The 58,366-nt window shown below is 53.4% G+C and overlaps 1 protein-coding gene across 1 annotated transcript; it reads left to right on the top strand.

The window, feature by feature from the left end:
* The first annotated feature begins 33,421 nt into the window (after nt 1-33,421).
* On the top strand, nt 33,422-58,129 carry A4GALT (alpha 1,4-galactosyltransferase (P1PK blood group)). The gene is made up of 3 exons (XM_073213976.1): nt 33,422-33,529; nt 55,264-55,403; nt 56,889-58,129. Exons 2-3 carry the CDS (start codon nt 55,278-55,280, stop codon nt 57,990-57,992), a joined length of 1,230 nt encoding a protein of 409 aa, XP_073070077.1. The 5' UTR covers nt 33,422-33,529; nt 55,264-55,277; the 3' UTR covers nt 57,993-58,129.
* The last annotated feature ends 237 nt before the right edge of the window (nt 58,130-58,366 follow it).

The raw sequence follows: 58,366 nt of genomic DNA, 5'->3' as shown, positions 1-58,366 counted from the left end.
CGGTGTCTCTGGAGCCCAGGGGCCACAGAACAAGGGGCCAGAGACTGGGAGGCCCACACAACAGAAGGAAGGCACTGTCTCCCTGTGGAGGCCAGAAGTCCAAGGCCACGGTGCCAGCGGGGCAGCTCTTGGTGTGCACATGGCCACCTTCTCTTCCGTGTCCTCAAGAGGGTCCGAGTCCCCTGGCATCTCTTCCTCTTGTTACAAGGGCACCAGTGCTGTGGGATCTGGGCCCCACCCTTATGACCCCATTTAACCTTTATTACCTACTTTAAGGTCCCATCTCCAAATACTTTGATGCTAGGTTTGGGGGTTTCAACAAACAAGTTTTAGGAGGGGACAATTCAGTCCATAACAGTGTCAGTAGCAAATTCCCACACTGGGTCAGCCCTGCTCCAGGCTGGGGCCTGGGCTCATTCCATCTCCTGAAAACCCTCTGAGCAGGTCATATTCCCATTTTACAGAGGGGGTGAGTGACACTCTACCAAAAGTTGAGCACTCTCACTCGGCATGTGGCTGTGCTTTTCCAATCATTGACCTTCCTCACTTGGAAGGGTGTCCGCAGCCCAGCCTGAGGGCTTGCTAGGACCCCTTTTCTGAGAGGACACTGACCTCAGTGCCTCACCGTGCAGACTGGCTCACTCAGCCGCAGGGCAGGTGCTGGCCTGCCCCACCAGGCTCCCCTCCCAGGGCACACACATGCATGTTAGTGTGTGTGTGTGGCTATAGCCTGTGTTCCTGGTCCATTTATCCTTCCTTGGGCTTGGTGTTTTATAATCAATTTGCAGGAGTACTTCATATAGTAAAGATGTTAGTTAATAATTGTAACAAAACACAGTTTGGATCTTTTGATTAAGAACACAGTGATATGACATCCAGGGACCTGGTGGAAACCAGCCAAGCCTGCGCTGAAGGGTTGAACAGTGGTGCTTTGAAAAAGGTGTTTATTGTGCTTTTGTTGTAGGAGCAAAGCTGGTAAGGGCCAGATGGAGTTTCTGAGGAGTTGGGACGCAGAAGGGGAGGGGGGAGGGCTCAGACAGATGCCCTCCTACCTGAACAGGTTGCCCTTGGACATGCAGCGCTTTGATCGCCTTGCGCAGCTGTTGGGAACGCAGGTAGAGATGTAAATAGAGGTGCAGATGCTGCGTGGGAGACGACGCTCCAGTGAGACCTAACCCAGCAGCAGCAGCCTCGGGGATGAGGAGCCACGGATGTGGGACAGCAGGATGCGCTGGTCTGCCGGAACCCGAGAGCTGACCTGGAGGGACCCCCACGCCCTCCTCTGGCTCGCAGCTCTCAGGCCCTGAGCAGTGCCTGCTCCGCCCGCCATATCCTTATGGCCCTCCTAGACGCTCAGCCTGAAAACTGGGCCATGGACTGCGGCCCTCCCACAAACCCTGCGGCGCCATTTCAGGAGTGGTGCCCCTAAAGACTGATGCTCTGCGGCCGCGGAGCCTCTTCACGGCCCCTTTCCTCTGTCAGGGCAGGTCGCTTCCGCCCAGAACCTTCCAGGGCCTGTCCCCGAGCACCTGGCAAGGCCTTGGCAGTGGTCTCAGGCCCTGGGCTGCAGCCTCCCTGACGTCTCCTTTCACTCTCTGTCACCCAGTGCACATCTTTGCTCAAAAGTCACCTTCTCCATGACCCTGACCTCACTTCTTCAAACCACAGCCCACCCCCTAGCTACTCCTGATCCCCAGGACTACTCTACTGCCTTTTCCCGGGATGTGTGGCCCGCCCCGCACTCCCTCCCTCCTGCTTAAGGCTCGCTGTCCTCCCCGCCATCCATCCGCCACCCACCCACTGGAAGACAAGCACTCGGGTCCCGGCAGGGCTGTTGGTCCGCCTGCTTCACTGGTTCTCCCAGTGCGGAGGCCCGAAGCCAGAGGTGGCTGACAGTGGTGCAGGGGCTCGAACCCCGGACAGGCCGCCCTGCTCACTGACCTCTCGAACGTGTTTTGGGCACGTTTGCAGCCATCCTTCCCCAGCACCTATTCTGGTTTGTTCACGGCCCTTTCCTTGTCCACACCCTGCTTCCAATGCCCCCCGGAGGGCCCAAGGGGCCCAGTTGCTAAGGATGAGGGGCAGGTGGTGGCAGTGGGACAAGACCAGGACTTGGGCACCCCACCATCGGGGTGTGGACCTGCCACCGGTACTCAGGTGACGGGGACCTACAGGGCTCAGACACTGAGGACCCAGCCCTGCCCGAGCCGCACCCCTGCACGTGGCATGTGGGGTCGCTGACCTTCCTCCCACACTCAGAAAACTGCCCTGCTCTCCGTGGTGACAAGGCTCAGATACGGTTGTTTGCACTTTGTTGTGTGATCCATTTACAAAGACACACTCACTCCCTCCCCCTTCAGCCCCATCCATTTTCCTCTATTTGTAGTTCTTACCCTGCTTGTGCAGGTCATTCGTCTCACATATAACAAGAGCCTGGTGGCAGGGATGCCAGCCGTGGGCCTGGCACAGACGGATGGACCTGGGTCTGCCGCCACAGCTCGCTTTGCAAACAGGTTGCTGCTGCCTGGTCTCCCTCCCTCTGTCCTTGGTCCCCCTCCCTGACTACACCCCTGAGGCAGCGAGGGTCAAGGTGCTGGGGGGCCTGGCTGGCCCCAGCACCCGGCCGGCCCTTTCCCTTCCCCGGTCCCTGCCTTGCCCCCTGCAGCAGACGGACCGTCTCCTGAGGCACTGGTTCCTCTCCCATCCTCTGACCTTCCGGTCACCTGGTTGGCCGTGCCCTTGTCTGCACCACACACCATGGGGCGTAGGTGCAGGCCTCCCTGGGGACCACGCTCCAAGCGGGCACAGAGGGCCTGGGGCCATGCCTAGGGGAGACCATGTGTTTGCCGCCAGAGGAGCCCGGATGAGATGGCTATTTTGCTTCTTTGATGTCCTGAACTTCTTGTGGTTCTCTACGTTCTTCAACCTGCTTGTTATAAATGTAGGTCAGCATTTCTTTTTGATCTCTTCAACCCTCTTCGTCGCATCAATAGTTTTATTCCAGAGCTCTCGCTCATATTTGACAGGTTCATTTCTATGTTTTCCAAATTCAAATGAATTATCCACTGTAAGCTCTTTACCAGCTGCTTTACGAAAGGCTATAGTCCATGTGGCCTTGGAGGATGGCACTTTCTTTTAGTTTTTATGACATTTAGATTTACAGAGTCCGAGCACCTTGCAGTCATTCGGACGAACATTATGCCGTGGCCAGGGCAGATGGGCCCCAAACAGAAGTAACACTTGTCTCTGCGCATACTGGACCTTCGTGTGTGCCCACCGGCCCGATGCCAAGCTTGACAGTGCCTCTCTCTTAAATATGAGCAGACAACGAAGGACCACCAGACATTCGAGAAAAGTACGTAGTATGAAAAGTGAACACCAAGAAAACAACCATAAACAGAGCAACTTAGAGGCAAGAGATCATAGAGACAAAACAATGTTGTAATAATATGTAAATATATATTCTAATACATAACGAGAATCCTCAGAGAGATGAGAAAAGGTAAATGCACCTGTTAAGCACTGGAGTCCTAAAGTGAAACGCTGCAGAACAAGACAGAGCTCTTGGAAATCGGACGTAGAGCAGCACAGAGTCAAGTCAAGCCCAACGAAAGGGTAGAAGGTGACTGAATCTTCCAGAAAGCAGAGCAAAGAGTCAGGAAAGTAGGAGATAAAAATTAAGGACATCATAGAACCAGTGCAAGGGGTGTAACCTCTGAATAAGTGGGTGTGGATAAAGTGAAAGTTCCTGTGGACAGGTTCTCATCCGTCCCTGGTTGGCTCGCTCACTACACACGTGTGGGCAATGCGTCGTCATTGACTCTCTATAAAGAGCCCCGCCCAGTGCTCTGTGCAACAGGGTGGCAGGGCTGCAAGGCTGCAGGAGAGCAGAGCAGAGGCTGGAGTGGTGGCAGCGCTGAGGACAGACTGAGACGGCTGTGTGGGCAGAGAGGCCCAGAGGCAGAGACTAGCTTGTTGTGTGCAGACTCACTCTGAGTGGACAGGATTCTAGTGACTGACCTGCCACCGTGGGAATAAGGTTGGGTATAACCCTTTCACCCCAAGAAAGTTCTACTGTCATTTCTTTGGTCTCATTGAATCCATAGTGAACTTGCCTGGGGCTGAAACCCATTGGCAGGACAGTGGGGTTTGGAAAGAGGACAGAAAAGCTGGAGGGAAATACTGAAAGACATAATCCAGGGACGTTTCTGAGATATGACGAAGGACATGAGTGGATGAGCAGGTGCCGGGTACAGCCTCTGCCCTGGGTGCCAAGTGCTGTACGTGCAGCATCTTGTTTCACCTCAGTCATTCTGAAGAGGCATTGTTAATATCTCCACTTAATAGAAGAGGAAACCGAGGATCAGAGATATGGAAGGACTGGCTCCCAGTCACGCGGATGACGCCTGCACGCGCCATGCCCAGATTTTCTCCTTGACCCGGTCAGAAGCCTCAAGGCCTCCCCAGCCCCTGGCCGTCTCCCAGGCACAGGGCTGAGCCTCGTGGGCTCCGAGCCACGGGCTTTGTGCCCGGAGCCTCCACCCACAGCTCCTCCACACTCTGCAGCGCCCTGGCCCACCTGGGTGAACCCACATCTGGGGTGATGGTGTTTGGGGTGTGATGTGGCCTGAAACAAGACAGCAGAGGCCTCAAAGCCTCCCCCTTATCCAGGTTCACCCTCTACCTTCTGTTGGGACCCAGAGGGACCCCCCCTCTTGTTTCACAAAAGGAAGTTGAATCTAAAGAAAGGGCTTCTCCAGGGTCAAGACTGGAACCCAGGTCTCCAGGGTTTTTCTGTTTTTTTCCTGTGGCCACTCTTAGCTAAACAGCTTCACGGCTGGGTCAGATTACAGGGGCGGGACATGGAATGCGGGAGAGGGACTTGGGATCATCCCTAAGTGACCCTCAGAGGCCCCCGGGGGGCTGGAGCCGAGGGATCCGAGAGCAGACAGCAGCCTGTGGAGGGAGGTGAGAGAGGGCACAGCTGTGCGTCGGTGTGGGAGGAGACACCTGGGCTCAGGTAGTGGCGGCCTCGGGCTGGGCCGCAGGTGGGTCTGAGGCAAAATGATGTGCAGGCAGCAGAGCACCAGGAAGGGCGGCCTCAGAGCCGCTGACGCCGGGGTTCTTGTTCACGAAGCCGACGAATGAGCTTCACAGACACGCAGGGTAGGAGAGCGGGGTACAGGCTTTTATTTAGAGATAAAGTGAGAGGACAGAGCTCCCGACTCACGCCGGGAGGGCACAACAGAGTCCGTGGTTGGCTCGTTGTCTAGGGGTTTTATGCGTGGTTGGGGGTTTTCAGGAATGAGGGTAAAGGGTTAGGGGTGCAGACTTGTTGAGTGGTCCCAGAATGCTCATTCTTGATGAGTAACAGGAGATTTTCAGCTCTGATTCTTCCTCAAGACAGCAGTTTCCCTCTGGGAGCACGTCGGTTAAGGCCGCCTCCCCTGCCCCCAGGAGGGCTGGGATGTTCCCTGTTGGCTGAAGTAAGTTAAGAATCTTACTTCTTAACTTCTTGGGCTGTTTATAGTTGGGCTTGCTTACTAAATTAGTCTTTTTCCTAGGTTGCAGATTACTTGGTTAGGATCCGAGAAGGAAATATAGCACATAGGTACGGTTAAAATAAGCTGGGCCTTTTAGCAGGCAAAGGTAAATTTTACAGTGAAGTCACTGGTTATGCTGAGACACTTGATCTGCAGAACACTCAGACATTCCAGGCTAAGTTGCTGCTGGCCTTTTGAGTTTTAACTGATCTCACTGAAGAATGTCTATATTCCTAGTCTGGTATCTTCACCCTAGAGAATTAGTGTGACTCTGACTTTGCAATGCTTATCACAGAATTTCATTAGGGACTTCTTTGCACATTGCTACATTGTTCTGACTGTAATTATCTTGCTCTGCTTTTTCTCCGGAGGCCCTCACCCTACTCTGACTAAACCCACGGTCCCTGTCTCACTGCCATCAGGACCGAGCCGTGGAAATGTACCCCCGTGACAGGGCTCAGAGGAGCATGAGTGACAGACACCAGGCAGGACTAGGGGTCATTAGGGACTCAGAGTCACAAAGGCCTGTCCCTGGGCCCAATGGCCAGGAGCCCTCGACATGGACCACCGGTGTGGGCAGAGAGTTGCTGGGATTCATGAATTTCTCTCAGACCAGAGGAACTTCTGAGGGAGCCCCACGTGGTGACTGGGGACCGGGGTCAGCTTGGAGAATCGGGCCTCGCAGGAAGCAGCTAGTGGGCAGCAGATCAGCGTCCTTGGGGAACTGGATTTTATTAGAGATCCAACTCCTACTTTCCCCTGTGAGGCTAATTTAAGCTGGCTGCTGTGTGAGAACAGAACCCCGTTTCAGGGTCGCCATCTGGGTGGCCCTGAAGCCGGCAGGCTCAGGCCTGGAGACACGTCCCACCTGTCAGACATCTCATAGACACCTGAGTCCCCACCCATGGGGCATCCTCAAGGGCCCTGGCAGGTGGGAGACAGATTCAGGGACAAAAGAGCATCTCAGGGCTGGGAGCCCGGCAGGCTGACTTGGTTTGGTCATTATTCAAGGTTGACTGGTTCCATTCGTTGTGCAGTGCCGGGCGTTAGTTACCTAAAGGCCCTCACCCTGAGTGAGACTCACCGTTCAGGAGCCAGGGGAGGGCCCAGGCCACCAGCATCTGGCCTCAGGCCCGAGGGGGAGTAAGCCCGACTGCACTGACTGACAGGAACGAGTGCCCTGGTCCCTCGAGGCCGCCTGGAGACCGCGCTGCGAGGGTGGGCCCCTCGGCCGCGTGTCCTCCCCAGCCCAGCCCAGCCTGCAGAGAGCGTACCCCAGGGTCGCCTCGGGTCAGAGACATCCGGGTGCGGGCAGCGGCTCTGCTCAGCTTCCCTGGGTGGAGTACCCCCGTTCCTGCAGGTTCCTGTTTGGTGAACCACATGCTGTCACCGTGGGGACCTTGGGGCCGTGCTTCCATACTTTTGTGCAGCTGAATTGCTGCACCCGGACCCAGAAAGAGGAGGTAGTGGAGGTGGTGCGGGCGGAAGGGGCTTGGGACGGGGAGGCAGCACCATGGGGTTGCAAGCGTTAGAGAAAGAGTAGGGGGGGTTGGGGAAACTGCAGGTGGCCTCTCGCCTCTGAAAATAGCCATTCACCAAAGCTTTTGTTGTGTTGATGGCAGCAGGGAGGCCTCCAGGAGGGTGAGAGAGGGCAGAGGCTGCCCTGCGGCACTGCCAGACCCCATGGGAGGGCTGGGCAGCAGAGGCAGTGCAGAGAGGACAGGGACACGGGGACCTTAGGACCAGTGCAGCAGGAGCCCCGCCCCGCACTGCCCCCTCCATTCTTTCCCCATAGGTGCTCCCATCCCCAGGGAGGAGCAAGCCCGCCAAACTCCTGACACCGCAGGCGGCTTCCCCGCACCAGTGCTAGCGGCTCCAGCCAGAAGAATCCCAGGAAAGGGCTCTGATTCGCTTTGCTCCAGTCAGGACCTGCTCCCCGACCAATCAAGAGCAGCCTGAGGGTGGTGTCCGACAAGAACAGGTGACCCTGTGGGAACCACACGGTGGGGTGGGGCTGTTCCTGGGGGAAGGGGCAGTGCTCAGGGCCGCAGAATGGCAGGTGCTCTCCACAGGGAGGGGGCGCGTTGCCTGAACACTTAGTCTGTGTCAGGGACTTGGCGTGTGTCATCTCTGAACCCCTGCAAATAATCTTGCTCTCAACTCACAGATGAAGACTTGGAGACCGCAAGGCGCGGAGAGACTATGGGACGATACAGCAGGAAAACGGGAGCTGGGGCCAACCCAGGTCTGCAGTTGCCCATTGCACCACGGCTTCCTCTCTACAGTCTCTTGCTTAGGGTGCTGAGCATCTTCTTGCAAGATCGAAAGGCCCTGAAGGCAGAGACCACACTGGATTTTTCCTCCTGCCGGAGCGCAGAGTTTCTCTAAGTTGGGTCTGGGCAGATCCCTAGTTGGCTATCGCCTGGGGAGTTTGCATGGGGAAAGAGAAACAGGCAACAAAACTACTTGTGGCATAAACTTCACTGTGTGTGATGTAAGGTGGATGATGATGATTCACAGAAATTCTTAGTAATCACTACCTCCAAAGGTTGCATATGAGCAATAAGGCCCATCCTAGCCAGTTCACCTTGACCGATATATTTTCATATCATTTGCCTGTTAGAGTTTACATACGTTAAATTTGTATTTCTTTGTTACTATGGTATTGCATTATATCCCCAGAGCTGTAATACATTGCTCAAAGCGATTCACTCAAGCATGAACGTGGGGTTAAAAGGAGACATGTAAATTCTCCAACTCTGAATAATGTTGTAGACAGAAATATAGCACCAAGAGAGTAACACAGATGTGGAGTGGGTCTGCACGCTGTGGGCCAGCCACTCCACAGGTGCAGTGCTGCACAAAGAGCTGGAAGAGGAAAGGGCAAGTAGGAAGGGTGACAGGCAGGAGAGGACATTGGTTTTATTGGCACCCCCAGCCTGGCTCCCAGTTCCTGTGGGAGTGTCAGGGGCTTGTCTTCAAAAATGGCACCATGACTTCTCCAGGTAAACCCATAGGGTTATTTCTGAAACAAGCAAAAGCTAATTCTGTCCAGCACAAGACTGATTAATTTTGACACTAAAGGCAGAGAAGATGTCCAAATGGTAGACACCATTCAACACTCCCTTCCTTCTAGCAAGAGAAGAGAAACAGCTCACACGGTTGCTGAGAAGGCGGGAGAACCTGCCTTTAGGCTGCTGAATTGTACTCCCCACACCAGATTCAGAATTTGAAGTCCTAACCCCTAGTACCTCAGAATGTGATTGTATCTGGAGGCAGGGCCCTTATGAAGACGTAATTAAGGTAAAATGAGGTCATTGGCAGGGGGCCTAATCCATATGACCGGAGACCTTACAAGATTAGGACGCAGACACACACAAAGACCCCGGGAGAAGTCTCAGAAGAAACCAGCCCTGCCCACACCTGGGTCTCAGACTTCTGGCCTCCAGACTGTGAGACAATGAATTCCTGTTGTTTATGCCCCTAGCCTGCGGTATCTCAATATGGCAGCGCTGGGATGCAAGTACTTTGCCCAAGACAGATTGTCAGATACTATGTTCAGAAAGGACTACATGCAGTTGGCAGAATTCCTCAATCAGAAGACAAGGTTAGAGGTCACAGGGCATCAGCTGGACACTACGTGGAAAGGCAAGGGGACCCATGCAAGGGGACCAGTGGGCATTTTTGACATTGGGACAGACCACTGATGCCTCAGCTCTGGCCTCCACGCGGCGTGTATGTGAAGGCGGAGGGCCTCTTTGCACTGTTGCTGAGAATCCAAGCTCAGGAAAGAGATGGTGTGTGTGTGTGTGTGTGTGTGTGTGTGTGCACATGTGCTTATCGACTGCCCCACTGCCTTGGCAGAGAGAGGAAAAGCCACTTTGACATCAGTTTCGAGGAAGCACCAAATGCCTGGGCAGCGTCCCTGCAATAACAGAGGTTGTGCACAAATGTCTTTCCACCCTTTCCGTTCAGCACAGAGACCTCTTAAGGGTCAACAGTATGCTCCTCGCAGAGAAGTAAAGGGAGTTATGAAGGGAACTAAATTGCCACCAGGAGCGATGTCTCTTTTTGGTGCGCTGGAACCGCCCACGGATCCAAGCCGTAAAAGGCTCCCATGGGAAACTGGGAAATCAGAGGAGTGATCTTTTTTTTCTTCCTGACGCTGTTAATTCCTGTAAAAGTGCGTTCTCTGATTTCTAATGATTTGCCAACATGACATTTCTTAACACTATCGTGTTTAGCATGAATTTGTCTCATGGACAACCATCACAATTCTGATGTAAAGACCAAGCCACAAGGAAGAATTGTGGTGCAAACAGCTCAGTCACTGACACTGGCTTTTCCCCAAACACTTCATTATACTGACATCAAAATAATCACAGTTGTAGCTAACACTTAGCAAAGCCTTCCTTCCTATGTGCCATGCATTGTTTCAAGCACCTGTTTTCACACTCATTTGCTCGTTACAATGAGTGTTTGAGGTGGGCTTTTCTGCCCTGGTTTCCAGATGAGGAAGCAAGCCCACTGGTATGAAGAGACATGCTCACAGCCACGCAGCTGCCAGGTGGGGACCCAGGACAGCCTCCCAGCCATCTGGCTCTACCAGCATGACTGTTACCGCTTCATTTTATTATCAGGCTGAGGATAGAATCCATCATGCAAACCATTAGCCATATCTGCATGCGGTGGCTGAACTAGAAGACACCCTCCCCAAAGCCAAATGCCACCAAAGAGAGGCTTAGGACTGTGCAGGCCAGGAACATGCCTGTGTTGGGAGGGCGATGTGTCGGGGACACAGCACCTGGGGCCACACTGCGGGCAGCCTCCTGGGGGAGCAACCCCAGCCTCTGAGAGCAGATTTGACCTGAATGTCCAGACAGGCGCTGTACCAGTCAGGTCTGGACGTGTAGGGCAAGCGGCCAGCAAGGGGGAGCAGGAAACAGAGGCAGGAGAGGACGCTGCTGCCCGCCGGTGGAGTTTCTTCTTCCCCGGGGAAACCTCGGTTTGGCTCTAAGACCTTCCAGTTACAGAAGCGAGCCCGCCCGCGTTACCAAGGACGGTCTCCTTCCCAGAAAGGCAGCCGATCACTGACAGCAACCGCATCGACGGAACCCTTCCACAGCGGCGCCTGGGAGAGCATGTGACTATCTGGGGACTACTGCCCCGCCAGGGGGACATAAAATTGACGATCACAGGCTACAGGGCAAGCTCAGTGGCCTGTAGAATTTTCCAGTTCAGTGGAGATGATCTGGAAACATCACCTATGGTTTGACATGTACCCTAAAGCCAGGTGAAGATGTGATTAAGAAAAGGCTATCAGCCATGTGGCTTTTAAATGATTACTGTTATTTTTTTTTTTTGAGAGGGCATCTCATATTTACTGATCAAATGGTTGTTAACAACAATAAAATTCTGTATAGGGATCTCAATGCGTAATCATTAATCCACCCCAAGCCTAATTCTCATCAGTCTCCAATCTTCTGAAGCATAACGAACAAGTTCTTACACGGTGAGCAGTACAAGGGCAGTCATCACAGAAACTTTCGTTTTGATCACGCATCATGAACTATAAACAATCAAGTCAGATATGATTATTCGTTTGATTTTTATACTTGATTTATATGTGAATCCCACATTTCTCCCTTATTATTATTATTTTTTTTTAATAAAATGCTGATGTGGTAGGTAGATGCAAGATAAAGGTAGAAAACACAATTTAGTGCTGTAAGAGGGCAAATGTAGATGATCAGGTGTGTGCCTGTAGACTATGTGTTAATCCAAGCTAGACAAGGGCAGCAAGACATCCACGGATGTAGAAGATTTCTCTCAAAACGGGGGGTGAGGTTCCAAGCCTCACCTCTGTTTGTTACTTTTTCAAGTAAGTTTTGGATGAAAGTATTCTATGACTGCAAAGATACCCAGAGTAGGATGAACTTTCACAAACGACACCCCCATCTCCCCAGCACCAGGAAGCGCTTGGGCCCCTCGCAGGCCCTCCCCACCACCAGGTCTTCTCCAGCTTGTGCCGCTCTGCCTGCTTGGCCCGCCGTGTCTGGCCGTCCTAGCTCAGCGCTACGCCCGTGAGCTCTGCGGATCCTCGTGGTTTGCTCCTTCTCAGTGCCATGCCTGTCCCGTGGTATGAAGACACCATAATTCACATTTTCACACCCCTTCTCTCAAGAGACTTCTGGGCTGTTTCTGGGCTGGGTTACCATGAAGGCCGCCGCCGGGAGCGCTCCAGTACCAGATGCAGGGGGGACCCGTGCTTTCTGCCGGGTGCTCCTGGAGTGCAGCTGCTATAGGTCATGGGGTACTGCCTTTGGTAGATATTGCCAAAACCTTTCCCCAAGAGGCTGTAACCACTTGCACACCGACCGGCAGGGTGTGGGTTTCCTCGTGCAAAGCCTGCCGGGGGTAGAACGCTACACGGATTCCCTCAATGACTAATGCCCTTGTGCATCTCCCCTGTTTAGTGACCATTTCCAGATCCTCTTTGTTCGTTTTTCAATTCTCTTTGTCACACTGACTTGTCCGACTTCCCTATATACTCTAGACACAGACCTTTGCCATAAATACATATTGCAAATGCGCTTTCCCACTCTGTGGGCAACCTTTCCCTCTCAATGAACAGAAATTCTTAATTTGAGTGTAGCCTGATTGACCAATCATTTCCTTTGTGGGTGGCGCTTTTTGTGTCGGTCAGATGTCTTGGCATGATCCAAAGCAATGAAGATATTCCCGTATGTTGTCTTCAGAAGCTTTATTGTTTTATCTCATTTTTTTTGGTTCTCAGTCCACTGGGAATTGACTTGTGCGCATGGTGTGGGGAATGGTATGGAAATCACTACAGGTATCCCCTGAACTCAACACCATGTATTAAAGATGTGCTGTTGTAAAGGCTGGTTATTGTCCCTAGTGTTAGCTTTTGGGCTCTTACATTTTATTTCTCTTATTTCAACAATTGTGAATCTTCTTAAAAGTCTACTTAAAGCTGAAGGATCAAGAGTGTGCTGCACTGGCAAGTAGGGGCCAGGCTGCTGATGCCCCTGAAACCCACCCCATTTGCTGAGCCCCTGCTGTGCGGCTGGACTGCCTGGGCCGTCTATTCACCTTCCTGCCTATCGTCCACTGTCATCCCCGGTCTGCAGGTGGGGAGACCGGCTCGGGAGTCGGGGACTTGCCCAAAGCACACAGCTAGTACTCAGCAGAGCTGGGGCTCGAATCCAGACAGGTCCAGCTTCAAGGCTGTTCTGAAGGAGAACAGTCATGATGGTGACAGTGTCGGTGAGGGTGATGGTGGTGGTGACAGTGAGCCTGGGCATTTGTGGTGACATGACATGCTCAGAGCACTGTGCACCTAGAGAGGGGCTGTGACTCCAGCCCGTTGTCCCTGGCTGGCCCCTGCTAGATGAAGGGCACTCAGAGCCCAGAGAGGGGGCAGACCCGCCTGAGGTGGGGACAAAGTCCAGGGGGGGAAGCTGATATGCCCGGGCTTCCTGGAGGAGGCATGGGAATGGTGTGGGGGATGGGAGCGTCTCTCTGGAACTCACCCAGGATACTGAAGGCACTTTAGAAATGACAGGAGTCTGCGTCTTTGATTTCCTTCTCTCACTTAAAAAAATCTACATCAGGTCAGGAAAGCCAGCCATGGATCACGGAGACGTAATTGGTATTTAATTTGCTGGTCTTGTCCATGTGGAGAGGGGTGGAGCTGCAAGGGAATCTGACAGAACTGGAGCCAGCTGTCCGGCCAGTCTGTGCAGAGAGCCAGCCTGCAGGTGTCCAGGGAGGGCCGAGGGCAGGAGGCCACAGGCTACAGAACCACAGCCTTCTGGGCTGGTGGTGCCCCCTGCACAGAGCCCAGGTCACCAGGGCTCCACCCTGGGCCTGGGAGGGAAGGATGAGCTTCCTCCTAGTTGGCGGGTTAGGAAACAGGCTCTGAATGGCCCGCAGGCTCCTGGAGGATGCACAGCTGAGCGGTACTACACCAGGCTTGCCCGGGACAGGGAGGTCCGCGGGGGGTGGGGAGGGCCACCTGTGGCCCTTCCTCCCTCCTTCCCAGCCTAGAGGGACTCAGGGTCCTGGCATTTCTGCCCCTCCTCTCTCCCCATGCTCCCCAGGGACAGATGAAGTCCAGGGAGCTGGCCCCTCAATGCTGCTGAGACTACAGGGGCAGGGAGGGGACGCCTGCCATGCCTCCAGTATGTGTCCAAGACTCAAGGGACGATTTGAAGTCTTCCCTTGGTTCCCAAATGGCTGGCGCCCTGGGCAGCCCTGTGCCCCGTCCTGCTCTTCCGGCAGGCCATTTTAAGTTGATTAGGGAACTATTCCTACCTCCTGATTTTTGTTTTATTTCAAATAACAGGCCTAAGCAATTCGGCCTGGGGGAGACAGAGAAAGGCAGGCCCAGCCCAGGAAAGCCTGATTCTGCTGATGGGTGAGGCAGCCCCAGCGACCCCCAGAACTGATGGGGCTCCCGGCCCCGGCACCTGGTGGGGGCTGCTGCTGGATGGGGCTGGCGGGGCTCCTTAGCCCGGCCTTGCCCTTTGTTCAGGGGCTGGGAGCGTCCACTCCGCAGGAGGGATTTCCCAGTGTGAACTGTTGGCCGTAAGAGGCCTTGCTCAGGTCTGCCGTGTCTGGGTACAGCCGCATGATGCCAGAGACAGGAACAAGGCTGGGTCTTGGGCGTCCCCCCAGGGCCGCGGGGTCCTGGCGCCTGGCCGCAAAGCCCTGCCCAGCCCCTGGCCCATCTCTGGCTGCAGCCTGGGCCTCCCTGCTCATCTGCAAGCCCCCAGTGCAGCCAAGCCAGCCCGCTGTGGATGCTCAGTGGCCAAGAGCCATAAATAAACGGCAGGAGCTGGAGCCCGGCTGACGGAAAGCAGAACTCCTGGGATGATAGCTTACGGTGGCCACGGACCAACTCTCTGGGCTCGGGGCTGAGGCCCTTGGGCATCGGCCGGCCATGTGCCTACGCCCCCAGGCACGGCCCTCAAGGTACCCATGAGAGGCCTGGCTGAGTCTGTGCCCAGCCTCTGACAGGGGCAGCTGGGCACCCGGACAGACACCCAGCACTACGGGACCCGCTGGGGGTACACCCATCATCGCACAGAGAGAGGAGCAGGGAGAGAGGAGGGCCTGGATGGTACATGGGCAGGAACATCGGTGGCCCGGGTGCTCACCACTGCTCTTGGTCCCGATGCCTCCGCCACGTGGGGGACCCCGAGGTAACAACTGCAGGGACACTTGGGCAGCCCTCGCGTGCCTGGGAGCAGCATCTGAGCCTCACAGGAAGATCCCTTTTGATGTTGAGAAAAGCACTAGGAGGTGTGTCCTCTAAGGAGGCAGAGGAACGCATGAGCTTTGCCGAGTTCCCGATGCGAGCCGGGAGCTCCCTGTCCCCCCAGAACCCTGCGCACCGGCCCTTACACTTACTCCTGCGGCGGGAGGTAGGAGGGGGGCCAGGCACTGCGAGGACAGCCAGGCCGAACATTCCTCTCACAGCCTCGCCCCAGCTTGCCCTGACCTCCCCAGCTTGCCCTGACCTCCCCAGCTTGCCCTGACCTCGGCAGGAAGGAGGAATGATAAACTCCAAGGGAGGCCAGGATCAGCCTCCTTCCTCCCCACCCCCAAAGAATCAAAGCTTCCCTCCACGGTGAGCCTTATCCTGCGGCGCCCCAGCCCTTCCCGCAGGCAGGGCAGGGAGCTTAGGTCCAACTTCAAGAGGAGAAAGCTAAGGCCCAGAGAGGGAAAGGGACTTGGCCAGGACCACACAGGACCAGTGCTGTACGTGGGCCCAGGCCTCCGGAGGCTGAGGGCTGAGAGGCTGTGGGAGAGGGCTTGGCAAGGCAGGAGTACTGGGCGGTGGTGCAGGGCACCCCCGCTGGCAGGGCTGATGTGCCTGGGGGGAGGGAACAAGCAGCTATCTGGAGAGGACCCGGCAAGTCCCTGACCTCACGTCCCCCAGACCGTGAAGCCCTGGAGCTGGCTGTAACCACGGAGCGGCCCGGGCTGTGCAGGGGCCGTGGGAGCCCAGAGGGCGTGTCTGTCTTTGCAGTTTTGTGAAAACATTCCCAGGTTTACAGTTTCTGTACTTATTCTGCTCCGTATCTATCATGGTTCCTGTGTAGATTCGTGACTAACCCCATTTCTGGACAGCTCTCTGCCATTATCTCTTCATTTGCCACCTCCCCTCCAACCCCCTTCTCAGACTTGGGTCAGACGCTTTGCTCTACCTCCTGACCCTGCTGTGCGGGTCTCTCAGCCTCCGTCCTCACCATCTCCCTGTGCAGCACTGGGAGGGATTTCTTCGTACCTGCCTTCCAGCTAATCCCTCATGGTGTCTAGCCTGCCGCTTAAGCCCACCTGCACTGAGGATGGAATGTTAAAATTCTATCTGGCTTAGTTTTAAATTAGCCTGACCGTTGCTGGTCTTGCTCCCTGTTCACTGTTGTCATCCCATCTTCTACATTTCTAGACTTTCGAAACTTTTTAATTTTATATTCTGCATCTGATACTGGCTATCTTTAGTCCTTGGTAAGGGGGTGTTATGTCTAAACAGCTTGTGTTTTATTTCGGCTGCCTCTCACTCATAACGGCATGTCTCCATGTGTGCACACGTGTGTTATAAATTCATATGTTGTCGCACTTGATCAGGAAATCCAGAAGGCCTCACCTGGGGATGTTTCCCTCCAGAGAATTTGCACTGGCTTCTTCCAGGAGCCAGGGACTGGGTCATTACTAACCTGGGATTTTGGTGCCCTTCGAGATCCCAGCGTCAAGTAGGAGTGACAGGTTTCCCCTTAACAGAGCCTGGGCCCAGAGAAGGGCGTCCGCCTTCAAGGTACCCACTGTCTCCCAGCTCGGGCTCTGCCACGCTGCCCTCTCCTGCCTCTTCAAGCCTGTGCCGGGTGCCCTCAGGCCCCCTCTGCTACGCCCCACCCTGCCCTGTGCCTCGTCTGGCCTTGGGTCTTCCCCCACTTTGAGGATTCCAAGGGGCAGCGGCTCCCCACACACACCTTGCCCTGCCCCCTGCCCCAGGCTCAGGCTGCTCTTTCTGCCTGGAATACCCTCCTAGCCAACTTTTCTTCTCAGCAGGATGCCTTTCCCAAGATGCCCTGCTGGGTCAGACCCCTCCTCTGGGCTTCTGTGGCTGCTGGACACGCCACAGTGCCCTTGTGGGGCTTGGCTTGTCCCCCTCACTAAACCGTGAGCCTCTGGTAGCCGAGCCCCCGGCAGGCAGGCCAGAGCCGGCTCAAGGCTGCTCGCTGACCGTGGCTGTGTGAGGCGTGGGCTTGTGGATGATGGTCCGCTGTCCCGCTCCGGACCACGTGCCAGGTCCTGTGGCCACGACCTTAGCCTCGGCAGCCTCTGAGTGTGTGGTCACGCTGAGGGAGCCCAGTAGCACTGCCAGGGGCTGGCGTGTGGCCTGGCTCAGTCCAGTGGCAGTGTTCCCAGTTGTAATACACGTGCCCATCTGGCAGCCCTGCCCTGGGGGCATAGCTCCTGGATGTGTCCAGTCCGGGAGGCCCAAGGCCCACGCTGACACTCTTGGCTGCCTCCCCTCTGGGCTCCGGAAACCAAGGGGAGTCCAGGGCTCTTTGGCCGAAAAGCCTTAACCTGCTTGGAGCTGAGATGGACCTCAGGTCCCTGGGGATGGAGGGGTGGGGTGGCGGGTAGTCTCTGGAGCTCCCTCCCTCCCAAGGCCTCCTGCACCTTCGTGGAGCCTCCCCCCCGCCGCTCTCTCTCTCCGCCCCATCTCATCATCTGTGTCTCTTTAAGGCCATTTCATCCTCTCCCTCCCCCTCCACATCTCTCCCTCCCTCCCTCCCTCTCCGTTCCCTGCCCCAACCCCCAACTCTGAGCTTCCCTCCAGACCCCGCCAGGCCCCACCTAGCCTCCAGAGAGGCTGGGGCCTTCCCCTGCTGGGCCTCAAGGATGCACACAGAGGGAATGCACTCTTGGTCCAGCTGAGGCCGGCTGGAATCTCCCCCAAAGCAAATTTCCTAGGAAACTGGGGACAAAGGCCAAACAATGGAAAGAACAGAGGCCTGTGAGGGGGGCTGGGCTGGGCTGCCAGGCCGGGCATGAGCTTGGCTCCAGATGCCCGTTCTCAGCCTCCCCGCTGCCAGGGGCTTCCTGCCCCAGGCTGGGGGGACGAGCGCGATTGTGGGGGGAGGGCAGAGGGAAGCCTGTCACTCAGCGGCTGCAGACCGGGCTCTGACCCCCTGGGGACCTGCACACGGGTGTGGGCAGGTCCTCTGAGACGTCCTCAGGGAAGCCCAGGAGAGGGTGCAGTCCGAGTGACCCCCACCCCAGACCCTCATAGTTTTCACTTTCTTGCCGTACCAGACAGCATTACTGGGCCTGCGGGGTCCGCCCAGAGGAGAGGGCACCCTGGTCAGCCGCGAGTGGGGTGTGCTGGTCAGAGACATAAACAGGAAACCAGTGTCCAGGCACACACCGCCCTGGAACCGGCATGCCAGCACCTCTACCCACAGCCCAGCCGACCGGCTCAGGGGCAGCCCCTGGCCTAGGAGGATCCGCCGGAGCCCAGGTCCAGGGATTTGCGAGCTGGAGCTCAGGAAGAGATTTAAAATGTGCCCCCACATGGAGAAAGCCACCGGTGGGACTTGGCAGCCTTCGGCAGTGCCATGTCTGACCACATAGAAGAAGCCGGACTCCAGGGGAGATCGTGCTGCCCTGTGAGAGAGAAGACACGGGAGCTCTTTTGTCCTGCCTGAGGGACACTGGAGCCCCATGTTCGGGGTGTTTCTGCCTCCCCCAGGATTTTGTTCTGAAGGGGTGCCGAACACAGCGCTTCAGCACGTTGATTACGCTGAACTGAAGGCCTGTGAGAAGCAGCAGGTGCTGCGAGGTCTGCACCTCCGTCCCTCCCGTCTGTACCTAAAAGCAGGTCAGAACAGTTCCCGAGAGCAGGGAGCCCTCCCTACACCAGGAAGAGAACGTTTTTATCACCAGAGCTGGAGAGGCTCTGACCAGACAAGCCTGCTAAAATCGTTCTCATCTGTCATTAGTTTCCCCCAAGTATTTCCTACACACGTGTCCCACAACGGTCACATCCCCTTTGCTCGTCACATCCCTACAATGCATCGTTCTTTGCAATCTCTTACGTGAGTTTTATTCCCAGGCAATCACAGAACCCAAGAGGTTAGCAGGACGTTTTCTCTCCCCTACAGTTTGGAATCTTCCAGGTCTCACCAGCCAGTGACTCCCCTTTGTATCTAAGTGAATGCGAATAAGGTTTCAGACTGTGGCAATAAGATTCCTGATTACTTCAGTGCTCAAGGGCCACCAAACCCTAAAGCAAACAAATAGACCGTGCCCATCACCCTCTGGCTCCTGCCTGCCTTTTGCATTCAGACTTCTCGGGAGAGTGGTCTAGGCTTGCTGTCTCCCCTTCTCCCTGTGGCCCCCCTCCCCCACACTGCAGGGAACCTGCTCACCCTTAGCCACCCAGGGCCCTGCAGGGTCCGATGCAGCTGATACCCTCTGTCACCAGGTCAGTGTTCGCTCCTGCCCGGGCCAGTCCTGGAATGTTGATGGGCCCTGGACTCTGTCCTGGCCCCTCATTTCTTCCGTATCACCACTCCCAGGACAATCCCCCAAATCCCTGTCGCCAGCCCAGTGGCTCTGCTGACCTCCAGGTTCACAGGGGCCTCCCAGACAGCTCCACCTCCTCCCACACAGGCCCCCCTGCCCGGCACCCCCACGAGGGAAAACTGAACCCACCACCCTTCCCCCAGCTGCTGCCTCTGTGCCTTTGCACAGGCTGTCCCTTCCGCCAGGCCGGCCCTCGCCACCCTGACCTGCTACAGACAAGATGCCTTTTGCGCTTCATGGCTCAGCTCTGGAGCACAGAGTGTCAGTCCCCCTTTGTAGGCGATCAGATTTCAGTCCTCCAGCACCCACCGCTCAGGCAACGCTTCGGTCAGAGCAAGAGGAGCCAGGTGCAGGAGGGCGCTGCCAGGACCCCAGTGGCATGACCTGGTCACACCATCCTTGTGAAAGAACAATCCAACTGAGTACCTTTGAAGATCTAATTGGCTTTCTTACTAAGCAATTCCTGCATCAGCTGACCTCTCTGGGAAGTGGGGCGAGGAAGGGAGCCCTGTGCAGAGGGGAAGGTTTTGTAGGCAGGAGGGTGGGGCAAGAGGTCATTAGCAAAAGAGAAGACAGGCTTGCTCCAGGCAGGGTCACCTCCCTCAGGGGGAAGCGCAGGGTCTTATCTTGCAGATGACCTCATCTTCTGGGAGGTAGAGAGGGCTCAGGGGACAGATGACCTCATTGGTGCTGACCAGAAAGTTCCTGATTAACTGTTAAAAGGTCACATTCCTGGAATTGGCTGAAATTGTAGTTAAGTATTGGTTTGGGCCACAGGTGACTCCATGTGGGCTTGTTTCTTAAATTTACCCTCCAGTGCAAGTCCCTTCTCGATTGCAGAAGGGGAATGGTAACCTCCAACCTGCGAGCTTCCCGGGGCTGAGTGGAGGTCAGACGAGGGCTAGCACGCCACCTCCCTCCCCCCTGGCAGCTCACACACGCATGCAGCCCAACCTGGTGCAAACCAGAAAGTCCTCATCAGGGGCTCTCAGCGTGGGGCCCCAGACCAGCTGCACCAGGATCGCCTGGAAACAGGTGGAAATGCAGAATCTCAGGCCCTGCCTCCAACCTACTCAATCAGAAGCTCCAGGGACGGGACCCAGCCATGGTTTCTACCAAGCCCACCTGGGGATTACGGTGCACTCTCCCATTCAAAGCCACTATCCAGGGTCCAGAAGACCATCTGAAAAGATGGTCACTGATGTCCGGCGGTGCTGGGCGCTCTGTCTCTGTCACCTCAGGCGGTTCCTCCAACGGTGTGCAGTGGGGCCCGCAGTGCCCTCCGAGGCTTGACAGGGTCACCCAGGTCCCCTGCCCCCAAAGCCTGAGCTCTGTCACACCAAACCCTGGGGGGTAACCAGCCTGCGCACAGCACTGGCCAGGCTGCAGAAGCCCACCTCTGCCCGCCTCTGCTGTTCTCCTGTCCCTGGTGCTCCAGCGAGGCAAGCAGCTCCGCGTGCGGCTGTGGGGATCGACCAGAGGGCGACGACTACGGGCGGCTAGTGAACTGGAAAGGGGGCGGGCATGGACTTAGGGCCGTGCCACACATCTGGTGGGCTGGTGTCGGGCATACAGGCCACCTCTGCGTTTCAGTTTCTTTACCTAGAAAGCAATGCTAATCCCTCCCATTGGGGCTGGCGGTGAGATTGACCGTATATGGAAGAACCACTTCCCCTTAACTCCAAAACTCAGCCCAAATGACAAACTAAAGGGGTGTTGTTAAAGGCATAAATTCTCAAAGACAGAAATAATAGGAAAGGAAATGCCCATAACACTTTGGAAGCTGGAGGCAGATGGATGAGACGGGCTCACCTAATAGGCCCAGGAGAGACAAAAGCTAAGCCGATGTGGGCCAAGCCCCGAAATTGCAGAGTCCAGCAAGACAGACACCCCAGAAAACGAGGGGGACCCTGGTTGGACATCTGCCTGAAAGCAGTGAGATGGAATTTCCTGCCTCCAGCTACCCTTTGAGAAGTTTGCAGAGGACCAGTGTGATCTGGGATCTGGAAATCCCAGATTTGAAGGTACAATCTCCCTTCCAATCAAGGCCAAACACAAAAGCAGCCCGTTTGGAGGCATTAAAGTTACTAAGGAAACCAAGTCTGAGGGAGAAGGGAGCCCGCTTCCAGAGCAGGCTCTCCCTCTGGCTACCTGCTCACTTGGGAGCGGGGAGGAAGCTGGGGCGCGGGGTGGGCAGCAAGAGGACTGCAGACAAGACCACAAAGCTTTTCCCCATCTTGAGGGGCTGGTGAGCAAATTTTAGGGTCTCAAGGGCCAAAAGGGAAGGGAAGAGAACAGAGCCAACATTCTCCCTATGTCCCTAGATACTTGTAGATTTCTGGAGCCATTCAGGACAGGAGGTGAAGAGGCCAGGCCGAAGCCTCTGACAAGCAGAGCAGGGGTTGGGTAGATGGGGAAGGGAACTGTCTGTTGAGGGGACAGGAGTAAGAGAGCTAAACCCCCAGATTCCATAACTCAGCTGCAATTTTTTAAGAATTAAGAAATGGCAGTATACACTTACAATTAAAAATTTTGGAGGATGTATCAGGCCTTACCGTAAAAAAACGGTAACAAAACCACAAACCCCAATCTCAAAAGCTTAAACTTTTCCTCTTTCTCTTTCTTTCTCTGCCTCATATAACAAGAATTCTGGAGGTAGGTTGCTTCTAGGATTAGTTCAGAGGTTTGATGCTGGGAGAGCCTAGGTCCTGAGATTCTCTTTGCCTACTCGTGCTTGTACCTCATGGTTACAAGATGGCAGCTGCAGCTCCAGCTACCACATCTATATTTCAGCAGGAAGAAAGGGAAGAGGTAGCATCTTTATCAGGAAAGAAAACATCACAGGAACTTCACAGCAGGCTTCCCCTTATGCCTGCTGGCCTCTTGGCCACCTTAACTGGAATACTGTGGAAGAAAAGAGTTAGAAATGGGGGTTGGGTCAGCTGCCCACCAGTGTCCACCACAGGGGTGAACATCAAAGGAAACGTCAGAAATTGTCTGCCTTTGGAGTACAATAATGAGGAGGGGGGTCCCCAAATGCAGAGGATTGTTGTTTTAAATTTTAAGTCTTACAGGAGTAATTCACTTTAAACTATGTACATGTGTAATTTATATAAAAATGAAAATTAAATGTCACAAAAGAAAGGGCACATTGTGTGCCAGGAAAAATTGATGCAGAATGATCATCTTAATAAAGTTACTGAACTTTACCAAAAGAATTATTTGAATATCTAGGCAAAAAGATAGAATTCTGAGGTCACCCCTCTGGTGAGTGGCTGTTTGATGCATTTCCCATAGCAACATTTGGTGCTGGACTGAGCTTACACCGTCCTCAGGGAAAGAAAATAGGACCCAAGAATGTTACAGCTTGATTGATTTTGAAGTATAAAGGCCACAGAGAATTACTTTCAACTATGCTAGAATGCAGGAAATAACAGTTTCCGCGGTCCCCTCTTGAAGAAACAATCGGAAGATGAGCTTCTACAGACAGGACATGATGGAGAAGCTCAGTGAGCCATGCGTGCAGAGGAAGGCACACTCCTGGGCAGAAGAGCAGAAGGGGCTGTAGGTAGGAACTGGACGTAAGTGCTATGAACTGGGCCAAGGGGTTGGGGGGTGACAGGCAGAGAGGGGCCACCTGCATATCGGCCACCGTATCGCACAGCAACATGGGAGGCAGAAAGGACCCCATCAGAAGGCTTATTTAATTGAGAGCATTGGACTCTATGCTCGACACCTTCTCTCCAGGTGCCAGCAGCACAGTCCCAGCACCCGACCGTACACAGTAGCAGAAGACAAAGGAAGGCTCAGCAGATGTCTTTGAGGAGATAGAGGACAAATGACATTCTCTGAGCATGAGGTGATGAGTCACCGTAAGGTGGTGTATTTTTTTTGCTCGGGCTGTCGTAACAAAGGACCGCAGATTGGGCAGCTTAACCAGCAGACACTCACTTTCTCACGATCCTGGAGACCACAAGCCCAAGATCAAGCTATGGGCAGGCTGGTTCCCTCAGGGCCTCCCTCCTTGGCTTGAAGACACCCACCTCCTCCCTGCGACCTCACACGGCCATCCCCCGCTGCCTGGGCCTTTCTCTCTTCTTTAAGGACACCAGTCCTATTGAGCCAGGGCCCACTCGTGTGACCTCATTTCACCTCAATGACTGCTTCAAAGGCCCGGTCTCCGAATACAGTCACATTCAGAGGTGCTGGGAGTTGGGACTTCGATTTTGCAGAACACAATTCAGGACGTAACAGCAAAACAAACACACCCCTCAAAGGCCCCATCACCTGGAAAAATTTAAACCCTCTTAAATGATAGTTGGGGAAAAAAGGGAAGACAGCTGTGTAGACCCGGGTCAGAAGCTCTGAGTGAGGGATAAACCGGTTCTCTGTACATAGCAAACGACAGGCCTGGTTTACATTAACAAACAAGAAAGAATGAATGAAAATAAATCAAGGCACACAGAGGTCATGGAACATGTTTAAGATCACATAGCTGGCACCCAGCAGAGGTAAAATCTGAACCTAATTTGGCTTAATATGCATAGATATTTTAATTGCATCACTGTTTGTAATAGCCACCTGCTCCTTGCAAAGTTTAAAAGAGAAAGAAAGAAAAGAAAAAGGATAAGAAAGGTGTCCAGCAATAGGGGCTATTTAAATAGCCATAAAGCAGCCTCTCCAGGAGACACCAGGCCACAACATGCGGGGGTGAGCAGGCAGCCGTCTCCCCAAGTCCACAGGAGACCAGGATCAGTTGAGAGAACAGCCCTCCAGGTCGTATTCTGCAGGGTTTAGATCTCTCAGCGAGGCTGGTTGAGAGGCTGCGCCGCTTGTTCTGCCATGAGAAACCTCCAAAGTATGTCGTTAGGGGGAAAAGCAAGTGCGGACGAGGCATCCAAAGCGCCACCGCGAGGGTGTGCGCGCGCACATTTTAAGGACAGATATGCTTGTGTATGCGACGAATCGAAAACCTAGAGACTGAAAACTCTCCGAAATAAAAGGGTTTCTTGAGCCGTTTTAGATGCAGCCATATAAGGACTGAGTCCTGGGACAGGAAGTTTGTGCTTCACCAGTAGCAAGGCCAGTTCACAGAAACGACTTGTCCAACTCAAGAAACAGGGCACGTTCATGAGGCGTCTCAAGGAAAGAAGTTTGTTAAATTCATATTGGCTACAGATAAGGAGGGCAGGCTGATGCGAAGTGGGGAGGTGGGGGAGTCCTGGAATGGGTGGTCGGTCCGTACAGAAGGCTCATAGACTGGTTGCTGATGACAGACACTGGTCATGCACAAGGGGGATGCTGTGGTCCTCGGGACCTTCTGGATGCTTGTCGAAATGACTTCATCCAGGGACATGGAGTTTCTGGTGAGCTGCAGCCTGTGGCTACTGACTGATGACCTTCCCTTTGTCTTGCTCCCTCATTCTCTGGCCCTTATGTCACTTAATTTAGGACATTTCAGAATGTTTGCCTTGTCACAAGCAAAGAACACATCTGGAGGAATACAGAGAATCTGCTAATAGCAGCTGCCTCTGGAAAGGGAAATTCAGTAGCTGGGTTTGGGGTGGGAAAGGGTACTATCCACCCTGATTAATCACTATATTTTTGAGTTTTGCTTTTTATAGTGTTTTCAAATTAGCAGGCTTTAAATTCTCAGAGCAGTTGCCAGTTTACAGAACACAGAGCAGATGTTCTTCTTCAAGCTGAGGAAGTCCCCTCTACGGTAGTTTGCTGAGCGGGTGTTGATGTTGCACATGCTCCCTCTGCATCTATTGATATGATCACATGATTGTTCTCTAGGCTGTTCCTGAGGTGGATTACATTAATTGATTTTTCAATGTTGAGCCAGCCTTGACACCTGGAGTTAACCACTTTACTGTGGTGTGTGATTCTTTTTATGTGATTTTTTAATTCCATTTGCTAATATTCTGTCAAGGATTTTCACTCTGTGTTCGTGAGAGATATTGGTCTACAGTTCCCCCTTCTTGTAATGTCTTTATCTGGTTTTGGTGTTAGGGTAAGGCTGGCCTCGGAGAATGGTAGGAGGCGTTCCCTCTGCTTCTGGGTTCCAGAAGAGGCTGTCGAGAAGTGGGCTCATTTCTTCCTTAAGTGTTCGCTAGAATTCACCAGTGAAACCGCCTGGGCCTGGGACTTTCTGTTTTGGAAAGTTGTGGAGGAGAAACAGTCTATAGTCTTACTATTAAATCTTCATGGTTTTGCTGGGGTGTCCGGCGGGCATAGTCTCTGGGTTGTGACCTTCAGAGGAGTTCCTTAGCTATTGTTTTCTTCCCTTATGTAAGACTGGAGGGCCAGAGGTGGACTTGGCTCATTTCCCTTTCCCAGCTGGGGTAAGGTTCTAGTAAAGTCCTGTCCCGTAAGGGCTGGTTTTCTTATAAAAGGAGTTTAGGGCAAATCGCCCCTGGGCCCCCAGAAGTGCCACTTTGGCATATTGATTATTTTGAGATAAAGGCACTTGAAAACCAGCAGATCGGGAAGGGTGTTCCCTGACCTTCCTTTTCCTCTCTGAAAGCAGGAGGTGAAGTTCCCGCGTGAAAGGCGCCCTCTCTGTGCAGGGAAAAAGCAGCCAGAGACAGAGTCAGCTGAGGCAGATCCGTGCAAACAGACCTTGTTAAAAGAACTCTTAGCTTCCTTTAGTCCCCCAGGTATTTTAGTTGCTTTTCCACAATTGCTACTCTCTCTTCAGTCTAGTATAAAAGCAGTATTGCTTCTTGTAGGGACTCCCTTGTACATGTAAGAAAAATAAAAATGCATATGCGTTTCTGCTGTCAGTCTGTTTCAGGCAAGTCCCAGCTGGAAACCCCAAGAGGGCAGAGGACAGTTTTTACTTCCCCTACATGACAGGGAACAGAAAGAACAGCTGTTGGTGATGCATTTCACAGCCGGCTTCCCTCTCTCCCTGCCCAAAGCGCGGCCTGAAGGTACGGGGCTCCCCTTCGGTTCTTACTCCAGAGCTCATCCTCTCTGGGCCTCCTGCCATTGTTCACGACAGCTGGAAGTGTTCCTACTAGCACTGCCCCAGCTGTGGGCTTTTGCTCATGAGTAGCTATGATTCTCCATATTTGCCTCGCTCTCCAGTTTGGGGGCCACTGGTTCTCCCTGTGACCTCAATTTTCTGATGGATCTGAAAACAGTTGTTGATTTTCAGTTCAGCTTTTTTCTTGTTGTGAGAGTGGGATTGATGGCTCCCAGGTTAGGTGCTGCTTCGGAAATTGGAAGTTCTCATTTTTTTAAGAGAAAAAAAAAACCCCACACGCTGATGGTGAACACCTGGCAACTCTCCTGACAGACCTTTGGTCCCCGGCGCCCTCGGGGCTCTGTCCGGGTGTCCGCTGCGTAAGCCGAGGACCTCCTGCTATGTCTCCAGCCCAGATACGCTCTTGGAGCTGCAGCTCCGATGCCCATCTGCCTTTGACCTCCCGCCAGGGTGGCACACATGCCTCAAAGGCATCTCAAACACATGTCCAATTTGAATTTGTCATCTTTTCTCCCAAATCAATCCACAGCCCACATCTCCTATCTCAAGGGACTGATACCAAAATGCCCAAGCCAGAAACCCAAGCTTCCTTCTGGCTGCTCGCCTCTCCCTGCCCCCCTGTGCCCATCAGCACCCCGTTCCCTGGATTCTGCAGCTGGCCGGTTGGAGCAGCAGCCAGTTCTCCTTGTGATGTCTCAGAAGCCTCCTCACTCGCCCCTCTCAGTCACCCCCTCCTCCTTCCCACTGAGGCAGAGAGATCTTCCCCCAAAACACTCGTGTCCTTCCCCTGCGTGCAGACTGCCACAAACTGCCTCCAGGTGTGTGCAGGATAAACTCTAAATCATTTCTCCTGGGTCACAGTGCCAGGTGTGATGACCCACGTCTACACCTGCTCTGTCCTCCTACTAGACTCCATTCCCCAGTCTCAGCAACCTTCTCCTTTGAAACTGCCCACTTCCTTTCTAGAATAGACCATGTGCTCTTGTTCACCCCTGTTTGAGATTTAGCAGGTAGAATATTCCAGGTGAAGGCAACCCTTGCCTGCCCGTCTCCCTCCCATGCGTCCTGCCTGGCTCAGATCAGATGTCATCCCCTCCAGCTTCAGGGGTGTGCTGATGAATGGTTAACTGCTCGCTCCTTGGGAAGGAAGCCCTGATTTGTAGCGTTCGCCAATTTCTGCGATGTAAATACCCCCACCATGCGGATATCATGCCACCAATGTTATTACCCCTGAACACAAATTGCGAAGAGATGCTCACCACCAACTCTTTCCCGCTGATGGGCATCGGCTCAGCCCATAACCCATGGATGAGCCTCCTCTGGGTCAACACACACCAGAGCAGATGGTGGCTCTGGGTACCGGCAGCACCTATGTGGGCTGGATAAGGGCTCAGCTTTGGAAGGAGGCCACAGTGAGATGGAAGTCAGGCCACATGTGCACAAAACACCTGGGCAATGTGCAAGCCAAGGAGAGAGGGGGCCTGGGAAAGGGTCCAGGGGCTCCGTCACAAAGAGGTGGGTTGAGAATGAAGGGTCTTCTGGACAATGACCAGTCAGAGGGACAGGACGCTGTAGGCACAGGGTTCATGGCCAACTGTCAAGGTCAGCAGGAAGTCAGGTGGCCTATGACCTGGCAGCTGACCCCATTGAGAATCTCAGCCCCTGGAGGGCACAGCCGCTGCCATGTGGACTTCCTTCCTGAAGGCCCTCCCATCTACCTCATAGTGAGACTTAGAAATCTAATTTTTCATGAGCACTCCAACCTTGATTACAAACTTAATGAAGTCAATCTCTGTCAACAGTTTAAACTGCAACTACAGATTTCTCATGGCTGGGTGTGAGAACAACACCATCATAATGTTTATACTTAAAACTCTTGTAAAATATCAAGACCATATGAAGGCCATGGGATCATTTCCACCCCTGCTTTCTTTCTTTTTGGTATCATTAATATACAATTACATGAGCAACATTATGGTTACTAGACTCGCCCCATCACCAAGTCCCCCACACACACCCCATTACAGTCACTGTCCATCAGTGTAGTAAGATGCTATAGAGTCACTGCTTGTCTTCTCTGTGTTGTACAGCCCTTCCCGTGCCCCCCCTTGCTACATGATGTGTGCTAATCGTAATGCCCCTTTTCCCCGCCCTTATCCCTCCCTTCCCACCCATCCTCCCCAGTCCCTCTCCCTTTGGTAGCTGTTAGGCCATTCTTGGGTTCTGTGATTCTGCTGCTGTTTTGTTCCTTCAGTTTTTGCTTTGTTCTTATGCTCCACAGATGAGTGAAATCATTTGGTACTTGTCTTTCTCCGCTGGCTTATTTCACTGAGCATAATACCCTCTAGCTCCATCCATGTTGTTGCAAATGGTAGGATCTGTTTTCTTCTTATGGCTGAATAATATTCCATTGTGTATATGTACCACATCTTCTTTATCCATTCATCTGCCGATGGACACTTAGGTTGCTTCCATTTCTTGGCTATTGTACATAGTGCTGCGATAAACATAGGGGTGCATCTGTCAAACTGGGCTGCTGCATTCTTAGGGTAAATTCTTAGGAGTGGAATTCCTGGGTCAAATGGTATTTCTATTTTGAGTTTTTTGAGGAACTTCCATATTTCTTTCCACAATTCCACCACTGCTTTTATTTCTTCAAGGAATTTTACTGTACTTGTTTTGGTTCCTCTCCCGGGCTCGGGGATGGGTTTGGGCACCCTCTCGTGTTGGTCATAATCTCCCACGACAAGCTGAGGTCATGGGACCGAGATGTTTGACCTTTGTCCTTGGCTGGGACACAGGGCTCGGCTGCCTCCCTGGGGGTGTGGATTACCATACTAAGATATTACAATATTATTGGTTATATTCTTATGGTATACTTCCATTCCTATAATGAATTTATTTTATAACTTGAAGTTTGTCCCTCTTTATCCTTTCCACCTATTTCCCCCATCCCCAGCCCCCTCTCTATGGTAACCAACAGTCTGTTGTCAGTATTAATGGGTCTATTTCTTTTTTGCTCATTTTTAGATTCCACATTTAAGTGAAATTGTATGACATTTGTCTTTCTCTGACTTATCTTGCCTAGCATGTTACCCTCTAGACCCAGCCACATTGTCGCAAATGGCAAGGTGTCCTTCCTTTTCATGGCTGAGTAATATTCCGTTGTGTATAGGGCCTCATCTTCTTTATCCATTCACCTGTTGATGGACACTGGGGTTCCTTCCATATCTTGGCTATTGTAAATAGTGCTGCACTGAACATAACTGTGCACATATCTTTTCAAATCAGTCTTTTTTTTCCTTTGGGTAAAACCTTTTTGAGTATCATTATAGCCATGGCCTTTCACAGAGTTAATTATTCAAGTTAACTAATTATTTCAATTAATAAGTTTTAATGTTCTTATTATGACATCTTGGCTAGCATTGGGGCAGACTTCTGATTGTTCCACTGTATCTCCTCTGCTCCCCTAATATTTCTGAGTGCATCCTTACTTCCTGGCCATGGTAGGGCATTCTGGACCATTCTAATTTTCTTTTTAATGTTCCAAGCAAGCTTGGTTTCCTTCAGTGGAGAAGGTTTTAGATACCAAAGTCTGGGTACTGGAGTGTCCCTGGGACTTGAAGGTGGTGAGCCAGAGGCTATTATGGCTCTAGGGCCACTCTTGTCAGGAACAAAGCTGGAAATACTTCCGTATTTTTAAGATCACATGTTTACAGTAAATTCCTTCATTCTTAGTTTTGTTAACAAAGGTTAAAAATCTTGTGGTTGTTAATCATATATTGATAGATTTGGCTGCAAGCAGGTCACGAGACATTGACAAGAGCCTCATACTCAAGGGACAGGAAGCAGAGAAGGGGGAAAGGGGGACTGGGAAGGGAAGTAGAGAAACAGAGAGTGGCTGAAGGTAAGAGAGAATCAGAGGCCACGGGGCTGGGGGGAAGGAGGGTCTTTTTTGCTTTTTGTTTTCTTGTCCTTTTTATTAAGACAGGAGAGGCTTCAGCCTTCTTAAGGGTAGAGCAGGAAGTGCCAGTGCTGGAGATTGCTATCAATTAGAATTCTTCTACATGCAAGGAAAAAAGAATCTAGCTGGTCTGGTTAAACCAAACTGTACAATGGGGCATTCTGGACCATTCTAAGGGCCACCAGATCAGGCCTGGGGGGCACAGAGGCGCCAGTGATGCCTGGTTCCCGCGCACGTGTCTCAGGCTCAGCCCCCAACCCGGGGGGCCTCTGTTCAGAGATGGGCCCCCACCTCATGTGGTGGTGAGACACCACTGAGCTGTAGTCTACACACTCCTCCCTCCTGGCCTAGAAGAGGGAGAGCGCACCCAGATTCCACGCAGAAGCAGGAGGACACGGCTCTTTCCCGGACTTCTCCAGAAGGTCCAGGGCGGCCAGGCTGTGCTTTCTGGGCAGCACTTTACAGGTGTGTAAACTGAGGCCAGAGCCGAGCTGGCATGTGCGCTCATCCATCCCCACTCAACGCCTTCTGTTCTGCCCCCCAACAGCCAGGCCAGGTCAAACTAGAAGGAATTTGGAATTTGGCCAGAGTCTGCTGAGGGCTTGGTTGGGAGGCCAACTCCTCTCCCACTCTGCCCACCTTAACATGCTCTGTGAGCTGGGCCTCGGTTTCCTCAACTGTGTCACAGGGATGATGCCAGCACGACCTCGGAGGGTTGTCCTGAGGTTAAGCAAGCTGCTGGCAGGCAGTTGCCCTCGGGTCAGCCAGCAAGAGCTTGTGGGGCTGGGCACAGCCCAAGGGGTGGCTCTCCTAAGAAAGCTGTTTCCTTCTCGGTCCTGCTGCTCCTGAGGCAAGCCAGGGAAGTGCCGGCCAGTCTCTCACGCTCCTTTACACCCGTGGCGCTCACCCTCTAACGGAAGAGAGCGGGAGGGGCCCAGCCCTCAGGCAGGCAGCGGGTCCCCAGAGCCTTCCAAGGCCGTTTCATTCTTCTTCTCCACCACCTTCTACCCTACGCTGGTGATAGTGGTGTTCCCTCTAGGGCAACAATATAAAGTGTCCTTTTAAAATACATGTATTGGGATGCAAGAGCCAATAGGAAGAAGGACTGTGACTATTACTGAGGTGAAAGGGCGCAGGTTCAGGCAGTCCACACAACTTCGCTGAGCGCCCAGGTACTCTGCTGCGGACACTGTTCCGGGAGAGAGAGGCAGCAGTGAACACGTCAGCAGGAACCCCTGCCCTGTGGAGCCCACGTTCTAGCGCAGGGTGGGGGGTGGGGGGAGGCTGCATGAAAATCACGGTGGGAGTGAAGCACGAAGCGCGTGGCATGGTGGTGTGCATACAGAGGACAGCAAGGAGGCAGGCGGTGCGGATGCGGGCTGGGCTCGTCTGGCTCAAGAAGGGAGGCTGGGGGAGCCTGCTGAGAAGCTGAGTGACACTGAAGCTGGAACCTGAAGCGGGCAAGGGAGAGGTCCGAGGGTATATCTGGGCAAGACTGTTCCAGGCAGTGGAGCAGAGAGAGCAAAGGCCCTGGAGGGGGCGAGCGCCAACCCCGGAGGGGGGTGGGCAGGACGCGGATGAGGGCACAGTGAGACAGGGGCGGTGCTTTTCCTCCGAGTTCTGCCAGGGGCCGCTGGGGGGGATGGGACAGAGAAGGAATGTGTTCCGACCCAGTTCTGCCTACCACCATGCCCTGGGCTGCTGTTTGGACAGGAAGTGGGGGAGGCAGGAATACCAGTGAGAGGAGGTCCCTGCACTCAGCCAGGGGGGAGGTTGGTGGCTGGGATAAGGGGTCGGCTGAGAAGTGTCAGATTCTGGATATGTTTTCAGTGTGGAGCCAATGGGCTCTGCTGTCAGGGTGGATGCTGGAAGCCTGTGTGGTGGGCAGAGAGAGGAGTCGAGGTGTGGGGCCTGAGGACCTGGAGTTTTTGATAAACGAGATGGGGAAGCCGCAGGAGGACAGCACTGAGGGGATCAGGGGACCTTGGATGCAGCACTGAAGAGAGGTCTTGAGCTTGCAGTTAGTATGTGAGGTCAGGGGGAGGCCCAAGCTGCCAGCCGCACCTGGGCACCGTCGGCAGGTGGGTGTGTGTCCAAAGCCATGGGACTGGAGGACAGCAGGGGTGCAAAGAGCATGCAAGGGAGCAGATGGGGAGCTGAGCACGGCAGTGACTTTAGAGGTTGGGAGTGAGGGGGTCTGTGAAGAACAGGGCTGGGTGTGGCCAGGAGGAGAGCAGGCACGTGTGGTGGGCAGGAAGGTCAGAGGAAGGTGCTTCAGGGCAGAGGGAGTAGGTAGCGCTGGCAAACACTGCTGGGGGGGCCAGTAAGACAAAGACCCAGGCTGGCATGGACCTAGTAGCATGGGCATCACTGGGGTCCCAAAATGACAGATTTATAGTGGGCTAGGGGTGGGGAGGGATTGTAAGGGAGAATGAGGGAAAGACAACCCTTGGAGGACTTTTTTTGCAAAGGAAATGAGAAAAGAGAGGTAGCCATTTGTGGGGGTCAGAGGGGTTGCAAAAGGGGTTTTATTTTCTTGCTTTAGTTTTAAGACAAAACCAGTAACAGCACGTGGACTGATGGGAATGATCCGGGGACAGGAGAGGGCAGACTTGCTGAATGGATGTCCGTGCAAAGGGTGGGACCTTGGGGACAAGAGGAGGGGTGTCTAGGCCAGCCTGGCCCTGGGAGGTAACGGGGTGCCAGGTGGGCAGAAGGGTGTTGGGAACTGGCGGGAATTTTCTTCTGATGCATTCATTCCAAGGATAATATGGGCCACCTACTAAGTGCCAGACCGTTCATTCTTGGGGCAGGGACGGGGTGGTGGCCGCGTGCTCTGCGGCCTGGGCATCAGTCCTCAGCCGAGGGACAGGAGTGAGGACCGCACAGCGAGGGAGCAGCGGCGGAGGGGGGCGAGCGGGGGCACCGAGCAGCAAGGACACTCGCTAGTCTTGCAGGTCCACGCCAGTGACTGAATTCAGGCAGACGCTGGGTGATGCCGGCACAGCGTTTAGCCCGGCCGCAGTCGGGGAGGGGGTTGGCGGGGTAATAAATATATTCTAGGCGATGGCATCAGGCCGACCCGGGCTCCGTATTGGTTCCCAGTTGCGTGACGCTTTTGTTGCTTAACCGTTCCGAGCCTCAGTTTTCTCGTCTGCTAAATGGGGGAAGTGGGAAGTCTCACCCCGCGTAGGCGGCGGGGCCCCACCGGCGCGCTCCACGCGCGGGCCGCGGCCGTCCGGCGGGCGCGGGCAGCGGGCGGGCAGCGGGCGGGCGGCGGGCCGGGGAGCCGGGACCCGGCAGGGGCGGCGGCGGGCGGGGCGGCGTGACCACGCCCTGGGCCGGAGAGGCGGGGCTGCCGCCGCCGGGCTCGGGGCACGGCCGCCCGCCGCCGCGGAGCTGGAGGTACGGGGGGCGCGCGGAGGGGCGGCGGGCGGCGGGGGCTCGGGCCGCGCTCCCGGGGGCGCAGGCTCCGGCGGGGGGACGCTCCCTGCGGGAGGGGGGGGGGCTCGGCGGCCGCCGGCCACCTGTTCCGGAGGGGCATTTGTGGGCGCGCTGCCTGCGCCCGAATGCGCCCCGAAGTTGAGCGCGGCGGCTGCGCCGCAGCCCGGCCCGCGGACGGAGGGCGCGGCCCGCTAGGCGCCCCGCGGCTGAGCACCCCCGCCGGCCCGCCGCGGGAGAGAGTCGGGGGCGAGCAGCCTGCCGAGGGTGCTTTCCGCGCTGCGACCTTGGGCCGCGCGCCGCTCTGTCCCGGGGCGCCGACCGCGTCGGAGGCCTGGCCGCGCGCGGGTCCGGCCCGGGGCCCGAGGGGTTGCGGCCGGGCAGAGGGCTGGGCAGCAGCAGGCGGCCCCGGCCCCGGCCTGGAGGGATGCTGGGGCTTTGGACGTGCCGAGAGGCGGAAGGGCCCTACAGGGGGAGGGCAGGGCTTGTCGGAGCCGCAGAGTCGGAAGGTCGGGCCCCAGCGCTGCCCCGGGGATCCGGAGTCGCCGCCGACCCCTCCTTCCGGCGTGCCTCCAGGTGGCCAGCACTGAGGCTGAGTGGCAGTGTGATGTGCTTGGGAGAGGCTCCGGCTGGGAGGTCCCCCCAGAGCCCTCTCCCCTTCACCTCTAGGGGAGTCCCCTGGCCTCGGTGTCCTCATCCAACACCTTGGAGGTTGAAGTTCCCACCTCCCTGCCTGGCTCTGCTGGGCCTCTGGCTCTGAGAGGGTTAACAGCCATCGCCCCTACGCCCACCCTCCTCAGGACAGCCCCTCCCCACACACTTGGTGATGGACTGCTCCTCGCAGGCCCCTTGAGGTCACCGAAATCTGTTTCTCCTGTCGTTTATCAAATCACCGAGCACCTGGTGTGCTCCGGCTCTGGCTCTCCATCTGTGCCTCCAGCTGCCCAAGGACCACCCCTTTGTCACCTCCTCCCAGAGGAGGGGGAGCCACCCTGCCCAGGGTGACACAGCAGGGCCCAGGCTGGCCAGGACCACACCCTTCATGCCCGCCTGCACTCTGTTCCCACAGCCAAATCCCCAAGGGGAAGGCCCCACATCTGGCCCAAAGGAAAGAAGTGGGTATGGAGGCCTCTCTGTTGTTCATTTTCGTCCCAAAAATGTTTCTAAGCCTCAGGTGCCCATTCCGGCTTGTCTGCAGGGACAGCCCACTATTAGAGGACAAACTCCAAAATGGAAACCCTTCTCTAAAATGTGTTTTGTTTCCTTGTACCAATCGAAGCCCTAGAGCAGCCCAGGTGAGCGAGCCTGCTGCCCATTGTGAGGACCGCATGCCCAGTGTGTGTCCGGGGCCTTCCTCAGAGAGTCAGGAGGGGGTGACCTATCTCTCACCTCACTAGCCCCAGACAGCGACTCCCAAACCCACCTGGCCATAGGCGTCCCCATCACCAAGCACCCAGGCAGTGGGGATGCAGGTCCCGCAAGGTCTGAGTTGGGACCAGGGCAGAGGGACAAAGGGGGCTGCCAGGGACATTTTTGACAAGACTGGAAGAAGGGGCAGAGGAGAAAGGCAGGCTTCAAGTGTGGAAACACCTCACCCCCGACCCCCAGCCGCCACCCCTCTTGGTTCCCCTCCAGGCAGGTGGGTGGACGGCTCCCCCGTGGCCCTGCCCCGCCAGGCTCTCGCCAGCCGTGCTCCCTGCACTGCGCCCCCTCCCAGAGGGGTAGCCCCTAGTGCGCTCGCAGCTGCTGACTGCACTGCTGCCTGACTCCTCTCCAGACCGGAAGCTCCCGGAGGGGAGGAAACTTGCCTGAAGGCCGATGCCCACTCAGCCTGGCACATACTGGATGTTCACGAATGTTTGAATGTATTTACTGTCAGAAGTAGGGGGAAATGACCTTGCTTGCATCCCTGGGGCATAACTGTTGTGAGCATGTTCTCTCTTTGCCAGACTTTTTAATAACCCTTTTTTACATATTTGAGTATCTAGTCTAAAATTTTCAAATTCCTCACCTCTCAAACATTACTTTTTATACTTTTTGATACTTAGGTATTGTTATATCCTATTTAGTTAATGTATCTTATTTGACATTTAGAGTTTCTTTTCTTTTGTATATGGCTCTTTTAAATAATGTTACACTGAATTTACACACAGATTTATGCACTGCTGGATTCTTCTTGGGAAGAGAATTGCCTGGCAGGCAGTGCATGTGAACCCCCAGCAGGGCTGTACCCACAGCCAGCTGGCTCTCCAGAGGGAGGGCCATAACGTGCTTCCTGTGAGCATGCATTTTTTTTGTTATTTCTTAGAAATGAAATTACCGAGTCAAGAGTATGAATGTCTAGCATCTTTGTGTCCCCTCCCCATTTTATTGAGCTATAACTGACATACAGCGCACTGTGTAAGTTTAACGTGAACAGCATCATGCTTTGACTTCCGTACATTGTGAGTGACCACAGTATGTGTGTTTCCGATTCATCTGTTTGAGCCCATCAGTGAGCAAAGTGCCTCTTGCCTGGTCTCTTTGTGGCAAAGACCTTCTCCCAGGTTATCCCTTGGGTTTTATTTTTGCTGCTGCTGGCGTGTGTTTTTGTTAATTTTTATTTTGCTGTACCGTTGTGTGTGCTTTTCAGTAAGGGAGACTTGGCTGTATTCCCGAGCCGACGGCGCAGAGCCAGAGTGGGCGTGGCTGAGGCCCCGGAGGAGGAGGAGACGGGAGGGGCCCAGCGCCGGTCCGTGGGGATGTTCCAACCGGGGAGGGCCGGACAGGAGGGGTTGGCTGGACCCTTCTGAACTGGCTTTGATCTTGGCAGAGGGAGGTTGAATGGGGTGGGTGGAGAGAGAGGGTTCCCTGGTCCCCAGCCCCCTGTGCTGTTTGCCAGCCTTGTCCCCTTGAGGCCCCCTTCTTCCCCAGGAGGGAGCAGGTGTTATCACCCCACTGACAGACTGGAGGGAGGGGCTTGCTCAGGGCAGTCAGCTGAGGAGTGGAGGGGCTGGGTTCAGAGTAGGCTCCCCACACGAACCGCACACTCTTGAGAGTCGCTTTCCTCTCTGAGCCTCCATTTCCAGTGGATATGGGGAAGCGACACCTCTCTTTTCCACCTGCAACTTGGTGAGTGAGTGTCCTTTCTCTCCTGTGTGCCTCTGTTTGTCCTCCCTCTAGAAGGACCCCAGTGGTCCGGGAGCTTCCAGCAGAAGCAGGGTTGGCCACGGGACTAGGAGAGCCTCCGTCCCTCCTGGGCATGGCCCGCACACCCTCCCCCTGCCCACACTCCCCCCCACCAGGAGCCGACTCCGGCAGGAACACAGCCTTCTGGATGTCACACTGGTGCAAAGTCTGGGCTGGCAAACGGGGACGGCACATGAGGTGAAAAGTAGTCTTCACATCCAGTGAGCAGGCTTGATTCGAAAGAGCAGAAGCCATTGTCCCAGACATGGACAGAGCCTGGAGAGGCGCCCCGCAGCCCCACTGCCTCCAGGGGTCTGTAATCTTCCTTGGCTCATGCCTGCCGGTTCCCAGAGCAGCCCCCTGAGCCACAGGTGGACTTCCATCAGTTGAGCCCCCGCTAGGTGCCAGACACTTAGTTACCTGATTTTATTTAACCCTCAGCCAACCTGGGCTGTTATTCCCTTTGATAGATAAGGAAACTGAGAGTCAAGTGCCCGGTGCCCCTGCCTCACCCTGGTGAGGTTTGAGCCTCCAGCCTCCAGCCAGTCCCAGGTGACCCAGCTGGGCCACAGGCAGAAACTCCTTTCACCTGGCAAATGCTGTTCAATTCCCCAGCTGTGCCTCGGTTTCCTCAGCTACTAAACTGTAGACAAAAAGGGAAGACAGCCCCAGGTACTGGGAGGATTGATCAAGTGACTGCGTGGAAACCACTTGGATGGCAGCTGTGCCCTTAGGAGGTCCCTCAGGAAGTACAGCCCATTGCTGCTTTAGCACCCTGGGGCTCCATGCCTGGCTGGAGCCTTTAGTAAGTGGGACTCAGCCACGCCCACTCCTGCCTGAGAGCCCAGAAGGCCCCTGTGCCCTGGCAGTGGAGAGAAGGTGGCCTTTTTAAAACCTTCCTGGGGACAAATCAGTAATCCATATCTAAAACCCTAAATTACATTTCTTTTGACTGAAGAGGCTCATTTCTAGGAACCAGTGCTCAGAAGTAATTAAGACAGCCCCAAGATGGAAGTGCCAGATGCTTGCCACAGTGCTGTCAGTGAAAGCACAGGGCGGAGGGTGCGGCTTCAGTGGCCAGGACTGGAAATAGGTGCAAGGCAGGGTGGGGCCGCCAGGTGAGGAAACACAAGGAGCCCTGGGCAGTCAGGGTGTGAAGCTGTATTTATTGGCCTGACATGAAATGTGTACCGTGTTTCAAATGGCTTTATTTAGGAGTAATTGACACATCCTTGCAAACACACAGGTCGATGTGTTTTGGGACTTGTGTATGGTTGTGCAGTCCCCACCACCTGGGGCTGGGATATGGGGGCCAGCATATTTACGAGTGAAAAATAAAACAAGGTGTAGAAGAGTGTGTGCCATCGGGTCCCCTTCAGTGCGTCGCCTGTGTGCTGCTCACACTGCTTGCGTGATGGAGGTGTCGGAAAAGGACCAGAGAGAATATACCAGCCTGCTGACGGCGTATCCGCGGTGCCAAGGTCGCGGGAAGACTGACCGCGTCGTGTGCCCTGGGCTCAAGTCCTCAGTGGCTCCACATTACCTTCAAGATGAAGAGAGCAGAAGTGTCACCGCAGGGGGTGACCGGGCTCCCCACACCCACAGACACACAGAGCCCATCCCTTCAAGCTGGGAGCTAGGCTCCCTGGCTGGCCAAATGGTCGTGCGCACACGCAGGAAATACACAAGCCCTGCGCAAAGGTGTGAAGACAGAACTAAAGTCACCCATAACCCAGGAATAAAACCCTGGGAGCATTTTGTTGGATTCTTGGCAAATGGCAGCTCTCCGTATCTGTTCCGACTGGGGGGTCACCAGGCAGGGGAAGGTTGGAGGGGCATTTGGGGAAAGGGGAAGCACGTGTTGCACAAAGTTGGAATTCCCAGGGCTTGGCGGTTTTGAGTGATTCAAGGTGTTAACCTCATTTCAGAAGCACTGAGGTATCAGGGTGGTTTGCCTCTATCCCTCCTCACTCAGGATCACACATCTCTGGGGCACCCGATGGGTGCCTGCTGTGCGCCAGGCCCTCCCTAATTTAATGGCACTTACAGTCTCAGGCAGGGTGGCAGCATCTGGCTCAGTGCCCACTTTCCTTAGCTTCCTGCCTTCTCCAAGGCCAGATTCACCCTGGTCACTCCTGACAGCTCCCGGGCAAAGTGGGGGAGTGGGGAGGTGGGGTGCATGGTTGTGGGGGTAAGTGGTCTGAAATCTGCCTGCCATCCAGGCTGGGAGTGAGGCCCAGGCTTGAGAAGTGGTGCTGCCCAGATGCCCAGGGAAGGTTGCCGCTCACACTGAACTGGGAAGGTAGCCGTGAGCTCCTGCAGTGTGCCTGTGTGTGCAGCACTGGGGACCTACCCTGGCTCACAGTGTGGGCTGTGCTGAAATCCAGGCAGTTCCTGGAGGAGGCCTGCTCTGCTCACCTAAGTCAGGAGAGACTCACAGAGGAAGGAGGGCTGAGACTTAGGGGCAGACATACCTGGATGCAAATCCTGCCTCCACACTTACTAGCCATGCAGCACTGGAAGGTCACCTCTCTTCTCTGCACCTTAGTTTTCTCATGTAAAATGGTACCATAGTGATAGACACAATGATGAAATAATGATGAAATAAAGAACGAACGGTGCTTGGTAGGGTGCCTGACCTGCTTTCTTGGCAAATGGCAGTGCCTCCTATGTATTACGGTTAGGAAGCTCCTGGGCCCGGGTGGGAGGAAGGACCCTTGGGAAAAGGGACGCACATACAGCAGAGACCTGCAGTGCCCACAGCTTAGTGGCTGGAGCAATACGTCAGAGGTCAGCTTGGCTGGCCCGGAAGCTGTGTGCCTGGAGGGCACGGGGGCTGAAGGAGTGCCCAGGATGCCTCCGCGTCATGGGGGGTGGGGACCAGGTCAGGGCAGAGCCGGGAAGCCACGGAGGCGGCTGTGGCGGTGGGTCCCCCCTCCCCCGCCCCCAGACGGAGACCTGCACTGGGCTGCTGGTGAGGGAGGGGATGTGGCAGAAGCGTGTGCTTCCAAGAGATGCTCTCCCCGTCCCCTCCCTGCACCTTCCCCTCCTCTGGATTGTCCCTGTAGCCTCTTAACTGCCTTCATGTTGCCTCCTGTCCACCACAATTTAGTCTCAAAAAGCAGCCAGATCTTAAAGACAAGTCACACTCAGCCCTCCCTCCACTATCTCCCAATGATGGCCCCTCCCAAACAGAAAGACAGGTTCTTTCCGTGGCCCTCAAGGCCCCTGGGCCCCTTCTCCCCATTCTCTCTCTGCTAGTCCTTCAACGCCTCAGGTACACGTGCCCAGGACTCTTCTACTCACCGACTCCCTTCCCTGGACAGGCTTCCCTCAGACATCTTTACCCACCAGATCTGGCACAAATGCCGGCTTGTCAGAGAGGCCATCGCACCCCACTGTGTATAAAGTAGCAGCCCACCTGGTCCTCCCAGTCCAGTCTCCCTACTGCATTTTTTAACAGCCTGATGTAATTTCTTTATTATTCTTCATCTCTTTACTTGTTTGTTTTCTCCCACTAGAAGAATGTCAGCTCCCTGAAGCCAAAACCTGTCTGCTTTGTTCACAGCTGCATGCGTTTCCAGACCTTGAAGTGGGGCCTGGCACATAGTAGGTGCTCAGGCATTTGTGAATACGTGGTGGGAGTGCTGTGGGTGATGCTGAGGGCTTGGCCGGTCTCTTTCCAAGATGACTTTTTTTGTGTGTCGGATTGAGCGGGAACTCTCTTATCCGTGAATTGTCATCCCTCTTGCCTCAGTATCTGCCTGTGCTCCTGGCCTGACCCCAGAGGGGCAGGTGGCCCTGAGGTGCCCTGTCTAGAGAGGCCAATGACGGCTACCTCCCATAGAGTGAACAGAGCAGGTGCTGGAGAGAGCAGACTTGGAAGGTCTTTCTAGACAAGTCCTTAGAGATGGTCTTTCCCAAGATCTTTATTGAACAGATGAAGAAACTGAGGCTCAGAATTGGGGGAATGTCATACTACAAGGGCTCAGAGCACGTAGGTATAACACAGAAACCAGGTCCCTTGCTCAGGCAACGTCCAGTGAGCAGAGACTGTTACGAATAAGAATACCCGGTACTGGCAATGCTGTATAGTGTGCATGGGGTGGGGGTGCTGTTTTTTGCTGCCGATTATTTTTGATCTGTAATACAGTTTTAAAGGAGAACATGAGGTGGCATGGGCACTCTCTTCCAAGCAGAGTGAACTCAGGACTCCTCATCCAGCCTGGAATTTCTAGATGCTTTTCCCATGGGCATTTCATTTCTCAGGCATGACTGTGTCTGATGAAGAGTTTTCCCTGCTACTTGCACCTCTGTGACCTCTGGGCATAGCAAGGGACCGGTGCAGAAAGCTCATCCACCCCTGGCTACGCTGGCCCTCCAGGAGGTCCTGGTGCACGCATGCATGTGCCCAGGGAACAGATGTGTGGGAGTCCAGGCTGCTGGTGACTTACCAGTCCTTGAACTCACTCTGCTCCTGAGGAGTCAACCGCAGGCAGCCAGATGTTCAGTCCAGTCTCCGGAGCAGAGTCAGAGTGACTGGGTGGGAGGGATGGTGTCAGGGAAGGAAGGAGGGCCTGCGACTTGGGGGCAGACATGCCTGTGCGCAGACCCTGCCTCCCATGTTCACCAGCCATGATGTGCTGGAAAGGTCACCTTTCCGTTCTTGGGACCAGTGGATACTCAGGTGCTTTAACCTGACGAGTCAAAGGCATGTGGCATTGTGTACCCTCAGATGGTGAGGCAGGACATGCCAATTATACTTCCTAACAGTTGGAGTCTGCATCTGAACGTGGCATACAGTGGGCAAATGGCATTCCCCTGGCTTAAAGTTACCACACTAGATCCTGGCTTTGTGGGCAGTTGAGGGATCCTTTACTCATTCCTTCAGAGAATGTGTATTGAGCACCTACTGTATGCTAGAGTCTGCTGGCCACAGGGGATGTCACAAAGAGTAGATGGCAGCTGCGGTCTCTGCCTGCAGGAAGCCGATGTTGTTTTCCATAGCGTCCATATGTCATCCTGTCTTTAATCAGTCTCTTCAAGGACCTTGGCTTGTTTCTACTTGTTTGCAGGCGCGAACAAACCTGTGACCTTTACAGACTGTGCTTGTGTCTAGGATGAACTAACAGGTGGGATTGTGTGGGCAAAGGGTCTGTGATTTCGACAGGTGCCGTTCCGTCGCCCTCCTCCCCCGGAGCAGTGCCAAGGGGCATGCCTGCCGCCGTGGGAGAGGTAGCTCTTTCCTCCCAGCCTTCTCAGAACATACTGCCAAAGTGTTGGATTTTTACCAATCTGATAGTTGAGGGATGCTATCTGAACGCTTGCAACTGCATTCCTTGTACTTACGCAAAGATCTTCAATCTTGCTTACATATTAAGGATCATTTTTTGCATTTTGGCCCATTTTCTTTTGCGCTGTTGGTTTTTTTCACCTTGATTTCTGGGCGCTCTTTACAGGCTAGGAAAGTTAGACCTCTGGGATTGGAGAGGCACAAGAGTTACCCCAAGTTATCACTGCTATTTTGACATTCTTGATGGTATTTCGGGGGATGACATGGAGAAACTTGTTTTTCAAAGAGTTACCCCAAGTTATCACTGCTATTTTGACATTCTTGATGGTATTTCGGGGGATGACATGGAGAAACTTGTTTTTCAAAGAGTCAAGTCATCTTCCCGTTTTATGGCTTCTGGATTTCATACATAACAAGAAACTTTCCCAACTCTAAGGTTAAGAAGGAATCCACCCATGTTTTGGTCTAAACATTTATGGGTTTTGCTACTTTACATTTGGAGTTTATCCCTGGGGCATGTTCTGAGGTATAAACTCAGCTTTTTCTACTCCAGTTGCCCAAAACCTTTGTGAAAAGACCCATTTTGCTTTCCTGATGGGGGACACTGCCTTCCGTGGGTACACAAGCACCGTATTACATTGTGGTAGTCATTGCCTTTATCTCATTGCCCTTTTTGTTCATGCGCTACGACCACATTGTTTTAATTAGTGAAACATTACAGTATGTTTCAGTCTAAAAAGCCAGTCCTCCCTCATATGTTCTTCCTTCTCTGAGTTTCCCTGTGCTCCTTGCTTGTGTGTTTTTCTATGTGACCATTAGAATCAATTTGTCAAATTCCAGAATCATGTAGAATTTAGAAATTGGCTTAGAGAACATGGATATCTTTATGAAGCTGAATCCTGTATCCAGAAACATAGTATGTCCTTCCGTTTGTTCAAGTTCATTTTGTGTTCTTTGGAGAAAAAAATTTGCTCCCATAGATTCTGAACATCTTTTGTTAAGTTTGACCCTAAGTCTTGGGGTGGTGGTTGTTCTGAGTGGTATCTTGTCTTTCATTATATCTCTTGCTTACGACTGCATTTTATTTATATTTAAGTGTGTGTGTGTACCCTACCACCTTCCAGTATTCTTTTTTTTATCCTAGATGGTTGGTGGTTTTTCTTTCTTTTTTTTTTGTTATCATTAATATACAATTACATGAGGAACATTATGTTTCCTAGGCTCCCCCCTTCACAAGTCCCCCTCACATACCCCATTATAGTCACTGTCCATCAGCATAATAAGATGCTATAGAATCACTACTTGTCTTCTCTGTGTTGCACAGCCCTCCCCGTGCCCCCCCACATTATACATGCTAATCACAAGGCCCCCTTTCTTTTTTCCCCCGCCCTTATCCCTCCCTTTCCACCCATCCTCCCCAGTCCCTTTCCCTTTGGTAACTGTTAGTCCATTCGTGGGTTCTGTGATTCTGCTGCTGTTTTGTTCCTTCAGTTTTCCTTTGTCCTTATACTCCACATATGAGTGAAATCATTTGGTACTTGTCTTTCTCCACCTGGCTTATTTCACTGAACATAATACCCTCTAGCTCCATCCATGTTGCTGCAAATGGTAGGATTTGTTTTCTTCTTATGGCTGAATAATATTCCACTGTGTATATGTACCACATCTTCTTTATCCATTCATCTGCTGATGGACACTTAGGTTGCTTCCATTTCTTGGCTATTGCAAATAGTGTTGTGATAAACATAGGGGTGCATCTGTCTTTTTTAAACTGGGCTGCTGCATTCTTAGGGTAAATTCCTAGGAGTGGAATTCCTGGGTCACAGTATTCTTTTATTAATTATAGTTTTTCAGTAGTTCCCTTGACTTTTCCAGGTACACAGTAGTATCATGTAAAAATAGCAATGGTTTTAACTACTTCTTTTCTGTTTTATACCTCTGATTTCTCTTGTCATATTGCTTTGATGAGTACCTCTGGTGCTATGAGGGTACTCCCCTGAGTACAAAGCTGGCTTCTGGCTCTGGGGTTTATATGTATAATTCTGTTAAGGATTCCTAATTCATCCAGAAGGAGTGTTGGAAATTTTATCCAATGTTTGTAGCATCTCTGAGAGTGATCATGTGATTTTTCTCCTTAGATCTGTGAATCAAGAACTATGAATCAATGAATGATTGCCTAATATCAAACCATCCTTACATTCTGGGAATAAGCCCCATTTGGTTTTGATGTTTTATTCTTTTAATGTGCTGCCAAATTCTACTTGCTTATGTTTTATTTAGGATTTTTACAATAATATTCATAAATGATACTGGTCAAGATAGTGTATCTTATGCAGGCTTTGTCAGGTTTTGGCATCTATGTTATGTTTTAAAATTTTTTATAAGTTTTCCTTCTCCTATTTTGCTGTTGAACACTTTAAAAAGCATTGGAATTCTCTGCTGTTAGAATTCCCCTCTGACAATGCCTCACCCTGGTGCTTCTGTTTTTTAATGATCTTTTTAATTCTGTTTCTTTTGAGATAGTTTGCCTGTCTAGACTCTCTTCTGGGAATAGTTTTGATTTATTAGATTTGTCTAGAAATTATTTTTTTCAGGTTTAAATTTTATTTGCAAAGTACTGTCTTATGATTAAAAAAGCTTTCCTCTACCTCTTTGGTTTCTTTCCCATTTGGCATTTCTTAATTTGTACTGGGTTCTTTCTCCCCATCCCCCTATTCCCTTTTTTCTTAATTAGGTTAATGACAATTTATATATTCTCTTTTCCAAAGAGCCAACTTTTTGCCTTATTTCTTAGTCCTACTGCTTATCTGTTTGATAACTTATTTCTGTTTTAATATTTACTAGTTCTTTCTTTATTCTTCCTGTTTATTTTGTGATGCTTTTTCAAACATTTTTAGCCTGGTGCTTTATATTTATTTTTATCTGTCCTGTTTTACTTGTTACATATATTGGAGGCTATAAATATTCTTCTGATTATTTCTGAAGCTATAACCTATAGATTCAGATTCATGGTGTTTTGATTATGGTTGCTTTCTAGAAATCCTACAAATTTAATTTGCTGCATCACCCACCTTTTGACTCAATTTTTTTTTTATTTCCAGACTTTTAATTTAATATCTAGTCATACTGCCTTGGAATTATAAAGTATCTGTATTTTTTATATTTCTGGATGTTGTTGAGGTTTTCAGTTTTCATGAATGTTCCATCAGCTCTTGAAAAGAAAGTGGGTTGTTATTATTTGGGCTAGAGAGTTTGGTATAGTGTAGTACCTTACTGTTTATTTTATTTAGGTCTTCTGAATTCCTATTTCTGTGTGATCTACTTGTCTCTTAGGCTGAAAGAGGTAAATTTAAATCTCTGGTCAGTGTCTTTTAACCTATATGTCCTAGTATTCCTGTAATTTCTTCTTCCTGAAAATTGCTGCAGTGTTACTTGGTGCTTGCTTTGTGGATTATACCATTTATCATTATAGTGATGTTTGGCTTGAATCCTCATTGTCTGATATTAAGATTATGGCCCCTGCTTTGTTTTTGTTTGTATCTGTCTTTATGCCTCTGCTCATTCTTTTACTATTTTTTTAAGGTATTGTTGATATACAATCTTATGCTCAGGTTTCATTCTTTTACTTTTAAGCATTCTAAATCACTATGTTTAATGTATATTTCTTAAATACAGGATAGAGATGGGTTTCGCTTAGAATCAAAACTAAAAATCTTTTCTTTGTAAAGTTAAGTGAGTAAACCTATTTATTGGTTTGACAGATGTCTTTCGTCTTTCTGTCATATTGTATGTGCATATTTGTATATATGTCTGTACAGGTGGGGAGCTATATTTATTCTTTCACTTGTGTTTGCTTTTTAAAAAACCTGTAGTCCTGATATTTAGGAAAGCTTGTATTTATGTTCTAGTGGCTATGTTTATGTTTATACCTTTAAAATTCTCTTCGTTCCTTCTCTTTAGACAGTATCTATGCTTTCTCTTCTATGAACAACAATAACTTTGTTTCCTTCTCTCCTGTCACTGCCTCATTTCAGCTGATCCTCTCCTGAATGATTAAGGTGTATGTTCTCTCCATTCTAATGTCTCTGGAAGCTCTCAGCCAGATGGTGTTCGTGACAGTTGCCTGCTCATGCAAAGGCATGAAAAGCTGACAAAGAGGTGTTAGCAGCTTGGAAGAAAATTCTGGAAACAGTAGGGAAGCACTCTTAAGAAATGTTGCATCACCCACACCTGTGGGTACAGTAGGTGATACCTTGTGGGAGATGAAGGCATCAGTGACACTGAGTTGAAGTCATTCAGAAGGATCAGGTTTTAACTTTAAAAGTTTCCGGGACACCTAACCTGATTTGTTTCACTTATTTTCATTGCTTATGTAGGCACAGGCATGATGGCTGATTTTAAAGTCTGACTAAACAATTGTACATAATAAGAAAACAAAGAGACATCGTTGAACTGGCAGCATTTTCATTGTTAGTGGTACGTACCATAAGGATGCATCTACTTGGATGTGGTAAAACAAGGTAGTATTATCCTTCCTCTTATCTCCTACTTGAAAGATGCTTAAACTTTTACTACTTGGTTTTTAGCTCTTACCCCTAATAATTAAAGATGAGGCAACTAGTGAGCTTGTTTTTTCCATGTTTCACCTCCTTTCCCCCTTGCCTACCAGTTATTTGTTAGTTGTATCATTTCTACAGTGTTTAACAAGAAAACATTTTCATTCCATTCCTTTATCCTTATTCCTACTTTTTTTTTTTGACCTGCTGTTAAATATATTCTGTCATTTTACAGAGGTGACTCCAACCACCATTTGGTTGGCTGATGCTTATTCTTCAGTTTTCCTTATAGGAACATTATTGCCTAAGTCCTTATATTTTAAAACTGTTGGTGGAGAATCTTTATATTTAAAGAACAGCATGACTCCTTCCTTGGAGCATTTCTGTGCTGCTAGATGAAATGATGCCTGATTCATGAACTGCTTAATAGAACCAAGTAGGTTGTCAAATTAAAATATAATATTAAGAAAAGAAATAAAGGACAGCATGGCTTTTTAAAATCTTCAGCTCAGATTGTTTTCCCTCAGATCCTGTAGGTATCACTCCACTGTCTTCTGTCATTGGATGTTGCTGCTGAGAAATCTGACGCCGGCCTCATTCTCTCCATTCGTTGACAGCTTGATCTTTGTGTTGCTGCCTAAAGATTTATTTTTGTATCTTTCAAGTCCAGTAATTTTGCTAGAATATGCCTTGAAATTTACCATTCTGATTCACTGTTCTCTGTACATGGTGTAACTTTTCAGCTCATGAAATCAAGTCTTCCCTATTTCAGGAAAGTTTTCCTGGATCATAATTTGTAATATTTATTCCATTGTTTTAGTTTTAATTTAGTTGTTTAGGGACTCCAGTTATACATATAAGATCTCCCTTATATGTCTTCTCTATCTTTTCTTCTTTAATCTTTGATCTCTGATTATTTCTGTTTAATTTTCTTTACTTTTCTCATTTTGATCTCTATGTCTCTCACTGTTCTTCATATAAAGTCCATTCTCCCTTGCATTTCTTGCAGTTTCGTCTTTATTTCTGAAATGATTTGTCTTTTTCTTCTAGTTCTTTCCCAAGACCTACCAGTTCTCACACTTGGTCTGTATGTCCGTCCATCAATTCATCTGTCCATTTCTTCTCCAGACTTTATATTTCTGCCTTCTGATCTTCCTTCAGAGCTGGGATTACTTTTTCAAGATTTTTTTTTCTTTTTTAATCCATGATGCAATTTTAGATTCGAATTTTTATTTGTCTGGTGGCAGTATTTTTAGAGTGAATATTCTTTTTATACAAGGGAATATTACTGTCCTTTCCTTTATCGTTCTGGTAACATCTTTGAATGAATGCTATGTTTATTCCTTTAACAGATTTTCTTTTCTATATTTAAATTCATTTTTCCTGGACTAGCAGTTAATAGGAGGTTCTGGTGGAAATGGGGAGAGAGACCAGGCTAGTTCCCTAAGTTTCTCTGCTGAAAGGCTCCTCCCTGTGCTCTTAGGGGAATGGATTGTGCCTTTAAAACGTGGCCCTTCTCTGGATCTACTTCTCTGTTGCCTCTCAGAACTCAACCCTTTTCAAGAAGCTGCCCGCCTCCAACTGTGACCTTCCCTGGTTCGTTCAGGCCACAGCTGCCACCTAATTTACTCATCTTTTTGAAGTGGTGATTTCTGTGATCTTCCACAACCGGGCCCCCCTGCCCCCCCCCGTTCTTCCCCACCTTGCTGCCGTGCCTGCTGGCCTCCGGTGCTTTGGGCCACACTTACACATGATTTGGAGTTTATGTGCTTTTTTCATACCTGTAGTTTCCCTAAAGCTTATGGTTTGTTTTTTCTTTTCCCTGTTGCTCTGTATAACATTAGAAAAGAGGGAAGATTAGGAACCAAAAATCTGCTTTAGTCCTTGTGGCTGCCTTATTCCTCTTGGAAAAAGAAGTCCCTGTGTCCCTAATTTTTCTCTTTGTAATGTCCCCCAAAGAGCAAGCCACCCCTTGCTTGACTTCTGGCTCTGGAACATCTTACAGGCTTTGGAGGGGGAAAATTTTATGACCTATGTTTTGAAAACAGCCATTTTTACAAGGATCGTCACCTTCTAATAACTGTCACTCTTGCTTCTTGAGTAGAAATAATGTATTAATTTATGCCCTGAAAGATTGCTGGGGGGTGTGGAGGACAGGGCAGCAGACCGTTCGAGCAGGGTTTGGAAGCTGTGGGTATTTTTCACACCCAGGGAGACCTGAGTTCCAAGACCAAAGAGCCCAGCCCACCCTCTTTCATGGACAAAGAAGCTGAGGTGCAACGATGGACCGCAGGTCACAGAGCCGATGAGTGGCTGCTTAGAAATCCCTGTCCTCCATGCCGTCTCCTGGCCCCATGGCCTCCCCCAGATACCTCAAGCTTCTTCAGGCCTCTGGGATCTGCTCGGATGTTAGCCTATCAGGGAAGGTGACCGACACATGCCCCATGTCACCACAGTTAGAGCCCTTGGCTAGCCCTGCTCTCCTCCCCTTGTGCAGAAGGAATCTGAGGCCCAGAAAATAGGAAAATGACTCACAAGATCACACAGCAAGCTGGGAACAGGACTGGGCGGACCTGGAAGCACACACCAGCCCAGTGCCACTAGCTGTGGCCGTGTGGACAAGTCCCTTACTTCTCTGAAGGTTACACAGGGAGCAGGGGCTGGCGTTGGCTGGAGTAATGCCTGTCCTGGTGATCAGGCTGAACTGAGACGGCACCGTGACCCTGCGTTGGGGGCAGCTGGGCCAGGGCCTCCTGGCTCCGTCAGGCACTTCTCACCAAGTGGAGGAACGCAGCAGGCTCCTCGGCCTCTTCTGTCTCCCACTGCGTCCTCAGCCCCAAACCTCCCTGTGCAAAGTGAACCTAGTTTTCCTCTCCTGGCACGGGGCGCTGGTGCCAGTTAGGGGCTGGGGGAGAGCTTCCCATCCGGACCCGTCCAGTCTCAGCAGCCTGGTCTCCTTCCGTCACGTCCCACTGCAGCCCTGCCCCCGCGTGGTGTCATGGGACCAGGGACCAAGAGAGCTCTCTCAGTGCTGCTGAGAGGGAGAGACAGACAGACCAACCCAGAGTGGCAGCAGGGAGAGACCTGGGGGAGGGACAGCGGAGGCCTGGGGACAGAGAGTTAGGGGGGACACTGGCTGAGCAACGGCTCGCTGGTGATCAGTTGGAGAGGCATCAGGAGGTGCGGTCGTTTGCGCTGAGGCTCTCCTTTCCTCTCAGGTTGGGATGTGTCCCTGATTCGGGGAGCAAGGCCCTGTCAGCTGCTGTCTCTGTCAGCCAGGAAGGAGGAGGGCCCTCCAGCAGTGTCCCATCCACCCTGGTGGGACCCCTCGCCATCTGCAGCACATCCACCCACAGACTTTAGTTTCCAAGCACCCCCCTATTCCCCTCAGCCAACAGCAGAAACAGCAAGGGCCAAGTACAGGCGAAGGTGGATGTGGACTCAGGGTGGGCGCTGTGCTCCCCTTTCCCAGGTAAGGAGACTTGAGGACCCCAGCTTAAGTGACCCCCGCATCGAGTCCCACATGTGCTGCCGTGTGGCCTGAGTTCCCGTCCGCCCCTGCTGATTCTCTGTGGACTTGGGCATCTCTCCGCTCCCTCCCCCACCTAGAGTGAGAGGTTGGGCCAGGTGGTCTCTGCCTTGGGGTGCTCTGTGGCTCCTCAACCCAGTAAGTGCCAGACAGGTTCAGCCCCAAGTTGTACCCTCTCCCGGCTAGCAAGTCGCCAGTGTGGGAGGCACCGTCTGCGCTCCGTGCAGGTAGGCATGGGGCTCTTTCCTGTGTGACTTCCTATTTGGACTGATGCCTCTTGAGTATCTGCAGTTCATCGGGTGTATCATGAAAATCCCCTCGTGGCTCTGCAAGAACACGATTATCCCCATTTTAAAGATGGGGAAACAGAAGGGCTGAGTGTCAGATCAGGTGACCAACAGCACTGCTAGAGCCAGAACTCAAACCCCAGGCTGAGTCCAAATAACATCTGAAAATGTTGTTGTTTTCTGTGACACAAAGAATAACTGAAAATATTTTCTTCATAAAAGCCAGTCAGATTTTATGGATCAAACTACAGTGCCCCTTGATTATTTAGCACAGATGCCTCCTTGTGTGTATGTGTGTGTGTGTGTGTGTGTGTGTGTGTGTGTGTGTGTGTCTGTGTACATACTGATTGCCGTGACTGAGAAGGCCAGGAGTACTCCAGCTTCAGGCACAGCAGGATCCAGGCGTAATGATGACGTCCCATGTGTCTCTGTCTTGCCATCTCTCGGCTCTGCTCGCCTCCGGCCAGCTTCCTCCCCAGGCAGGCGCTATCCTCCCCGCTTCTGGTCCATGTCTTAGTGACCCACTAGCAGTCGTGTATCTCTGCTCAGCTGGGGTTGTTATGTGCCCTCCCCGAGCCAACCACTGAGGCCAAGAGCATGCGGTCCAGTCATTAGTCAGACCTGAATCACGTGGCCATCCCGAGAGCTGGGGAGTGGGCTGTGGGGGGCAGAGGCCCCAGTGGAGATCAGGTGTTGCTCTCAGAAGAGCGAGTGTGTGCTGGGCCCGCAAACCCAGCAGAGAACCACCCCAGTTGCACTGGGGGTCCCCAGTGCATGTGACGTCGACCCTCTTCTCCCGCCGTAGCCGTGCAGAATGGCCTGCCCAGGCCCACAGTCCATGGAGCTGCCATTTCAGTGATGTTCAAGACCATATGTGGCCCAGGGGTCATGGGGCCTGGGATGAAAGGCCCCCGGAGAAGGTGGTGTGAGGGGCTCCCCTTGCCCGCCTTGCCCTGGCCTGGGTTCAGGCTCCTGCCTCTGGGTCCAGCTCGGCTCATCCTCTGCTCCAGGCTCTGTACTGGCCACTGTGAGACGTCCGCACTGCCTTAGTCCACACAGCACCCTATGATCTGGGCTCTGGTGTTGCCCCTGCATGACAGACCAGGAGCCCAAGGTCAGAGAGGTCTCCTGTCTTGCCTGAGGTCACACTGGCAGGTGCAGGCCCAGGAGGGAGGCTCAGGTGGCCTGGGAGATCTCAGTCCTCTCTGCCTCCAGGCCCACCCCATATAAAGTCCTGCTCGGAAAGGAAAATTAGGGAACTCTAAAGTCCACCTTGAAGTCCCTGTCTGTCCAGGCTGCAGTGGAGCGGGGCAGGGAGGGGACCTGATTTAGCTTCACTGGGAGCAAGTGTGACATGAGGTGAGGATGAAGTTCTCTGACATCTAGGTGGGCCCTGGGGGAATGAGAGCGCGACAAGGGACTAGGCAGGTCACATGCCACATCCTGGCCACACACAGCTACGCTGTTGGCCTCAGGGGTAGGCAGTGGTCAGTGGCTCACAGGGCCACACAGGCATGCCTCCTGACCTTAAAGACTGCCCTGAGCATGAGCATCCCCCTCCCCAGCACCCTCGTAGGCCTCCATGCAAGGACCACGCCGGTCGCCCTGCCGGAGAGAAGGCCTCTGACTAATGGCCACTGTCACCGTCTGTTGAGGGCCTGCTCAGCGGACTGGGGCCCAGACACGCATCGCCTCGCTTGGCCCCTCCAAGGTGGGGTGGATCCATTTTACAGGTGAGGAGGTCAAGGCTCAGAGGAGGAACAGGGCTTGCCTGAGGCCACACTGCTGGTCGGGTTACAGCTGCAGTTGGAGTCCCAGTCTGACCCTGGCTTTGCCCCTCATGGCCCTGCTCCCTGACCTGGTTTGCTCCTGAGGCCTTGAGAAGAACCGAAGGGGCATCTGGCTCCCTCCTGAGAGCCATCCCTTCATCCACCAGGGTTTGTTGAGCACCTACTGTCTGCCAGGCCCTGTGTGAGCCCCGGGAAGGACCTGAGCAGGACAAGTGAGCCCTGCCCCCCGAGAACTCGGATGATAGAAAGTGAACAAGACCATTTCTGGAGGGAAGCGGGGACACAGGTGCCATCAGGCCTCTCACTGGGCCCTGGAGCACCCGCTTCCCAGGGGGTGTCCTCTGTGAGAGGGAACACCCCCCACGGTGGTGCGCCCTCCCTGGGAGCAGCCTGTGTCACCACGTGGCTCAGTGTGGTCATAGGCCTCCACCCTGGTTTGGAACCTCTGAAGGGTGCCGAGCCCCAGGGCTCCCGTGGGACCTGCTGAGGCCTCCATGGTCTCCCCTCCTGGCCCCACTGGCCCCTGTCTGGTCCTGTCCCCGTTGCCCTCACAGGGCCCAGGTGCATCTCAGCCTTGCACATGCTCTCGAGGCCTGAGCCCACGTCCCGAGCCTGGCGTCCTGAAGGTGCTCCAGGCGCAGTGACCGTGGTGGGGGTGGAGGGCAGCCTCTCTGCAGGAGAGCCCTTGCGGCTGGGACCCCTAAACGCCATGCACAGAGGCTGAGGCAGCGAACCTCAGGGGCCTGGGGTGGACCCCAGGCTCCAAAGACTCCGTTTGGGGTAGCATGTGACCCGGCCCCTCACTACTCTCCTGAGCTCCAGTGGCTTCTGTGACTTCAGAACAGCGCTTCCTTCTATACACAGGGATTCTGAGGCTCCGGACAGAGAAGCAAAGAAGGGGGGTGCAGGGGGACAATACGGTACATCCTAACCCCAGGACCTGTGAATCTGACCTCATTTGGAAGAAGTGTCCTTGCCGATGTTATTAAGGATCTTGAGATGAGGAAATGATCATGGATTACATGGGCTGGAAGCCCAGTGACAAGTGTCAGGTGTTCATTTTAAGCCCCACAGTTTGTGGTTGTTAGTTTTGGCAGCTCAGGGCTGACGAGAGGCCGTCCCTTCCTCTGTCTGCTGGTTTTGTGGCTGCGACTCCTGCTGAGATGTCTGCCTCCCCCCACGCCTCCAGGACAGCCTCGGGTGCTGGGCATTTCCTGCACAGGGACCGCAGGGGCTCCACTGCCCAGCTGGAGGCCAGCTCCCTGTACACGCCGTGCCCTCTGCTGCCGAGCCCCTTTCACTTTAGGGTTCTGTGTCCCCATCGAAACACCCTGGTGACAGTCACCAGGTAGGGGGGCCTTTTCGAGGGACGTGGGCCTGGTGCCCTGATACCGATGCTCCCAAGGTGGGGCCTCTGCAGAGCCGGTGCTGGAAGCCAGGCCGGCAGGGGTCTGGTCAGGCCTTCGGCCCTTTGTGTCCAGCAGCTGCACACCTCGCTTCCTGCCTGGGATGGATCAGGGGATCCTGATGATGGGGAGCTGAAGAAAGGCTTGGAGCAGGGATGCGACCACAGCTGACCTAACTGGACACATATCCCCAGTGCAGGACTGGACGTGGTGGGCAGGGAGCCAGGAGGAGGGGGCAGCCACATGCCAGGTTCAGTTGACAAGGCTGCAAGGCCCATTCCCAGGGCCAGGAGCATGCTTTGGGCCTGAGGTCACACGGGCATTGGGCTGTGGCCAACTTGGCCACATACACAGTATCTGTTCCTGGGTCCCAGGCTTCAGCACCAAATACGGCACTGCTTGCGCCTGGCACCCTCGACGTGAGGGGCTCAGGTGGCACGTCCTGCCTCCCCAGTGGGCCCAGCCCCCACCCCGCCCCACAGCAGAGCCAGATCACCCCAATGCTTCAGGGCCCAGCATTCAGGGCCTTGCATGGTCCAACTATAGGTCTGCTCCTCAGTGTTCGCATTGGGTTAAAAATACTCAGGACCAAAATAGCCTCTCCCTGTAGGGGAAAACCAGGGCTGAGGAAACACAGCTTCTTGGTTTATCACAGCTCTGCCGCTCACCATCCCAGGCAGCCCATGCAACTCCTGACCCCAGTTTCCTCACTTACATGCTCACTGACTCATTAATTCACTCATGCACGCATTTGTTCACTCTTTAATTCACTCACTGAACATTCATTGGTTTACTCAATCATTTGCCCCTTCACTTACCCACATGCCCAGCCACTCACTCAATACTCACCGACTGCCTGCCAGGAGCCACTATTCTAGATGCTGAACAAAACACAAAACAAAAATATACAGCATACATGTTAGAACCAGGACTAGGGAGGATTAAGTCAGAGGCTGGGAAGTGGTGGGGGAGCTGGAGGGTGAGTGGCAGGGAGGCCCCTGGGGGAGGTGAATTTTGAGTGAAGGTTTGTGGGAAAAGCATGCTGAGCAGGGGGAACAGCAGGTGTGAAGGCCCAGAGACAGCAGCGTGGGGGGATGGGTTTGAGAAAGAGCAGGAGAAAGTTCCAGGTATGGCTGGAACAGAGCGACCATGGGGAGAGAAGTGGGGCATGAGGTCAGGGGTCAGGAGACACCCAGGACCCGGTGGATGTGGGCTTCCCACGTCACTGAGGATCTCAGCAGAGGAGCAAGGTGGCCTGAACTTGTATTTTTAGTGTCCCCCTAGCCGGCGACGGGGTGAGTCAGTGAGTGAGTGAGTGCGTTCGTTGCCTGTGGGCCTGCTCTGCTCTGGGCACTGAGTCGGGCACCAGGGAGAGAAGGTGTGGCACTTCCGGAGGTCCACCTGCCTAACTCCCTTCTCATCAAGTGTCACCTCCCCAGGAAGCCTCTCCTGGCTCCACTGGCCCCCAGCTGGTTTAATGTCCTTGTTGGTTTCCAGACAACCTTCCCACAGCCTGATTGCTCCCCCCTCCACCCGTCCCTTCTCCGAGGTGTGTTCCCTGGGGGGCTGAGAGGGTACAGGGGCAGTGAGCACATGAGCCAGGCTGGCCAGGGGACCAGGCCTCTGAGCCCACGACCCACCTCACTCTGTCTCTCTCCGTCTTTTGCAGATGGATTGGTGGGCATGGAGAGCTTTTGGAAGGGCCGTGTTTGTGTTGGCAGAGAAGGTTGGCTGCTGAGCCAGGGTGTGTCTCGGAGGCCTGCCAGGTTGCCTGCATCCCCCCCTCACCACCATGGGCCATCCAGGCTGGTCAGTTACTAGCCCGTGACATCATTGCTGTTCCCTGTCCTCCACCTCGGGGAGGGTCCGCCAGCTGCTTGAGGCCCAGGCCCTGGCACCATCCCCAGGCCAGAGGCCCCGCCTGTCCTGGGGAGGGGTTGGCTCTGGCTCCTCCTAGCATCCTGGCAGTGCCCAGTCTGTCCTGAGTCCACGTTTCCTGGCCTGTAAAGGAGAAGTGACGCAGCTGCCCCCGGGGCTCCAGCAGGCCAGGAGGGGGTGACCTTGGTACCAAGCCCTTAGAAGGCACCAAGTGATAGTAGCTGGGACTGTGTTCAGTGAGGACAGTCTAGACTCAGTCACGTGCACCGAGTCCCAGTGTGCCATCTGCACGCCGTCTCTGTCCAGGTGGGATGGTGCGGCAGTGAGGGCGCGGACTCTGGGGCCAGGTGGTCTGGGTTCAAGTCCCTGCCCTGCCGCTTGCTGGCGGTGAGGCTGCATGAGTTGGCAGACCTCTGTGCCTGTTCCCTCACTTGTAAGATGGGCATGATGATTGCCACCCCAAAGAGTGGCTCTAAGGGTTTACTGAGTTGGCACCTGGCACATGCGTGGCAGGCAGTTCATATTTACTGAGTCGATGCACTCAGCCTGCAGTGGGCCCCTGTGTGCTGACCTGCTTTGCCCGGGCCTCACAGCTCATTTGGCAGACTGGGGTCCAGTGCCCCCCAGGTGTTTTGTCTACCCTTGGGGACAGAGCCCAGGCTCATCTTATCACAGACACCCCAGCCACCTGCAGAGAACCCAGGCTGCTCCTGGCTGCTCGCCAAGCGGGCATCACCAGGAAAGAGTGAGGGTCCAAGGGCAGCAGTACTGGTTAAGGTCATGGATACAGCACAGCCTCCCTGTCCTTTCCCTCCAGACCTGTGTCTATGAGAAGCACAGCCCAGGATGGGGGCTAGGGACCCCGGGGCTCAGGAGACCCCATCATGTCCAAGCCAAGGGCTTCAGACCTGGCACGCATTCCCATATGCCTTCAGCACCTGTCCTGTGAGCAAGTTTGCGTGCTAGCCTCTTAGCGAGCCAGCACCCAAGGCCTCCCAGGCCCCAGGCCCCACATGACCCTGAGGCTGGTGGCACTCTGCCTTCCTGGGCCAGCTCCAGGCCTGGTTTATGGAGCCAAATAGAGCTGACGGCCCATGTACTGGGCCACATGGCCGTCATAGTTTTTGACAACCCTTGCATGTGCCAGACCTTGGCCAGGGCCTGTGATGCTGAAGGTGGCCTTGGCTCAGTTCTTAGGGAGCTCACAGATGTGTCACAGCAAAGAGCAGCAGTGCCCGGACCTTGGCCCATGGCCCACAGTTCCCATTTTGCAGATGAGGAAGGAGGTGGGACTCAGAGTCAGCCGACCCCTGGGCTTTGGAAGCTGGCACTGGCTGTGGCTGGTATTTGTGGGAGGCTTTTTTGGGGACCAGAGATGCCAGCAGCCTGCCCAAGTGTGGTGCTCATCTCTTGCAGACCAGCTGGTTCCTGCTGGAGGCACCTGGTGTCATCTGGGAGACCATGTCCAGGCCCCCCGACTGGCTGCTGCGGCTGCTCTGGGGCACCCCAAGGCAGCGGATCTGCACCCTGTTCATCATCAGCTTCAAGTTCACATTTTTTGTCTCTGTCATGATCTACTGGCACATTGTGGGGGAGCCCAGAGGCCAAGGACAATTCTCCAACCTGCCTGTTGACATCTCCTGCCCCCACTTGGTGCCCCCCACACCTCCCTCCACCCCTCTTCCAGGCAACATCTTCTTCCTGGAGACTTCAGACCGGACCAACCCCAACTTCCTGTTCATGTGCTCGGTGGAGTCGGCAGCCAGGGCCCACCCCGGGTCCCAGGTGGTGGTCCTGATGAAGGGGCTGCATGGTGGCAGCCCCTCCCTGCCCCGGCACCTGGGCCTCTCGCTTCTGGGCTGCTTCCCCAATGTGCAGATCCTCCCGCTGGACCTGGAGGGACTGTTCCGGGACACGCCCCTGGCAACCTGGTACGTGGCTGTGCAGCGGCGGTGGGAGCCCTACCTGCTGCCCGTGCTCTCCGACGCCTCCAGGATCGCGCTCATGTGGAAGTTCGGCGGCATCTACCTGGACACAGACTTCATTGTCCTCAAGAACCTGAGGAACCTCACCAATGTGCTGGGCACCCAGTCTCGCTACGTCCTCAATGGTGCCTTCCTGGCCTTCGAGCGCCACCACGAGTTCATGGCACTGTGCATGCGTGACTTCGTGGCGCACTACAACGGCTGGATCTGGGGCCACCAGGGCCCACAGCTGCTCACGCGGGTCTTCAAGAAGTGGTGCTCTATCCGCAGCCTGGATGAGAGCCACTCCTGCCGCGGCGTCACCACCCTGCCCTGTGAGGCCTTCTACCCCATCCCCTGGCAGAACTGGAAGAGGTACTTTGAGGACGTCAGCCCCGAGGAGCTGCCCCGGCTGCTCAATGCTACCTACGCCGTCCACGTGTGGAACAAGAAGAGCCAGGGCACACACTTTGAGGCCACGTCCAGGGTGCTGCTGGCCCAGCTCCATGCCCGCTACTGCCCCACAACGCACGAGGCCATAAAAATGTACTTGTGAGGGGCCTGCTGGGGCACCTCCACCTACCCAGCACCCTAACTGGAGAAGGGCTCTTGGCCACCCTGCCGGGGAGGCAAGCTGCAAGGCCTGAGTTGCCGCAGCTGGGGATTTGGGGCAGGATGGAGGGACTGTTGGCCACAGAGGTGTTTTTGGAGGACGCGCTGCAGGCCCTGAGATCTGCTCCCTTTGAGGGCCAGAGGCGGGTCTGCGCTCTGCAGGGTGAGACCCCAGCCGGGTAGGAGGCCGGTGGCTCTCGCTCTGGGCCAGCGCGCTGTCTAGGACAGAGGTGACAAGTGCAGGGGAAGGGCCCCCAGCAAGAATCAGCGGGAGTGAGCTGGGTGGGCACGCTGGGTCTCCTAGACACACTCCAGAGC

This window comes from Manis javanica, chromosome 10, assembly GCF_040802235.1.
Source record: "Manis javanica isolate MJ-LG chromosome 10, MJ_LKY, whole genome shotgun sequence".
NCBI classification, from domain to species: domain Eukaryota; kingdom Metazoa; phylum Chordata; class Mammalia; order Pholidota; family Manidae; genus Manis; species Manis javanica.
Note: the sequence above shows the minus strand (reverse complement) of the source record. Positions and strands in the feature narration are given on the sequence as shown.

Bases quoted from the DNA above. Each gene is read 5' to 3' on its own strand.
- A4GALT (XM_073213976.1), top strand. From the start codon at position 55,278: ATGGAGAGCTTTTGGAAGGGCCGTGTTTGTGTTGGCAGAGAAGGTTGG. The intron at 55,404-56,888 runs GTCAGTTACTAG...CATCTCTTGCAG, and splicing joins ACCATGGGCCATCCAGGCTG to ACCAGCTGGTTCCTGCTGGA.